The 72089-nt window shown below is 39.7% G+C and overlaps 3 protein-coding genes across 3 annotated transcripts; all 3 read right to left on the bottom strand.

Moving 5' to 3' along the window:
- Positions 1 to 9730: 9730 nt before the first annotated feature.
- LOC121873932 (eukaryotic translation initiation factor eIF1) lies at positions 9731 to 19460 on the bottom strand. The gene is made up of 4 exons (XM_042377815.1): positions 19282 to 19460; positions 13193 to 13256; positions 12524 to 12665; positions 9731 to 11388 (listed from the first exon to the last, which is right to left on the bottom strand). The coding sequence occupies exons 1-4, from the start codon at positions 19307 to 19309 to the stop codon at positions 11290 to 11292; spliced, it is 333 nt and encodes a 110-aa protein (XP_042233749.1). The 5' UTR covers positions 19310 to 19460; the 3' UTR covers positions 9731 to 11289.
- Positions 19461 to 33824: 14364 nt separating this feature from the next.
- On the bottom strand, positions 33825 to 48360 carry LOC121873921 (E3 ubiquitin-protein ligase arkadia-C-like). Its single transcript, XM_042377803.1, has 6 exons — positions 48259 to 48360; positions 41705 to 41886; positions 39313 to 41206; positions 38105 to 38369; positions 37759 to 37902; positions 33825 to 37046 (listed from the first exon to the last, which is right to left on the bottom strand). Exons 2-6 carry the CDS (start codon positions 41874 to 41876, stop codon positions 36831 to 36833), a joined length of 2691 nt encoding a protein of 896 aa, XP_042233737.1. The 5' UTR covers positions 41877 to 41886; positions 48259 to 48360; the 3' UTR covers positions 33825 to 36830.
- A 2612-nt stretch (positions 48361 to 50972) lies between these two features.
- Positions 50973 to 58070, bottom strand: LOC121873910. The gene is made up of 4 exons (XM_042377792.1): positions 57177 to 58070; positions 56425 to 56838; positions 53470 to 53592; positions 50973 to 52250 (listed from the first exon to the last, which is right to left on the bottom strand). Exons 1-4 carry the CDS (start codon positions 57510 to 57512, stop codon positions 52080 to 52082), a joined length of 1044 nt encoding a protein of 347 aa, XP_042233726.1. The 5' UTR covers positions 57513 to 58070; the 3' UTR covers positions 50973 to 52079.
- Between the last annotated feature and the right edge of the window lie 14019 nt (positions 58071 to 72089).

Genomic DNA, 72089 nt, shown 5'->3' with positions numbered 1-72089 from the left:
ATCCACCTCAGAATTGTGGCAATGTCCGTCACTGGAGGTGGAGGATGAGAGTCTGCGCCCGGTGGAGGGGATGGTGGTGGGGAGTCGTGTCTCCCATCTTGACGTTGTCCCTTCTTACCGCCCATCTTAGTATGCTTGAACTGCGCTGTTTAGTATATAAAGTGGCGCCTCATCAGCTCGAACCACATATATATGACATAAACAGCACAGAAATAATGCATAGAGTCCACTGTTCTGTCCGTGAGTGCGTGCGTGTGTGTATGTGTGTGTGAGATAGCGGATGCGGTGGCCTTAGGCTGGAGCTGCTGCGGAGGCAAGAACGTTGGTGTCTCCCCGGATGTCACACGAGAAGGGTGTATGCCTGCGTGCTTCGTGGGTACCACAAAAAACAGGCCAATGCTCAACTCTCAGCTCTTGACACACTAATACACTGACACTAACACTGCCACCGTCACTAGAACGCACTGTGACGGCGCAACACTGCACGTAGCGGTGAAACACAACGCAACACAACACAACACACTAGTCGACGCGCACATCGCCGGCAGTCGCACATCGCCGGCTAACTGTCCATTGTTCACACACTTGTAAGTCCACATATCCTACTCACTGCGCCATGAAGGTTCCAAGTGTTCCCTGAAGAAGGCAGTGATGGGTAGGGAAACACCGGGTAACACTGAAGTCCATTTATTAACGGATAGGAGAAATACAAGTGGTGACTAACATGTGCCTTGCACGAGGCACAGAGTCAGACTGAGACTGCCTTGCCATATGGCAGCCTCAGGGCAATGTTGCCACATAACACGTGCAGTGTTGCCATGTAATTACATATATAAATGCTACTCGGCACAGTAGCTTAGATACATAACCTACAAGAAGGTCGTTCAGATATCTAGACGGTCCATCCCTCATAACGATCTTCAAGAGTGAAGTGCTTCCCCATCTGGAGTACTGTCACCCGGTCTGGTCCCCGAGATATGCTAGGGACTGTCAGTTGGTTGAAAATGTTCAAAGGAGGGCCACCAGACTGGTGCCTGTGTATGAGCGTGGGTTGCTACTACTTACTGCTGAACCACTGAGGCTACCAATTGTAAGAGCGCGCAACACAAGCTGCCACCCTGCGAGGGCTTAGCACTTACGTTGATACTCTGACCTGGTAGCGTGACGTGAGAGGAAGGCCCATGGGTTCATGTAAATATAGTATCGAGTATTAGGGAGAGAACAACGGCGAATACTATAGGTGAATCATAGACCCACATACAAATACAATGTTTATTGAGACACAAAAATGGTTACAGAAAAGATGCTGTATGCACCCTAAATAGGAACTCCTGGTGCCCTGCCCTCAGCCTCAATTTACTTGCACCACTACTGGGTGTACTCACACCAAAACACACAAACTCTCACAGCACCTTAGCACCAATAAAACCAGTAGCACCTGCCAGTACAACACTCAATACCCCAGGGGCAATACTCCAGCGGCCGCCATGGGGGTCTCATCACCAAGTGACACTTTCCAACACTCAGATAATTCCGGTGGACTAACACCACTACACAAATAGCCCTATTGAGCTATGTACTGCACTCATCCACCAATGATGGGGTTGGCAGTAGTTTGTGGGCTTGACGATCCGGGTTCACCACGGGGCATGGTGTCAGGGGGAATACTGGCCAGCTATGGGCCCCATAGGTGGTAGTGGAGCTTCTGACGGTCAGGGTTCACGGGGATACCCGATTCTACTGGACCTCAGACATCTCCCCAGACTAGTGGATGCGTCATCCACGCTACAGACACGGCCTAAGCTGCGATAGGAACCTGTGGGTGAGGAGTATGGCGCTGACTCACGGTTCATAACGAACCTCCACGTTTCAAAGGGACATTAATGACATAAAATACTTCACTCAAAGCACATTAACTACGTTACTTTAATACTTGTACAAACAAACTATAGTTAGGTCAAATCACTTAAAAATGGCGAATTACAACACAGAGAACGTGGAGTGACCTACCTGTGGGTGGAGTAGCATGGGCTGACTGGTTTGAAGAAGAACCGCCGCCTTCCACCCACGCTAAAGTCACGGATTCCACCTACTCAAACATTTCACTGCATTACTTTACTGTAACACTCTGACGTTTGAAACTGAGACTACGAACTCAGTTTTATTCTCTACTATTATCTTTACAAACAATGCTCTGACTGAGTTAGCAAAACCAAGAATTAAATTGATAACAAAAGGTTGGATGGCAACAGGTCCCAACACGCAACGTCTTGCTGCAACCTGAAGAACAGATTTTAAAAGGTTCCCTTCCAGGAATATCAACTCATTCCTCAGTTAACCTCCCTACCACAATTTCACTATGATTATCAGAGTCTCTGCTAATCATAGGTGAAAAAAAAGGTTTACAGGTTCTCGGTAGCCGAAAGAGTTTACAACTACAGTCAACAAACATACGACATCTCGATGACGTCATCAAAGAAACAGGGAGAACGGAGGACATTCCCACTGGGAGACTCAGAAGGTTTTGTGGACGTGTAAGCGTAATATGGATCATTAGTTTAACAGGTTAGCCGTCATTGCGATCATGACACCTACACTTCGGCACTTCAGCTACCCTGAGAGATTGGAGCGCCTGAACTTGCCTAGCTTATACTACAGACGGGCAAGGAGTCACCTAATTGAGGCGTATAAGCATCTCAAGGGGCACTACTCAGTCGAGTGTCCTTACTTGGAGCTGGCGGACGCTCGCCCCACAAGGGGTCACAGCTCAAGATTGAAGAAGCCGCAAGTCAAGAAAACTGTGAGGCAAACTTTTTCGGAGTGAGAGTCGTGAACTCTTGGAACAATCTACCAGAGAGTGTTGTGACGGCACCGAATGTGAGCTGTTTCAAGACCAGACTTGACCAACACTGGAGCAGGTTCAGGTACATTCAGGAGCCAGTGCATGCCCAGTAATTGCCAACAGTGCGTAACAGAGACGTGACCGATCGCCCAAACGGCTAACGAGCCGATCAGTGGTGAAGAGGATAAAAGTAAAAGTATAAAACAATATTAAGGCAAAATAATGTAATTTTCTTTTCCAGTTCCACACTTCGTTATTTTACAGATGTAATCATTAATGGAAAAGGATGAAAATTAACACAGCCACCATTTTCTTCACTGTTTCAGACACTTGAACTAATGCTGCTTGTGTTTAAGTCAGAAGTTTGTTGACATCTTTCAGGATATCAACCAAATGATCCGTAGTGTTAAAGGTTATGTTGTGATCAGCCATAAATGTAGCTAATTTTATTTCCGCTCTGCCAATCATGTCTAAAGTTTAATTTTCAGTACCTCCCCTCCCAGTTTCTTATGTGGCAAGCAAAGTTTTGTGTCGCTTAAGTGCAGATATTTCAGCTGATATATCTGCACGACAAACGGTACAATATGCCCTTTTACGATCGCCATCAACCCTCTTAATCCAATCTCTTAACGCCTCATGCTGCACCCACGCTTCTCGGAGTTCACGCTTTGGCGGTATTGCGAATGGTATCTGCAAGTGAGGATGGGGGGGGGGGGGGGAAGGAATAGGGGGGGTAAAAGGGGGGGGGGGAAGACTATAACATTAAATGAGAACAATATAACGTTACACAATATAAATGCAGTACAGACAAAAATAAGATAATTAGCACCCCATTACCTGATGTAGTACCTGTGTATGTGAGTAAATAAACCAAACTAAGAAAATTCTTATTTAAAATGGTAAATACTAATAACCTCAATATGTTTTAGTTAAGAACAATCTACTGTATATAACCAAATGTATTTCATATGTTTAAGTAAATAGGCAGTGCCCAATAAACTAGCCCTCTCGCGGGGCAAATAAAAAAAATAACAACTGGCCGTAAACGGTGATTAGCGCACGAGTGTTACGTCACATCGGCACTAACGCTGATTGACCAAATGTTATACTTTAATTTTGTTTTTTACTTTTATTCGAAAACTATACATTTCCGACAGAAACGTTATAGAATAAATATTATTTTCTCCATCTCCCCATCTACTGTATGACTAAATTTGCAGTTGCCTGGTGTCAACTTCTAAATATTGTTAAAACTGCACTAATACCAGGCAACATAATATATTATATACTGCCAGATCTGGGGTCACTAAATCTAAGGGGATAACTTAACTCTAATCTTAATTTCTAAGGGTCGCTGCCACCAGACCCCCTCTGGACAGCATGTAGCTCGTTAGGTAGCGGGCAGAGTGAACTAGGCATTGGGTTAGGTTTTCCATTGATCAGATCGATAAGGGTAAAGAAGGGTGAAACCATAACATGTCTTCATTGATTTATTTCTTATAAAACACACTGGTAAAAAAACATACATGAACTGGCCTTCCTCAGAAGAACAACGGAATTTTGGTTACCCAGCTGGGCCCCAGACTCCTACATTACTGGCGGGTCATCCACCCACTTATTGCACAACAATCGGTGAACGCCGTATCTCGGTCGTTCCTTCTTACAATATCCCTTAACACATCAGACTGTTCCACTGGTGTGGCTTGTAGCACCGTCGGTTATCATACATAGTAGCACCATCGCAACACACCTGTTACACTCCATACCTGCAAGTATGTGACTCCTTGTGACTTTTAGGTCTACACCACGGGCCCCTCGTTCGCACACCGCCCTCGGTGGGTAAGGACGAGGGCTTGACCTAGAGACATACCAGCACTATTTCTACGCCTGGTATTATAGGTCGCTCCAAGTGACGACCGCAGTTTCTCACGGTCTCCTTAGTTGTGACTAATCATGTGGGGTGGTGCGCTGGGAATCCACCGGTTCATAGTGGACTGGTATAGTGGGGAGTAATTCCCCACCTGGTGTGGCGCTCCAGGAGACAATGGCGGCCGGGCGGCAAGATACCCCAACCACGTGGCACCTGTGTTGACGGCAGAACGGGAAAGACTAAGCAATAATGCCTGACGGGCGGTTATCCCATCCCTTAACACATCCCTATCACACTTATATATCCGGCAAAGCTTTAAACTGTAGTAACTGTTATTTATCAACCTTAATTGTAGGGCGGGATATAGCCCGCTAGGACACTGACCTGTGTTGACGGCAGAACGGGAAAGACTAAGGCCGGCTTCCCGCCGCTTCTCGTCACATAGGCCTACAGTTTCCAATCCTCAATTTACATTTTTGTTTCTTATGGTTCTCCCCTGAACACTTTACGGTATATTGTCACTCATTTCTTATAAACACATATATTAATCCTAACTTATACACTAAGGTCAGGTCTTGGTTTGCTAGTGCTTGGTTAAATGCCTGGGATTTTAATATCAACGGGCATCTGAGGCGGGTACATGACGCGCCTTGAAACAAAAGCCGAATGATCATGGCGGGGGTGTATCAACTTCACTTAAAAACTGTAATGAGGGATCCTCCTCTCACACAGCGCACTATTTGAACACAGACCTCAGATTCTCTGATCACTGTACCTGTCGTGGGTATATGTCACGTGAGGCTACGAGGTGTATTAAATTCATACCGACGCATACACGATATTTCCTTTCCAGTATAGTTTCTAGATCACTGTCAACACCTCACATAGTTCTGATACATTTATCCCTTTTTCCCGATCATTGTTCTCATGTATTTTCATATGATATCTGTTGGGGTTAGGTTCGCTACACGCTCACAGACGTAAATAGTAGGACCTTCAAACCCTGCTCCACACTTAGTCTTACAGTACCCTAGTCCGGCTCAACTGGACTTAACATTCATCTTATGCCTACCCTGAGTGATCCTTAATGCTATGAATACATACACTTGATATGATATAACTATACCTGGGTACAATACCACACATGGTCTAGGAACCTTGAGTAGGTGAGTTGTCCTTTCTCAATGTTTCCCGTTTTCTGGGGTTCTACAAGCGCTGTGCATTTGAATGTTATGTAGCGTAATATGAATTAGATGGGATTTTTAGGGATGACAATGATGTGCGCAGTACAATTAAATGACGGAATTTTAATTAGTATTTACTTTTTCATAAAACACCATCACCTAAATTTCCATCTCATGACGGAATAACACTCGGTAACCACTTGTTGGGTTGACAAACTACCATGACGGTGATTGACCAACTATAACTTTACATGTAACTTAAAACACAAATTACTCACCACAAATGACAGTAGCGACACAAACCTTGTGTTTAAAAAACTTAATATGAAAACAAAAATACAGTTCTGTACTCAAAAAATTACTCACCACAGAGCAGCTAGTAACAACACAACTACCCTCACGGCGTCACTGGGGGAACGAGCTCACTAATGACGTCACGATACTGTGTGTACATCAAGAATATCTAATAAAGAAGTCATACTCGAGGCGCAGTTGGCGACACTTGGTAACTATTTTAGTTGGTCTCCTCAGTGATGGGATGGCGACACTATCTCCATTGTAACGTAGGTGTGTCTTCTGCATCATATATTTTGTTGTATATTTCTGACAACGACGTTATACTTTACTTTTACTTTTATCCTCTTCGCAACTGATCAACTCGTTAGACGATTGGGCGATCGGTCACGTCTCTATTACACACTGTTGGCAAATACTGGGCCTGCACCGGCTCCTGAATGTATCTGAACCTGCTCCAGTGTTGGTCAAGCAAAAGATTCCTGCTTTGTTCTTTCAAAGGAGAGAATAATAATCATTGCATTGACTGGGCTAATGCCTCGACAATCTTACCTTGTACTTCAATTGTCAGTAGGAACATTATAGAATCTAGTCTCAAACATACCGAATCTGTCAACATGAATTTGAGTAATGGTAAGTAACAAATTGGACAATTTTGTGGTTAACAAGATTTGTAACCAGGTCAAAGGGTTGGGTCACTACCTAATGTCCTGATTAATATGGTGGACACCTACTGCCCCTAGGGACTTAAACTCGCACTTCTTTACTGTATATATTTGTCTTTCAGGGATTACTCCTTAGTCTGTCCCTGAAGATGTGAATTACACGAAAGCGCTTGGGAACTTCATGTTTCCTTGTCAGCATATACATGGCTCACTAAATTTCAGCATCAGTAATTGTCATTACTATTTACGTTCTGCTAACAGTTTTTGTAGCGGCTATTAAATGTATACAATTCCTTTCAGTGTGACCAGAATGAAAGTGGATTACATAAATAGCTTTTATTCCATTTTAACATTAATATTTCATGTGATTTTATGATATATCATTTTGATATAACCAGTTTAATGATTTTGCTACTTTGAATCCGAGAATTTTTAATACTTGTTGAGAATGCGTATTCCAAAACACCATCCTCGAATGTCATGGAAGCCACACATTCACAACATTGCTAAAGCTGCCTCCCGAAAGCTGGAAATACTGTACAGATGCTGTAGCTACTTCACTCCTGAGAAGTTGCTTCAAGTTTATAAGAGATTCATTCGACCTAACTTGGAGTACTGCTCTCATATCTGGGGTGGTCATGAGCAGATCCAGGGGTAGAAGGGTACCTAGAATTTTCTTTAACCCTTAGGTATTTTATTCTGGCTAACGCCAGACGATTTTATTGAGCCGAGCTATAGCATGTGATACTAGTACATTATTACATTTCTTGGTTTAATGCAGTATTTTACTCATGCATTTTTTAGTAAAAAGTATTTACTATCGATTTCAGAATATATCCTAATATCAAGTGAGCATGGCTTCTAAGTGCCCATGATATTGGTCATTAAAATAAATAAATAAAAAAATCTGGGGGAGGGGGGGATAACACCCCCCCCACCAAAAAAATACAGCTGAGTAAGCTCACTATGTTCCCCTACCCATAACGTCTTGGACCCGCCCCTGGTGGTTGTTCTTCCCCGCAGTGCCCACCTTTTGTGTGAATGTTGGTCACACTAGAATAACCCTTTATGGCCCCGTTGTGAGTCGATGACCTGTGACCCAGTGGGCTATTCCCTGAGAAAAAAAAATTAAACAAAAACATACTCATACATACAGTAAACATTGAATTGCTGTGGTATGTCCAAAGTCGGTGTTTTTATTAGTAATAAAACCAGGCAAAGGAGTAATAAATTATTACTCCTTTGCCTGGTTTCAGTTCACCTTCTTTACGAAAACACATGAATAATCTCTCCATACCCTTAAATTTTACAAGGAAATCATCACTTGGTTCCCTCAGCAAACCTTGCAACTTCGTTCCACGAACTCTTTTCCTTCTTAACATCATGCCCAAGGAACTGGTACTGGGAGAATTTATGGGTAACAAAGACATCAAAGCACTTCATAATTATTCTCTGCCTCTACAACATTTTCCAAGTCAATACCCACAGCTGAACAAGGTAGTGTACTGTAATGTTGGTATTGCTTCATTCTTTTTTATCCTTAAAAGTCATCTTGGTACTGGTCGTCCAAGCAGTTTATATTTCAAATTCTCATCAAATGCACTGACCTCAAAATATAAGCTACACAATTATATGAGCATTATCAACATTTATAGTCTTTCCTCTTGCACAAGTGAATCCATCTTATTCTGTTCTTTATCCTTCAGAAAGGAAGTTATATCACCCATTTTTATTTGCTTATAAACACCCAAAAACTGAGCAAGTGTTTTGCTTTATACTACAGAGCCTTAGTATGTGTGCCCATAAACCATCTAATCCTCCTGCAACTTGATTGACATTCACAATATAAGTTTTTCTTAATCCTGGGTGTACAGTACATCACCTCTACACTGACAGTTCCTTAAAGATGGGTATGCTCCTTGATCAAATGTGGATTTGACCACTGTAACCTTCCTAACTGGTTTAAGCACTACTAACAGTATATTACAGGCAACCCTAAATGAATGTATTCTCCCAGACAAAATTATAAGGATTGAATGTTCTTTCCAGGCCCTCCCTATAACTAAGCTTAATTGTATTTCATCTCTCACTGTAGCCTGAGGTCTTGGCTGCATAGGGATTGGAAGCAGGCTTTTTTTTTTCTTCTAAATTATTGTCGGAAAGCCCTTAGTCTCCAGGCATAATAATGTACTTAGTTCTCATAAGCTGTGACAATCTGGGAAGAGTCTGAAAAGTAGGGAATTTCCAAACTTAAATCCCTGCAAACCTTTTCTTTAATAATCTCCACAGGTTATACTCATCTGGACTACAATACAGTACAGTATTACTATAGTTGTCCAACACAGGGTGAATGACCACAGCATGACAGTTTGTAGAGGACCAATTATATGTAATTGATACAATACCCACACTGGTGGACAGTACAGTACTTGCTATACAGGTATATTTTCCTAGTCCATTTTAACAATTTGACTACTGTGCTGTCTTAACTTACAGCCTAAGGCATAACAATCACAAAACTAAATTACTACCCTGTAGTTGCATGATTGCATCCAATAGTGCATCATACAATGACAAGTTTCTGAGTATTGTTCAGGACCATTTCTTAGTAGCTACAGTACTTAGAACTAATATTTTAATGAGTAATGGGTCTCTTATTGCACATCATTATAGTTCATTAACACCTTCACTACTGAATGCCATTTTCAATATTCTATCAGGTTAATGCCAGCCCATTATATTCAGCAGACTCCTCATACCCAAGGGGTTAACAGTTTGTCTTTAGATTTAGGACACAATGATCCACCCCATAATACAACACCTAAAGTAGGTAAGTAATAAGCAACAACAAAATTTCAGGTTAACAAAACTTAAATCAGAATTATAACTTTTTGACTGCAGATGTACAAAAATTCACCTAGTTTGGGAACATAAAACTGTAACCTAATCACAATATGGTTTTGTAATGGTGTAATCACATGCTGTTTGCGGATTACATTAATGCAAAAATTAACAGTAAATTTTTCACATTTATTAAAACCAATGGAATGTACAATATCAAATAAACAATAAATTTAATATAGGTAACTAATACAATTTGCCATTAACAAAATGACAGCTACAAATACTGTACAGTACAATTTTACCTAAAATTCAGCTCCCATGGCTTCCTGTCCCAATGAAACTTCATAAAGATTGTAACCATAACCACAGTCTTTAGTAACATTAAAACTTATGTTCCTCATGACAAAAACCCCAAATAACAAAGATTTAGGCATCCTAACTCTGAAAATAGAATGCAACCTAGTCACAGCACAGCATGGCAAATGCATGAGTTTGCACTCCTGTCATGGCAGCATGCCAAGTTCCTGCCTGTGCGAAGGTTTGTATAATGATTCACCATATCTTTTCAAGGATATAATTCATGCTGCATGTATGTACTGTATACTAAGAAACCCTAAAATTAAGAAAAAACTTCCTGGCTCCTCATACAGCTACAAAGAACATCAATACAGTTATTACTCTAGTCTAGTACATCAAAGACATTTTTCTTCATGGGTTAAGCAGTACTCGTTCACAACTGCATTTATTTATTCAGCTTTGTACATTACAAACCTGGTCATAAAAGTAACACTATAGCCCTGAAATTATGGTGGCTGGTAAACCAGATTTAAAGAGCACTTCAGTCTTTAAAACGGGAAGCCAATCCCATTACAGTAATATCGAACTCCAAGAATAAACTACCCATTAAGTAGGCTGATGAAAGGAAAGGGGATTTACCCCATTTATTTTAAGATCTTTATTTGGTTATACATCACTGAAAAGCTGCACTACACACCAAACAAACATAAAACACTGACGTTAAAAACCAATTCGAGTAATCCTGTGTAGAAAAATAACAGCCTGGAAAATCAATGCAGTCCTTGCGCTCGCTCTAACATAAACAATCATTCCCGAAACACATCTATACAATTATCCAGATACATCCTAGTTTTGAAGGTGTCAAGTAAATTCTGTACAAGTGTACATGTCCTATTGGGAGGCAAGAAGTTATGAAAATCTTGTGAAATATCTCATAATACAGATGTTATTGCTCAGGGGCATGGCACCTGGATACTGTAGTGGTGTTGTGCTGTACCTCCCCCCGCCACCCCCACCGTGATTGATGATTACCGCAGTATTAAAGTGCCTCCGTCAGTTCTCCACCAGACCCGGAACCCTTGGCTTCGGCTGGGATCATAGAAAGGATCGTGACATTGAAAGTATTATAAATTATTCGTACCATTGGCATGAGACCAGATGGACACTTAGATCACATGGTTATGAAGAGTGGTAGTCGCAGTGGGGGATTATTAGTCTTATGTGACACGTTGGGAAACTCGTGGCATGCCCAGGGTTCTGGACAGCAGTGCTGTATTGAGTGTTGGTGGGGCATTAGAAGCCGTGGACCTTTATCTGCTCGGCCTTGACTAGCCCCACCTTGGTCAGGAACTGGCAAATATTTTCTCGCTGGTCACCCTGTAGCTGCAACACCTGTGAATGAGTTGTAAGTGAGGTTTAAAGCAATCAAATTGGGGCTCTTCTTAAAGCATGAGTTTTTATTTTTCTGAAGCCTTTTCCCACTTAAATGCAAAGTAGCCAAAATCAAAAGCAAACACAAACTTCTATCACTTGTGGTCATTATGGTTTTGCTACGGTGTTCACCTTACACAATACCTGGAGATATCCATCAGGTTTATCCCAGTCATTTCATACTTACTGTCCAAATAACTTAATATCCTGAGAGAGATGAAACTTAAGATTGTCAACAGAATGGTAGGAAAAAATGACCAGTGGCCTCTAATACACAAAGATGCTACTGTACGTAGTTAGGATTAAGATATCTAGTTACATAGAATAACTGTATACAAGGTCAACAGTAATAAAATTTCACATCATTAGGCCTTTAACAATGCTGTAAATGCAATTCTAAATTCTGCTGTAAGACATTTCACAAGGGAAATCAATCAAAAGACAAACAAAAAAAACCCTCTCAGGAAAACCAATGAACTTCCCAAATCAAAGTTTGTCAAACGGTTGTGACAAAGTCTACACAAGAATTCTTACTGGTAATCAAAATGTAAACATCGAAGAAAATTATACATGACCAATCACAAAACAAAGACATGTTCCAAATTCGAAAGAAACTGACTGACTCACTATCAAAATGAATGGGAACAAAACCCCAGAACAAAATACAATAATTAGTTCTCTACGTAAGTATTGTGGACAATATTAAAAGATACCAAAGTGGTCATGGTTTGAATTTAAAGTACTGTACATGTTCAGTAAGTGTATGTGATACCAGAAACAAAATTAAATAGCAAAAATAATGAATCCATCACTCTACACTTTTGTACAGCTATGGTGTTTGGTTTATAAAAGACAGGGGAACAAAGTTTAACATGGGGGATGTCTGACCAGCGTGAAAATACATTCTACTGGGTTAGGAATATGTATGGTACTGTACTGCTCAATATATACCAGTTTATGCATCCTCCAACCCAGTGAATTTTTCTACATACACACCACTTAGAGATCAACATTAAAACTTTAAATATAGCCCAAGTTTTTTGTCCCACTGACATAAAAATTTTGTATCATAAATACTATAGAAACCGTTACTCACTTCTCCGTACTCAGGGTGTTCAACCACTGTGCCGTTGCATGCAAACTCTTTCTTGCAGGCACGGACAATTTTCTTCAGATCATAGTCCGAAGACAAACCCTGCACCGTGGTGAGTGTCTTCCGGCCATTGCGCTGCTGGATTCTGCGGAATTTCAAAAGATTAAATAACAAAAAATCTTCAATTATACAGTACAGTATTTCAAGATGTATATAAGTCATCTTAACATATATATATATATATATACCATACCCTACAGACGATGATGACAATATAGTAAGAAACTAGAAAAATATGTAAATAAGACACCAATACCAAACTCTGCACAATAACTACAAAGCTGAACTACTCAAGGTAAGTGAATGTTATATACTGTACCAAAATGTACATCAAAGTGACCTACTGTTGATGTAGTATTGTAGAACTAATTTATCGTACTACACGCAACACATATCTCGGAGAGCAAGTCCCCAAAACTTGTATTTTTAATCTGCAATAACTCGCTCCAGGGATTTCTGAGGAAGTGGCCATGATAAAAGACCTCCTGTCAGTTCTTATCACTTCATGTTAACTCTCACCCCTCACTATTCCCCTTCTCCCAACCTATTGTTCAACCTTTCCTTCACACACACACTACGGGTTCCAATGCTTAAAGTCTGGCCCTAACTTACCTTATATGCACAAGGCCATCCTGGACACCCTCATCTGTCCCACGTGCTGCATCAGCAAAGGGGTCTGAAATGTAGAGCATTATTTAGCAGGGGAGAACCTATTGCACTGTAAAGAAATCCGCTACACAAATCAGATATTCAATACTTAAATTATATGAAGCAGTACTACAGTAGAGGTATATAAAGGCTAAGGAGGGGTACTGGTAGAATAATCTTCATATAAGACAAGAAGCCAGTCTGGCAGCTATTACACCTATTCAAGTATTGCCAAACATAATTGTGAAATAGTCTTTGAAATTATTAGAATCATAATAAAAAAATAAATAAATAAAAAAAATTAAATGACTAGAGATAACACAACAGCTGAATTTAAATAAGTATGATGAAACTTAATATACTGTGAAGTATAAACTGCCACTTGAGATGAGTTAAGTCTCTAGGGCTGGTAACAATCCCCAAACTGGCAACAGTGCTTCCCACCCTTGGATTAAGTTCCCAATACAGTGGTCCCTCGTTTAACGAACGTTTTGGTTAACGAATTATCTCCCATAAGGATTTTCAGTTCGATTAACGAAATCCTTACAACAAACACGTTTCGTTGTGCGCATCAGCTGATCGGCTAGTCCGCCGATACAGTAATTGGTTCTATGTTTACATTCGTTTCCAGTGAAGTAAATTTCAAGAAAAATGGTCTCTTGAATATTTCTGCATTTTTTATATTAAAATTATTGGTCTCATTCTGAAATTTAGTTAACATATTGATAATATACAGTGCAGAAATTATTATGAAACATGAAGAAGGCATTAGAACCAATGCACTCTGTAAAGAATATGGCATGTCATCATCGACTCCCTCTACAATCAGCCGTTTAAAATGTAAACAAAGCTGCCGGGAATACGACATACACACCTCAAAATAAGTTAAATAATACAATATTCTATTGTTTTTTATTTGTTATTGTACAGCATACTGTACAGTACAGTACTGTATTTAGTTTATATTTAATGTTTTGTTAATTCTATTACCGGTATACAGTACTTTGTACGTTTTTTTTCTGTGAGTTGGAACCAATCACCCAATATCCCATTAAAATAATAGATTCAGTTAATGAACGACTCTGTGGAAAGAATTGTGTTCGTTAACCGAGGGACCACTGTACTTATACTGTACTTGATTAAAGAACTCCTTTATGAAAGAAAGGTTAATTTACCATCATTACTTACAGATAAAACTGGTATAATTAATGCTATTGTTTAGCATTAGGAGTACTGTATGAAATGGAAACAGCATTGTTTGGACCAAGACAAAGCCTCCTGGTGCTCACACAAGCAATGATGGCAGCAGCAATCTTGGGCACTCAACAACACTGGTCTTTCTTTACATTATCCCTCCACCAAATTTGCTTTATCTTTGAGTTAATAAATAAGTTTTGGTTTATAGATGTGTTTTGTAAGGTAGCTGGATAACCCAAGCTACTGTCCTTAAATATTACAGTAAATACCACCTCTGTTTTAGTCAGCATCTTCAGCCGCCTCGAGTTAACCTTTGGCACCTGAGACACAGGGCGAGTCGATGAATTTGGGACACCCTTTTGTGGGGAAAAGTGAGTCTTATAAGGTGGAAAATACAGTAGTGTACAATATATGCATTACACATAATTGTGAGGTTGGTTAGATTTGCCCTTTGTTGTGTCGTTATATCCTAACATGCAGCAGTTTTCCTCACTGAGAGCATTTATGTTGTAAATAATCAAAATGGTTTCAGCTACAGTGTTGCAGATTAGAATTCAGGATGAAAAGTTATCAAAATAAAAATACAAAGAATACAAAACCCCCGAAAAACAATGATGTTCTCCTTGTTAGTAAGAATATTTCAAAGCTAATATATCGGTAAAAATTGGTACAAAGCAAGCAGCAAAGTACAGTAAATTTGAATGAATTCCTATACTATAGATACAGTATATGCAGACAAAGCAAATATTTCATTGAATATTAGTACACAGCAAACAATAGGAAAAAAATTTAATGCATTGTAATAGAAACTGGTATTTCAGTGAATATCGTAGCCTACATAGCCAGCAGCAAAGTACATCGAGCTTAAACTTAATGTTATAGCAATGCCTTCGTTGTTTTTGAACCGCGAGTTTAAACTCTGTAGGAAATTTAAATAAAAAAATGTTAGGGGAATAACCCAACTCTACCGTTGATCAGAGCAGCTGTGTAGCTTGTTTATATTTTGGTCAAGAGAATTACTGACAGGATGTGACTCGTATTTTTGGCTGTGATGTTTTGTGATGCCGCGATCTGCACCAGGGTATCACTATTGTTTTGGCGTCATCGTCTCATTGCAAATGGCTGACTGGCGACTGAACTTTTGTCAACATTTCTTTAATCTTTCTCGGGGCATTTTTCATTAAGATAATAAACAAATGTTTCTTAAGGGTAACACAGTCGTTAAATAATGTAAGACGTGTACAGTATCTGGTGTGGGTTACATATGCTGGGGAAGGAGGTACAGTGAGATGTTGTGAGCTTCCCTCTGCCATTAAGCCAATGTGAGCCATAATTTACGTCTTCGGCAAAATTGCAGAAATTTTGTGATAATAGATTGTGATAATTTGGCTTGTTTTTCAGTATTTTATTATTAGTAACACAATTTTTGTGCTAAGTGGACTACTGCTCGTCCCAGACTCCCTAGCTAGGCACCTCCGTCTACGGCTCTCGGCCTCCCATCCGTAATACGGGCGCATTAGACGCAGGGTAATTTGCGATACATTTTTTCTTAAAAAACTGCGTCTTATACTCCGGCAAATACGGTAGATATGATGGCAACAACCTTTAAGGAAATAGTAAATTCAACAGGACTTGAGATAAATGTGGAGAAGACCAAAACAATGATCATGGAAAGAAACCAAAGGTAAAACCCACAACGATTCTTTTTACTTTTATCCTCTTCACCACTGATCGGCTCGTCAGCTGCCTACGCGATCTGTCGTGTCTCTGTTACGCACTGTTGGTAAGTACTGGGCATGCACCGGCTCCTGAATGTATCTGAACCTGCTCCAGTGTTGGTCAAGTCTCGTCTTGAAAGAGCTCACACTCGGTGCCGTCAGGCAACACTCTCACTCCGAAGGTTACCCCTCACAGTTTTCTTGACTTGGGGTTTCTTCAACCTTGAGCTGTGACCCCTTGTGGGGCCAGTGTCTGCCAGCTCCAGGTATAAGCGGAATGAATACTTAAAAATCGAGTCCTTTAAATACCTTTTGGATCACTTATGACATGAGGAAACAAGCTTGAAGAAGAAATTATGTAAAACCAATGTAATTTATAGCCAGGACTGGAGCCGGTAATAGATGCCATTACAGTCTTCTGGGCAGACTAAAACGAAGATCCGTATCAAAAATAACAAAGCAGAGACTTTACAACACAATAATACGTCCAGTTCTTCCTTACAGTTGTTAATCACGGGATACATTTCTAAAAATTTGTGAGTCATTTATGATGTCATCATTATCCATTTGGCAGCCTTCCATCACTACAGTACTCTGAACCGATTGTGTATATTTTTATATACAACCATTCTAGCCTGCAGCCTGCATAATAGTCTCCAGAGAAGTGTTGTCATCTATATGCCACTTTCGTTGTCTATTTCTAGTTACTCTATATTCTGCAGTACTACATAAAGCCTGAGTTTCCATCTCAAAAACATCAATGTACGAGTTGGTACGAGTTATCTTGGGTACAAGTTGGCGTGGGTACGAATTAACCTTTATGAGTACGATCTATCACGGGTATGAGTTGTGTTGGGGACGAGATAACCCTACAGTCACACTCTGGATCAATATCATATGTTAGCTGGTCCCGGAACTTAAGAAAATCCTACTATCTGTTTTTTCCAATTTTTTCATAATGAACCTCAGAGCACAGCCACCATCAGCTATTTACACAAGTGCTAAAATACAAAATTCCCAAACATTTTAATAAATCTGTTCTGTACACGCAAAAATCCAGCAGAATCTTTAGAATATTTTTGTCGTCAGATTGTTTACAGTCAACCCATTCAATCACCGCTACCTGAACTGTACTGTACGCTCACAACCACAAAAAACATAAAATTACACCATGATGTTTCAAAAAAGTTACTTTCATTGGTACCAGATATTAAAATAAGTACTTTCTTTTTAATATAACAGGAACAGCTAGGAAGTTAGGTAAGGTTAGGTAGGTTTCTATGGTTAGTTAGGTTGGGTCGTGGGGGGGGAGGGGGGGGTCCAAAAGAATAATTTCCGACAGAAATGAAGGTCAAATGAATCACACCAAATACCAGGAGAAAAACAAAAACCTAGCAGTCGAATCAATAGTTATGACTGAAACTGTAAACTTACCCATTATCTTAGGTTAGGTTAGGTTGCTTAACATTAGAATTGGTATTTGTTAACTTTAGTCCGATAATTATTTACGATAAATCTGGCAACATGTGTGAAATCAGATACACCCCATTTCGTCACCGACCGACCCGGTTCATTACCAATATCAATTTTAAGTTATTATTTTACACGAATAAATATTACACATGTATACAGACGACACGATAGGTATTGTGTTATCATTATACGTACATATTTATTAATTAATAAAGAAAACTATTCAACATTGGTAAATAAACAAAATACGGAACAAATGAAGGTGATTTGGCACCAGCGCATAAACCACCGAGCAGTGAGATGATTGCAGGTGTATTAACAATGTTTTTATTTTCGTCTTTAATAAATTGTCTTAGTGTTTTTTATTACTGTATATCCCAAACAACAGTTATTTTCGTGTATATTTCGATGGGAATGAACGGGGTGACGAAAGGGGTAGAGCATTGGTGACGTACGGGTTAAAAATAGTGGTGACGATATGGGTCAGACCCCGCGAAATATACAGAAAATTCCAAGACAATTTTCTTCTATAATATTTCCATCGCAAATACATAGTCGTGAAGATATGTGACCCGCTGTCCGCATGTGCCGGACAGCTCCGCCCAACCACCAGCTTCATTTCCGGCCAATCAAATTCATTTTTGTTTGAATTACCCATCGTCCACTATCAAATATTTTCATTCGCAGTATGGCTACTTTGAGTAATGGATCTGATTTCCACTATTTTGAAGTTGTTAGGTTAGGATGCATATTTTAGTGAGGAAATTACTTTTTTTCCCTGTGTGTTTTAAATGAATTTGACCGTCGATCATGGCGCAAATCTGTCGTTTTTGAGTCCCCACCCCACCCCACCCCACCCCACAGTAGCCCTTCACTGTGAGTATAATAATAATTACTTATACAAATTCTATAAACTCATCACACAGGGTCACATTCAGTCTGGCATGTATATAGTTCAACATGTGTAGTTACAGAAACACACACATGCTTCTGTATATAATGTAGAAGCTCACAATGGTTCATCATATACCCAGACACTTGAAAAGACAAAAAAAAACTCAACTAAAACCTTTAAAAGTCCATTACTGAAACCTTATTATGGACCCCGATATAAATTATTAAGTTAACACCTTCTTGGGTCACCTAGATTTAAATACATTAAATAATGGACATAATGTACCAATATAAACAAGTGTGAAGGAATTATAACAAGAAATAATTCCATTTGTTTAATACGTGACCTTCATCTCTTCACTACCAAGAACATTCTGGTATTTTCTTGAGATTATTTTTATTAATATTAAGAGCCCTGTGTCCCTCTTTTACAGGTTTACATGATATAATATGGTTTCTGTACTAATGGGTTTGCCGGACCATTTATTCCCTCGTAATTTTGTACCCAAAATCTAGTAATCTAAATTTCCTTTATTTCTTCCCCAGCTTTGTAACACCTATAGTTTTATATAACCGGAATTTTCACACAAAATAAATAGCCCCCTTTATTCCTGAGTGGTCAGTAGCTGTGTAGGGCTATTAGGAAGGAAGGTGAGAGATATAATAAGGTGGTAAGACTCGAAGGACGAAAGAATGACATCCAGTCTTGATTTGTCATGGATGCCCAGCTGATGAGAATGTGTCATTTTCACTGTGATGGCGGCCACTTACCGAAAGTATTAAGATTCTGGATTGACATGCGACTTCTGGTGAAGCACAAGGGGGTAAATTAGACGGCTTCCCTCGGAGGAGAGATGGATGACCGGGGATGAAGTTTGCCTGGTGAAGTTTCAGGTAAAATAATGGCGGACAATCAACTTTCACCAGAGCCCGGATGATACTTCCTCGACACGCCGCTCTGTTTTCTTGGCGCCACTGGCATCATGACGTCACACAGCGCCAAATTTGAAATATAATTAATTTTTTATGGCTCACCTGAAAAATCTCTACCCCAGCTTATTACACTTAAGGATTAACCACCCTAGCATTAATTCTACTTTATCTAACCTAACCTAACATCAACCGATCTAAAAATAGCATTAGGATGGTTAATCTTTAGAAAAATAAGCTAGTGAGGAGGGATCAATTCTTCAGGCAATTCATAATAACAGTTTGCTCAGTAAAGTTAACATATATGTTTACAATTGATTTTTCCTGTATATAAACTGCACAGGTCTACAGTACAGGCAACAAACCAAACCATATCATTCATTGGTTACTCTTTCTCTATCAATCATAAGCTATTGATTTCTCCCTACTTTCTCCGTTTCTTTGTTAATTTTTTTTTTATTTTAACAGTCTCAGCTCCTCATTTTTATTTGTTTCGTATTAAACATCCCCATTTAGGGTAATATTGCCTCTTATATCTAGATTTTTTCATCTATATTCGACCCTCCTCTCTTTTGTTTGAGGTACTGTGGGGTATGGGTTCACACTCAGGATGGGATGGAGAAAGGAAACTCACAATGTGCTCTCTGTATACATGTTGTATTGGATGTACAATGCAGCTTGGTGCTGGGAAGTGGCAGCATGGTTACAAGCGTGATGTAGAGAGAGCTAGTTGGTGAGGGTGCTCAGAGGAGGACCAGCTTGTGGGTCGCCATGCTCGCCGGCGGGAGGAGGACCGCCAGGCAGGCGGAGGAGGAGGTGTTGCTGGCTGATTGGTGTAGGTGGAAAAGAGAGTGGTCACCACGAGGTCAGGTCTTAAATAGCGGGGGTAGGCGTGGCTTAGTAGTTGACCTCCGTGATGTATGGCGGCGCTGGTTGACCCAGACCACGAGGCATACACTGGGGAATTCACGGGGTCGGGTACTCAGCGACAAACAGCGTTTGTAGGGGAGAAATCCACTGCAATACTCCCTCCTTCCCTCCAGGCGGTGTAGGAGACTTGTTGTCTGCAGGGTTGCATGGCAAATGTGAGGCAGAACGGGCGGTGCATGCCACATGTGAACATAACGGCGAGGGCGTGGATGAGCCGGCCGCTAGGGAGGCAACTGTCTAGACACACAAGATCTGTGGGAGAAGAGAGGGAGAAAGAGGGTTGTGGAGGCGATGAATGTTGTGCTTCCCTCACGGCAGGTACAGAGTCGTCAGATGCGCCTGCTGGGGTGTGTGGGCCTGGGTCAGGAGCAGGGGCTGTGTCAGCAGAAGCGGATGAGGGCTCGTGACAGCAGCTGGGTCCACGACAGCAGCAGGGTGCAGGACAGTAGCAGGGAGTACCTGAGGGAGAAAAGAGGGGTGTGTGGGTCCGCACTCAGGTGCATGGGCCGCGTCGGGAGCAGGGGCTGCATCAGGAGGAGCGGCAGGGGGTACTGCTGGGCCGGGGGCGGCGTCTGAGGCAGGACGGGTGTGCTGGGGTCGGTAGGACGTGGTGCTTGGGGCAGGAAGAGGAGCGGCTGTCTGCTTAGAGTCGCAGAGCTGCTCTAGGATGTCTAACCTGAGGTGTAGAGACAATAGCTGTAGAGCCGATGAGAGCTGCTTCTGGGTGGATAAGCCAGTCTTTCATGTTGCTTGAAGACTGGGAGCGTGATCTGTTTCTCCTCTATCCTGTGTGAGTGCTAATCTCCGGGGGTCACCATTTGTGGGGTACGGTAGTTTGGTTCTCGACAGGATGGGATGGAGGAAGGAAACTCACAATGTGCTCTCTGTATACATGTTGTATTGGATGAACAATGCAGCTTGGTGCTGGGAAGTGGCAGCGTGGTTACAAGCGTGATGTAGAGAGAGCTGGTTGGTGAGGATGCTCAGAGGAGGACAGCTTGTGGGTCGCCATGCTCTCCGGCGGGAGGAGGACCGCCAGGCAGGCGGAGGAGGAGGAGGTGTTGCTGGCTGATTGCTGTAGGTAGAAAAGAGAGCGGTCACCACCTGACCTCGTGGTGACCTCTCTCCTTCTAGCTACAGCCGCAGTAATCTACACCACCTCCTCCGCCGCTGCCTGGCGGCCCTCACTCCCGCCGGCGAGCATGGCGACCCACAAGCTGTCCTCCTCTGAGCACCCTCACCAACCAGCTCTCTCTACATCACGCTTGTAACCACGCTGCCACTTCCCAGCACCAAGCTGCATTGTACATCCAATACAACATGTATACAGAGAGCACATTGTGAGTTTCCTTCCTCCATCCCATCCTGAGTGTGAACCCAAACAACCCATACCCCACAAATGGTGACCCCCGGAGATTCGCACTCACACAGGATAGAGGAGAAACAGATCACGCTCCCAGTCTTCAAGCAACATGGAAGACTGGCTTATCCACCCAGAAGCAGCTCTCATCGGCTCTACAGCTATTGTCTCTACACCTCAGGTTAGACATCCTAGAGCAGCTCTGCGACTCTAAGCAGACAGCCGCTCCTCTTCCTGCCCCAAGCACCACGTCCTACCGACCCCAGCACACCCGTCCTGCCTCAGACGCCGCCCCCGGCCCAGCAGTACCCCCTGCCGCTCCTCCTGATGCAGCCCCTGCTCCCGACGCGGCCCATGCACCTGAGTGCGGACCCACACACCCCTCTTTTCTCCCTCAGGTACTCCCTGCTACTGTCCTGCACCCTGCTGCTGTCGTGGACCCAGCTGCTGTCACGAGCCCTCATCTGCTTCTGCTGACGCAGCTCCTGACCCAGGCCCACACACCCCAGCAGGCGCATCTGACGACTCTGTACCTGTCATGAGGGAAGAACAACATTCATCGCCTCCACACACCCTTTTTCTCCCTCTCTACTCCCACAGATATTGTGTATCTAGACAGTTGTCTCCTCTAGCGGCCGGCTAATCCACGCCCTCGCCGTTCTGCCTCAAATGTGCCATGCAACTCTGCAGACAACAAGTCTCCTACACCGCCTGGAGGGAAGGGGGGAGTCTTGCAGTGGATTTCTACCCTACAAACGCTGTTTGTCGCTGAGTAGCCGACCCCGCGAATTCCCCAGTGTATGCCTCGTGGTCTAGGTCAACCAGCGCCGCCTTACATGATGGTCAACTATTAAGCCACGCCTACCTCCACTATAAAAGACCTGACCTTGTGGTGACCACCCTCTTCTTCTAGCTACAGCCGCAGCAAGCAACACCACCTCCTCCGCCGCTGCCTGGCAGCCCTCGCTCCCGCCGGCGAGCATGGTGACCCACAAGCTGTCCTCCTCTGAGCACCCTCACCAACCAGCTCTCTCTACATCACGCTTGTAACCACATTGCCACTTCCCAGCACCAAGCTGCATTGTTCATCCAATACAACATGTATAAAGTGAGCACATTGTGAGTTTCCTTTCTCCATCCCATCCTGAGTGAGAACCCAAACTATCCATACTCCACAAATGGTGTGGGGTTATGGGCGGCTGTAGCTTGAAGAAGAGGGCACCACGAGGTCAGGTCTTTTATAGCAGAGGTAGGCGTGGCTTAGAACATAAGAAAATAAGGAGTCTGCAATAGGCTGGTTGGCCTGTGCATGGCAGCTCCTGTCGAGAGTTACTACCACTCTCTATCATCCATGAATCTATCTAGCCTCCTTTTGAAACTTTCCAGAGTTCCAGCACTTACTACAAAGTTGCTAAGCTTGTTCCACTCGTCCACCACCCTATTTGTGAACCAGTTTCTTCCTATCTCCCTCCTAAACCTAAACTTATCCAACTTGAATCCGTTGCTCCGAGTCCTATCCTGCTCGGATATTATAAGAACTTTATCTATATCCCTTTATTGATTCCTTTCACCCACTTAAATACTTCTATCATATCTCCCCGCACTCTTCGTCTTTCTAGGGAATGTAAGTTAAGTTTCTTTAACCTATCCTGATATGGAAGGTTTCTAAGTCCCGGAATCATTTTTGTCATTCTTCGCTGCACCGACTCTAGTGAATTTATATCCATTCTATAATAGGGGCACCAGAACTGAACCGCATAATCGAGGTGCAGCCTGACTAGCGCAAGATATAGTTGCAATAAGACCTCTGCACTCTTGTTACTTACACTTCTAGATATAAAACCCAATACTCTGTTTGCCTTATTTCGAACATTAACGCACTGTTTTCTAGGCCGTAGGTCCGGGCTTACAAGTACCCCTAGGTCTCTTTCACAAGTCGACTTCTCTAGGTTGATGTTGTTAAGGCTGTATACATTATAAGTATTTGTTCTTCCAATATTAAGTATGCTGCACTTGCTGGTGTTGAATTTCATTTGCCATTTTTCAGACCACCCCTGCAGTTTATTTAGATCCTCCTGTAATGCATTTGCATCCTGCCCTGAATTAATTTGCCGCCCTATTTTGGTGTCATCCACAAACTTGCCTATGTCACTGCTGATCCCAGTATCTAGATCGTTTATGTAGATTATAAACAAGAGTGGGCCTAGTACCGACCCCTAGGGAACCCCACTGGTTACACGGCCCCACTCAGATTTAACACCATCTACGCTGACCCTCTGCGTTCTATCGGCGAGTCATGATTTTATCCAATTTAAAACTTCCCCTCGATACCATGAGCCTTAATTTTTCTCAGAAGCCTCTGATGCGGTACTCTGTCAAATGCTTTGCTAAAGTCTAAGCAAATAACATCGTAATTTTCGTCATTATCTACTACCTTGAAGACTTTCCTAAAAAAACGTTAGCAGATTTGTTAGACAAGATTTTCCCTTTGTAAACCCATGTTGAGAGTCGTTGATTAATTTGCTTTTCTCTAGTTGACCTCCGTCATGTAAGGCGGCGCTGGTTGACCTAGACCACGAGGCATACACTGGGGAATTCACGGGGTCGGCTACTCAGCGACAAACAGCGTTTGTAGGGGAGAAATCCACTACAATATCATCATTATCATTCTTTTGTGACCATTTTATATGTGTTGGTTAGCTAATGTATATACAGTACTAGTTAAATTCACCATGATTACAACTTTCTTTCTCTGTTCACCTTTATTTTGACAGTTAAGGATTCTCTTCCCTTCCATACAGCCAAAAATGGAATGCAAGGAACATGAAACCTCCACTGATAATGGCCGCCGTCCCTACAGCTAACATCCACCAATGATGGCCGCTGTTTTGATGGATCTTAAAAAAAGGTGTTGAATAAAACCACCAGGACCAAAACTCTCAGTGTATTAAAAAGCCCAAATCACAATTCAGGACAGTTCTACAATAAGATATGGGTGAACATATTCCCTGGTAAGGTGAAAAGAACATTTAAAAGATTGAATCAGTCAGCAGCACTTGGCAACCATGTGAAATCTGTATGTTTAACCACTTATGTGAGAGAAAGAAGAGGGGGGAGCACTTATAACAGGTAACAGGGAGAAATACTTACAAAATGAGAAGGAACAGCAGTTTGAGACGAGAGAGAGAGAGAGGGGGGGGGGACACTTTGGGAGGAGAGGGGTGCACTTATGAGGAGAGGGGTGCACTTATGAGGAGAGGGGTGCACTTATGAGGAGAGGGGTGCACTTATGAGGAGAGGGAGAAACACTTTGACGGGGACAAGTACTTACAAAGAGGGTAAACCACTTATTAAAAGAGGAATAGGAGGAGGAGGAGGAAGAGGAAAGAATTAAATATATGATTATGATACATGACAATAACTGTAGATGCTAAAGTCTGTTTAAAAATTGTCCTCACGCAAAATCCATCTAACACATGCAGTGACCTTCATTAACCAAGATGTGGATTGACTTCATAGAGGGAGTCTTCTGTCATACATAAATCCCCCACAGGCAGACAATTCTTCCATTTACTGTATATTTCTTTTCCCATATACAAACAGAATATATATATATACCGGTAATGAAAACACAAAATTTGGATAACTTACAGAAAAATATATTAAATAATTTCATGGGGACTGAAAATACATAAAAGAACCTTCGATGTAAATGACAGAAAATTATATTGAAGATCCCGAGATATTTTTCTTTGATAATATCCACTCAATCAGTTTCTTAGTAACTTTGGTATGTATTAAACCACAGATGTACAGGAAACAAAGTTATGATAAAGATGAATAATTAACAGTCAAGGATGGTGTGGGTGTGTGTGTGTGTGTGTGTAATAATAACAATATCAAATTTAATAAATAATGGTTTAGTGTGTGTGTGAAACAATGCAGTTAACCCAATATTTCTCTACAAGTTAACCATCGTATTGTCTGGGGGTTCAATTGCCCTGATAAATTACTGTACTGTACTGTAACCAATTCAAGAAATACAAAACTCTACTTCAACTCATTCACTACACTTACAGTACAGTGAGTTCTGCTATAACGGGTGTTTTGATAACGCGAATTTGCTCTAACACGATTTATGAATTAGGAACGATATTTGTATAACGCGAACGCTTGTTTGCTATAACGCGATTTTTGCTTACTATTTCTCCAATTTTGTGGCACAGTGGGGTATGCTATAACGAATCTAATTGGTTCTAGGACCTTGTTCGTTATAGCATTCGTTCGTTATAGGATTAATCCGTTCCAGGCCCCCAAATACAACCACTTAACACTGAAAAATATTATATAGAATTGTAAAAATTGTAAAAAAGTGCATAAATATGCATCTAAACCCCTGAAATAAAGAATATCATTAATATTTGTAATAAAAAAACAATAAATTAGAAAAAAAAATAAATTAAATAATGTTCGTTGTAGGAGTTTCGTTCGTTATAGCATTCTCAATTTTATAGGTAAAACCGTTCGTTATAGGAATATTCACAGTAGGATCCGTTCGTTATAGCATACCCCACTGTATTAACTGTGAATATAGTAAAGAGGAATATCAACAAGAAGCGTTCTGGTGATAGAATTCCCGGTGATGATCGTAAAAGAAAGGATATAACACTTGAAGAGAAGCTCGATTTTATCAACCTCAAAATCACCCTTCTCCCCCATCAAGTAAAGTGTTACATTTACTGTATGATTTCATTATTAGATATGAATGTAACATTTATTTAGACTGTGCTATCCTTTGTGTTAGGCTAACTACTAAATTTTTTCGATTTCGAGTAATCTGCACCTAACCCTATTTTCTCCATAAGCCCTGTTATTTCTATTACGCGATTTTCTATAACACGATATTTTACAAGAACACAATTATCGCGTTATAGCAGAACTACCTGTACTGATAATTACTGTACTGTATATTCTTCCTGACAAACTATGAACCAGATGACCAATTTAAGTAAAGGTACAGCCCTTTACAGGAGGACACAATACTGAATGATCTACAACCTCGTAAGTTATGTCGGGTTTTACAGCTACACGGATTTCTTTTCTTTTATCGGCCACCCAAAGGGGAGACAGTTTACATTTACGACCATTTACTCGGCAGATGAAGAAAATAAACTCCAAATGATCTTGTCGAATGCAAAGTTTTAACCTGAAAACCAACTTCAGCCACTCGCCGACTTACGACGAGGGTTAGGGACCGACATCCAGGTCGTAAGTCGAAATGCTTAAATAATATAGAAAATCTAAAATGGGTGTCTCTTTTTCTTCTCAGCACCACAAAACACTCACTTTTAAGCTTGCCAGCCATTTTAAAGTGAATTACAGATGAAAATATTGTCTGTGTACTGACTTTGGGACATGAAAATACGTAATTTGACCACATTTTGGTACGACTGAGGCAGGTCATAAGTCGAGTAGGTCACAAATGAATTCACATCCGTCAATTATGAGTTTTTTTCAATACAATTATGTTTTGTCATTTTTATTCTTTACTTGGGGGTAATTAAAGTATTATTATTGGCATGTACCCCCCCAGAACTCTTAACCCATAACTTGGGTCTTACGCTCGTGAAATCCACTAATCTAAAAATGTCTCCGGGTTTTCACGTCTAGAGTTATGGAAGCGCCTACGGGAACTGTTCCGAAACAACTTTGTAAGAGAGAGACAAGTGAGGGGGTTGGGGGGATTAAAATTACACAGTTAGCCCACCATTATTTATGTGTGTGTGTATATTCTGTAAGGCCAAAGATCAGTGGCAAGACAATGTGTAGTACTGTAGAGTAACCTTTCAACATTATTTAGGGTTACCTTACAAGTTTCAGAGTTGACATGACACTTGACTTTTTTGTCCCAGAAGTACACACTATTTCCTGCACTGTAACCTCCATGTGTCAACCCCTAAACTGGTATAGTACCTAAACATCAAATATTACTAATGTGGGTTTTCCTTTAGGATTCTGAGATGTGATCAGTGATGTTAATATTGTAATTTTTGGGGTTAATATTAATGACAGGAAGATAACCCAAAGAAAAATTTAGACAAAATACTGAATCTTGAATAGACAAAATATTATACAGGGTATCTTAAAATATAAAAATAAAGATACTGAAATAACACTTCAACCTGAATACGAGTCAAAGAATTTAGAAGATACAAAATATTTTAATAGTGAAATAAAATTCATGTTCAGAAACCTCGGCCAGGTTTAGTGACAATGACGCGTTTTCTTTCTTTCCATCAAGTAACTTTCACACTACATGTATACTTCAGTACCGTATATTCAACCGTATTTACCGACTTTAACCACCTTACAGTATACTACGTTAATACACAAACAATACCTCTCAGCAAGATGGTACAGAAGGTCTCAGAAACTAAATACCACATAGCCTTAAATTTTCCTCTCCTTCACACCTGACCTTTTCAGAGTTGCATATTGTATAATCATGTGGTAAAAGTTACATGGTCTCCTTTTGTAAAATTTCTCAAACCAAGAATGAAATCATCTACATCACCAGTTAAGATACAATGTTGGTGTACAGGTGTATATATCAACATCAATTACTACCTCTGTACTGTGTGTGTGTCTGTACTGTATAAAACCAGCAGTTATAATCGAGAGTCTTTACACAAACTGATCACACACGACCGCAATTCATTCAAACATTCATAATTACTGTTGGCACTATTAACGGGCCTGACTCGGTGTTTAAAGATGATGGGGAATTGTGTTATGGGGCTGTAAGTATGATGGAGAACAGATACCAGCCCCAAGACAAAGTTTACCCCCCACAAACCTACAATAACTCATTAACACATATTAATTTCACATCCTAAACCATCATATAAATATTTTCCTTCATGTAATAGTACTAAATATCAAAGGCAGTTCAAGTTATGTCAATGAAATTCTCCAAAATACTGACATAATAGTGTGTCCTATTTTATAATATATAAAGTCCAGTAATTAATATACACTGTATGATTACATTACATGAACAAGTTACAGTACTGTACTTTCACCCACCAGTACTGTACTTCTAAATGCCATATACAGTACGGAGTGTTACCATAAATATATATATATATATGTATGTATGTTGTGTATTCACTGCCTAAATATCTTCCCACCTGAATATATTGTCAGTGGATCACATGGACTTGGACACATCTGGTTCATAATATAAATAATAAAAGCATAAAGTCTGTCTATGTTGTGCTGCATATAAAGGAAAAAGCAAAAAATATTAAATCTTGAAAAAACACAAAAAATTAAATTATCCCTGATATCCTGGGCAATGAAACAGGAATTGGTATTGTATATGATTTTTGTATTGTATATAAATATGAAAATACTGTGTAAAAACAAAAATTAAAACACACCTCAATGGTCATCTAATGCGACAATCACCGGTGTCAGACATAGTTATCTAACAAAATAGTCACTAGTTTTTGAACAGAGGTTAAAAAATTTGAGAGAGTTTCTGTACAGTAATAAGTCAATGGTGAACAACAGGGTAGAGCAACTATTCGACTAACAAAATAGACTAAGAGAAGAAAAAAAACTAGGACATGTAGACTTTTTTATAAAGCCTCACCTCAGAGACAGAACAGAAAGAGAGGGAAACAAAAACAGATAATTTATATAAAACTCATAACAGGTGAATTTTAATATCTTCTAACATCAGATTTCCCCGTCCAGCAAATCCTCAAGTACCGGACGCCACCGAGAATTAGCCCTGTCGAGAAGTAGCCTATTGGACCACTAATCAAAATCGACAAAAAAATTCTATCAGTGATCTGGTCCATCCTAGGTTGCATAAATTACTCTGTATAGTGTCTTATGGTATTTATTAAGAGTAACCAAATGTTAAAACAATAATAAATAAGTGCATCTCCAGGTATAGTCAATTTCAATCTTACATAACAATAATATAAATATCTTCTGTTTGGTATATTTCCAAAGTCACTTACATAACATCTGCTCTAAAATTCTTAATGAAATATCAGTAAGTTTCACAAAGTTTTTTTTTTCAAGTAGTTTCACATTCAGTTTCACTAAAATTGGTGACTGCTGAACTGTTTCATCAATCAGAAATGGAAATCTTGTGATTCGGATAAAAGTGAAGATTTCTACCAGTTATCTTGGGGGGGGGTTCTTTTCTCTGTTACTTCCCACACTTGTCATGCATCACTGTCCCTAATTATTATTCTTTCTTTCTTTCTTTAATGTTTCTCAACACCCTGAGCCACCTAATACAAAAGTGATAATAAAGGAGTACAGTATTGTAGATGAGACAGATAAAAGATAAGATAGACATTAACACAAACCCTTTCAGTTTTGATTCTGAGACACATTCAACTAGTACTATACTCCCAAGGCTCGGTAAGAACTCGACACCCATATCAAGTAATGTTATGCATTATTCTGCCTGTTCAAACATCTTAAATCACTCTCAAAATTCAATTAATTACTCCACAATGACACTAACTGGGTCTGAAAAATGCAAAGTGTGTGAGTGTCAATCGCAGCAGTACAGGACACTATGTTGAAGGGTATGGGTTGGAAGCAAAAAATGGTACGGTAGTTTAAAAGTGTTATGTTAGCCTGTAATATGACTTGTAAATATATGACTACTGTATAGTTAGACATTTACAACCACTAATATATTTATTTAAAACATGCTTTATAGTGGTGCAATTTCTTATGACTCTAACCTAGGCAGGGAAACTGATACCCTATTTCACAAGTGCCTAAATTCACACAATACACACACAGGCAAACACCTCGGTATTGATGAACTTGTTTGAGGGATGTGTGTAGTCCAGTCAGCAAAATAAAGTATCTCTACCCCTGTCACGTGTAACAAACAATCTGAAACATCGGGCGAAGATTTAAGACGTTTTGCTATTTCATAAACCTAGACAACAAATATTGCTTTTATTCCCCTCAAACAAAATATACAGTGTACTGATATTCTCATAACCACTATTGTCATTAACAGATAAATAAAATCCATGATATAATATCTAAAGGTTTAAAAAACATATATAAACATACTTATTCACAATCAATGTTAGTCAAATGTTTAACTTTCTAATGATTTTATCCCAGTACTTAAAAAATGGTACTAACTTTATCATGAGGTTTAGAATAATCCTCCCACTGTGTTGTACAAATTCATCGATATCCATTCATCGATAAAGTAATCGATCGCACGTGTATGCTTGCCGTCATATAATGCTTATGGTTTATTACTTAATCAACGTTTATCACAGAATAATATATATATACAGTATGTGGAAGGATATTCTATAGCCAGAGGTACCAAACTATCAGATACTGTACATCAACGCGTCCTAAGTTATTGCTCATTATTTATTCCACCGGACCAGTAGGCCTAGATAACTGTGCGTACTTATATTTGCTGACTGCACAAGGTGAACTTCGAGTGAGAACCCATGAAACACGCAGAAATTAGATATCGAATCATTTTACATACACAGAAAGCAGTGGAGGTGGGGGACAGACAAGGGGGCATGCAAGAGTACAAATAATCGCAGTTTATCGTTATTTGGAATAATTATATCGGTAGAGATGACGAAAAGAGATTCAAGGGTTCTCGGTTACAAAGAGGTCGTCCTGTATTATGACGATAACACAAGCACCGGTGAAATGTGAAGTATCAGTGATGCCCCGCCTATGATTACTGGACATAACAAATGATAATATCCAACAGGTTTTTAAGTGGAAGCTCCTGTCCTTTAGTCTGGGTTACAAGAGTGAGTAATAATGTCCACAGTGCCATGGCATCCAGGACACCAAGAAGGTACGGTAACCAAATTTTGATACAAGAAGAGTTCAAAATGATGAGAGAGAGAGAGGAAGGGTGAAAATAGAAGGAAAGTAAGATAAAGAGATAAGAAGAGAAAGGTTTTGGACACCAGGAAGCAGAACTTTTTTGGCCGGGTAACAATGTCACCACATTAGCCAGAAGGAACCTTAGTTAATACACTCATATAAATACCAGTGTCTTGTTATCCAAAAACATGTAATACTTGAGATGATACAAAAAGAAATTTCTTTTATAACCAACAAGTAGTTTTACAAAACAACAATCACCATAAAATGGAATTAAAAATAATTTACCAGTACATTAACTGAAGACATAATAGAAGGTAACTAACAGGTGGTGCACATATTACAGTGAGTTACCTTAATCATCTTCAGTCATGGCCGTCACTCAACAGAGCTCAGTGGCCACATGTGATATATCTCTGGTCTTGCCCACGTAAGAACATATCATCAATTATATATACAGCTTAATATACTGTATCATTAACTTAAAAGAGCTCAAAATATGATTAATGTATCCATTTGTATTCATACATAATCTATTATATATTTTGTGAATCTGTCAAAATACTATATTTTAGATAAAAGATCAGAGTGCAATGAAAAAGCTGGCCTTATAATATGCTATCAAAAATATAAATTTTCCATCTACGTTTTGAAATGAAAATGAGGAATGAAGGAGATGAGCGATACCACACAAAACTTACATATTCCTAATGGTTCTCCATGGCCGACACAGTACTGTATGGCCCCTGTAAACAAACCCAAATTGTCAAAGCCCTGGTGGCAACAGTGTCAAGGCTTTATCAGTGCAACATATATTGACACCTACCTCACCGAAGCTGTTACAATCTTGCCACACAAGAGATAGGTGTTAGGACGTCTAAAAGGAGATGCAAGAGGATAAACTTTAAAAAAATTTCCCCCCCAAAAGAGTCTTTGTAATACCATACTGCAATTGAATGACTGCCACTTTTACACTGCATTTTGTGAACAGTACATAATGGGATGTGAGAATAAGAACCTATGTCAAAACAGTACAGTAAACACAATGTTATACAGTACTGTACCATAATTTAGAGAGACATGTCAGTACAGTATGGTAAGTTAATGTAATTTACTGTAACAACTCATAAAAATAATTTCAACATGATAAAATTTAACCGACATTAGGTCCCACATTAGTTACATAACCGAGTCTGAATCTTACATAATGCCACGGGGGAAAAGATGAAGTGCAAAATCTAATATGTAATGATAAAATAAACTGTAAACATGGCTACATAATTTGAAATTTTCTCTACATAACGGGAATCCTGTGTTGTAATATGTGAAACACTACACATTAATCTGCCTCCTGAAACTGAAGTTACTTCCATGAAATCAAGTGAATAACTATGTTTTCTTTTACACACACACACACACACACACACACACACACACACACACACACACAAATTTTTATTCTTCAGTTGCTTTTTAAAATAACCATAAGTACCTATTTTTTACGCCTTTTCTTTCACAAAAAAAGTGAGACCAAATGCTACAGCGAATTAAATGAATAATCTTCCTGTGAGTATAACTACAGGCACCCCTAGATATATGATCACCCAACTTAAAATCAGGTTTCCAGGAACACAACCTGATCACACATCGAGGGATGCCTGCACTGTATAGCAAATTTAAGAGGAATCTTCATCTTGCAGTACAATATTTCAAGTAGTATGTGTATATCAATTGAGGAGCTCCCATTGACAGTGACGGATCAACCAATGGCGCCCAAATCAGATTCTTGTTACAACAGGAAGCACGACTCTTTCTTTACTCAATACAAGGTAGGGAAAGAGTCGGGCTTCCTGTCGAAACAAGAATCTGATTTGGGCGCCATTGGTTGATTCGTCACTGTCAATGAGAGCGCCTCTATTGTGCCGGGATTCATTTGAGATAGTTAAAGAAAGACAGCTTTATATTGCAAACTCAAGAGGCTAAAATATGAGGTAATGGAAATATAACTAATAACAATTATATAAAAAAAATATACCTTAAGACCCTCTACAGGTAAGTGTATAAAGTTTATATGCCATATAGATGCATAAATAATACACACAAAATCTAATATACAAAAGTTCCCTAAAGCATGACTGTGAGTGAGCCATGAGGGGAGGGGGGGAGGGGGGAGGAGGGAACCCACTGGCAATGTGAACAACGTGTGTCATTCTCTCACTGATACAGTACCGTCCTGCACACCTAACAATAACAAACAACCTCCGAAACTTTTAAGAGACAATTCTCAAAAAAAAAAAAAAAAAAAAAAAAAAAAAACTTATCTTAAGTGGAAAGAAAATATATTAAACTGCAATACTACTCTGGGAAAAATAACACGCTGGATAAAGACGGGAACACAACCGCTAGTGTCGATTATCTTTGTTTAGGAATTAGGCTGAAGCCATGCGTACACATATCAATGAAGACCGTACCTAAAACTGTACAATATTTACCACTTTTGTTTCAACGTCAAACTACGCTATTTCTGAACGCGACGAGGTTTACATCTACTGTGGTCATCTTAGTCTGTAGACGAAAATCTTATTAGTGTTATAAAAGTCCTCAGACCTTGGATGGGATTACATGTAAACAGTCAGTGACTTTGTATGACTTTTCTAGCATGATCACAACATTAATGACCTCACATATTATATCACTGATTGATGGTCATGTTGAGACATTCTCTGGTTTAAAACAAATCCCCAGACGTGAAGTTGAACATTATTCTGCCTCGAGTAACTCCGAGACTTAATAAATGTGAAGAGGCAATATCTCTCGCATTTAAAAACAAAATGCATACTGTACTTCTAGTTATCAGTTATGAGAAAATTCACGGGATATAGGTCGACACACACACACACACACTGACATAAGTTTTCTGTACCCCCACTCCTATAACCAAGAGGAGGGAGTTATCAAGACAAATACTTGCTATATATATATCATTTCCATCAGCTAGACATTATTCAAGACCTAATACACAAACCTGATAGTAGTATTTCTTTCAAGACCAAACCGGACTAGCGTTAAATTGTACTTACTGATCTTACTATAATTATCAAGAGGATGCATTAAGGCCTTGCTGTTTTCAGGGTCACACATCATTGTCTGTGAGTCTTGGCTCCCTTTGTTAAGTATGACCTGGTAGCCTGTCACTAATCATGTTCAAATGACTCCAGCCTTGATTCCAACAAAGAAGAGCACTGCAGTGTAAGAAACCAAAGGTACTAAAGTGTAACAGGTACAACACTGGATGAACCACAAAATATGAACAACTCAAATCTTGACAGTTCACCAGCCACACAAAAAGGAAAGTTTCTCATTGATGTGTTTCATGATAAAACTATTATTTAAGAATCCTTGGGAAAAAATATGTGAAATTTAAAATAAACTTCAACAAAGATATACTATTAGCCACTTAAGAAGACAAGATGAATTCTCAATATCACAAGTACAGATGAAAGGAAGGTTATTATGTAATGTGTATAGTTATGAGAAGTTCTTTAACCTTCACCACAGTTAAGGATGAGGAGAGGAAAAAAATTACAATCACACAAGATAATGAAATAAAGTGTTTACACGTGCAAACTATTACATGTTAAGAGTATCACATTCAATCAACTCACCATAAATACACAAGAACTCAGCTGTCAGTCTTAGATGTGCACCAAGTCCCTGCAGCGGCAAACATTCACACTGGCGGCATAACTACGGCAAACTTGACTATTTCTGCACCATACCTGAGTGTGTGGGGAATAGAGGACCTTTATCCCAATCCCTAGGAAACAGGTAAGAAACTGAAGAAAAAATAACCTCAATTTTGACGTCTTTCTCTGCCTTGGGTGAATTTGAAGTCGTACATAATTATGTCTTGTCCTCCTCAATGTCAACTGATACTGTACCTTATTTATACAAACAACCTGGCAGCCTAGAACTAAACAATCATCGTGATAACTACTGTACATCACTTCGATACGTACTGTACGATGCATTATCTACAGCTTTTAATAATTCAGATCTGGTTAATGGAAAATGGAGGCTGTTCCTTCTTCAATGCAGAGCGTCAAATGCCCTATCCATCCAGTTCTCTTTTCTTGGCTCCAACATCTATACAGACTACTGCCAGAGTTCTGTCTTACCCCCATTCACGTTTAGCCACACTGTTCGTGATAAGAATACACCCGTTTCAGATAAGTTTTGGCTAGAGTACATACACTTTTTTTGCACTTTCCACAAGTGTGCCCCCCATTATAATAATAAACTGCACATCCTTGTGAGTCCAGTATATTATACGATGTCTACCACTGCGTAACACAGGCACGCGCTATATCGTGCGCCGGTACACAATTAAATTTTCCTGTTATTGCACTACTAGCAAATACATTAACACAGTTTTTGCATCATCCTCCTCCAAACACAAGGGCAATTCTACTGACTACTTTGGCCAACTTTTAACAACTTTTATACATGTAGCATTTAGCTGACAATGCAACAAATAGTCCAAGATCTTAAGAAGATATGGAAGATATGTTGATGGTTTACCTTACACAGTGTGGGTTACACTGCCTCTGCCTCTAGTATTCATACATACATACATTACTGTATATATATATAATATATATATATATAAAGTAGGAGGATTAGCATAGATCCTGTATTACAATGTGAACCACAACTCCTTGCACTGGCACAATAGGTAGGATCCTCCACAGTGCTGTAGATACAAGCAATGTCCCTGAAGCTGGTCACTATCCTAAAGTCCAGCAGAAGCTTGTACTGCCCAGTGCACTGAGGATTACGCCCATGTGAGGCACCATAGTGATGCTTCACACTTGTTCAACTACTACTGTATAGCCCTTAGAAGGATGTAACATCATCCTAGTTGCATTAAGCCATTTCGTAAAATAGTTTCTTCCGGATCTCTAGTAAGTGGGAATTCTCCCCCTGATCAACCAATTATTCTGTGCTGTGGAGTTTTTTCAGGACTTCTGTGAGTCTCTTATTAAGTAGGAACTTAACTTGCTCTACCAGGTCCAGGGAAGGACTCGAGTGGGCCATGGTCCTTCCTCTGTCACCTCACAAGCACAATGGGATGAATGGGGTGGCTTCAAGATATTCCACTCTTACTAGAGTATTGATTTCATGAAGATGTGGCAGTGTAGTCCTTTGTCAGGTGAGCTTCAATATCCACCCTACAGATAGGACAGCGTTTGTTGGTCGATAACCACTGATCAACACACTCTATGTGGAAAAGATGCATACACGGCAACCTTCGTACATCTTCCTCTTCCTCAAACTCTGACAGGCAGATGGTGCACTTCTCCAGGCCATCTTCAGTTACATCTGCACGCTTCATCTGCATTGGGCACACAGTAAAACACCATAAATTAATAAAATAATATTATTAAAATTGACATGGAACAAAAATTAGTGTATACTGTACTACTGTATTATTATTGTATTACCTGAAAACTAAGCATTGACCAACAAAACTGTGATTAATGACAGAGCTGAGCAATTAGCCCAGTGCACTGTACTGTACAACAATGAACCCACCACCCTTCAGGTTAAAATGATCAATAACAATAAAAACCAACACAGAAATACATGTAACAAGAACATGAAGATAAAACTCCTAGGGAAATTCAATGCCAATTTCCTTCCCACCAGATCTCATACAGCCATTAAAAATACTAAAGATTTTATTTAAAATTTTAGTCTTAAAACAATCAACTTTAACATCAACATAATAAACTAAATCCTCCCTTAATGGCCAGTGATTTATAGAGGTCATTCAGAGATGAGACGTGGATATATGGAGAACAATAAGGAATCCAAATGTGAGTCAGTTCTAGAAGTTACAGGACTAAAGCAACATTGGGGTGAGGGTCTTTCACTTCTTACCAGAGTAGAGGCACAGAACAGCAGTACAGTACATCATCAGCAAACACTTCACATCCTATATCACTCACATGAAGTAAATAACAGTAACATTCAAAACAAAATTATTACAAATTATAATAATAATGATAACCAAAGGGTAAACCTCTAAGTAGTGAAAGTCTTACCGTCTTGTACTTGTGAGGGAAAGTGTTGCGCTCTATCGTGTTCTGCGTTGCACCTCGAGTAACCACAGGAAGTCGTCGTTGATCAACTACACGCATGTAATCTTCCAGCCGGGGGATTGCTGACCCTCGTTGGAATATTGGGAGCTAAAAAGACGAATTAGGGAGTTTGGGTCATGTTAAGGCAATGAAAGTGTCTATAAAACATGACTCATCAAAAGATTAAAGAAAGAAAAACACAAACGAATACTTTTACCATATTTAAAACACATTGTTGGTAAGTCTTACCATAACTTAAGGGTAGTACAGTACAATAAACATAAAATGATCAATTATATCAGTACAGTACCTGAGGTATGTAGGTGAGTCTAGGTGGAGGAGGCAGCTCTGGGGTTAGTGTGGGAGGTAGGGACAGGTCCAGGGGCAGCTGAGACCCACCCCCAATGTTTATGTGCAAACCAGGTCCTGGCATTGTCAAGTGTCTTGGGTCTCCACTGGCTGCTGCAGCAGCGGCAGCAGCCGCCGCAGCTGCTGCTGCCGCTGCAGCAGGCATGGACATGTGAGCTGGAGGTACAGTTCCACCATACATATGACCATATAGCCCACCGCCCTCACTGTTGAAAGATCAATTTAAACTAATGTTAGAATGACACCTGCAGCTTCTTCTCTTTATAAAATCTTCAACTATATACACTGGATGAATTTTTATCACTAAACCTTACACTGAACCCAAGTGAACATACAAGTAGAAGCTGCAGCCGTAAATCATACCCAAAGATCTCCACAGAAACTACAAGGTGGTGGCCCCAGGGAGGCGTATTGTAGCAACACTGAATCATGACACATTAGATATAAATATTTATCATTAATAACTACAAATACCAAAAGTAATTTGAAAGCAATTTAGTACAAGAAACACTTTGTGGCAAGAATTTCCAGAGTACTAGTTCAGGACATAGATGATTCTTGGTACAGTAGAGTAGAGTACACTGAGGTACAAGATGGTACTGCCAACAAAGGTTCTCACAGATGTCTGTCTAACAGGGTAGGAACATCTATGTAAGACTTACCCACCAACAACTGTACTGTACATTAACCTTGATGGCAGTGTCACATTAAGCTGCTGCTGTATTTATCAAAACTGTGACCTTGACCTTTGACTTTTTAACCACAAGCTGTCAGTTTTGTTGGTAAATAATGTATATAATTATTAACACATTGGAGTTTTACATTCTCAAGTTATGATGCTGACATATTTATTGGTTTCACAAATAGGTCACTGACCATCCTTCTTCTATGACCTACTCAGTGCAGTTTAAGTCATGATTGAAACCTACTTTCAGTGGGGTGAGTCACAGGCCAACAAATTGGACAGGCTCTTTCCTTAGTCCAATTCTATATGAGCTGATATTTTGAAAGACTTTTCCTATTGATATATTTCCTACTGTCAATTCTATCAGTTTTATGCTTATGAATCTTATAAAACATAATTACCATTACAGTATATAACATTTTGAACAAATTCTTAGTCCTTAGTAATGAACAATGAAAACTGACCTGTGAGTGTGTGCATTATGCATGAGAACATCCATTCCTGGGTGATGGTGGAGGTGAGGCGCCGTGATGTGTGTCGCATTGTGGGCAGCATTTGGAGTTGACTGGATGTCCATGGGAGTGGGAGCTGAGGGGGAGTTGGTCTGTGGTGGAACCTGTTGGTCACTGTTGGTGGAGGTAGTCGAGGTCTGGGAAGTTACGGGCTGAAGGGGCGTGAGAGAGGCTAGGCTGGTGGCTGTAGCCCCACCAAGGGTGTGCTGTCCTAATTCTTGAGTTAAAGCTCCAGCTCTGGCCATGGACTGAGTGAGAGGTTCACGTAGGCGGGGGTCTAAGCAACGTCTCTGTAGTTCTTGATACCGCTGTTGACTGTGCCATATCCTCTGGTGAATGGGATTTAATCTCGACAATGATGGATGAGTCGGGTAAGTGGCAGTTGATGTTAGGGAGGTGGGAGGGTACGACGGGAACAGCGGATGGGCGGGGAGGGCAGAATAGTAGAGTGGCGAGTCTGGTGAGTAATAGTGGTGATGATGGTGGTGATGGCCCTGACTAGGTGCCAGACTGTGGTGGTGATGGTGATGATGGTGATGAGGTGAGTGGTGGGGATGCACACAGGCCCCGTAACAGTTCCCGTGATGGTCCATCGTGAAACTTGCCGCACCGCTGGCACTCAGGCCAATGGAACCTAACGTTGGGCCACGGGGACAGGAGCAGGTGGTTGCCTGGTTGGGTTCTGAGGTGTGGTGTCCACGGCATAGTCCTACACTAGTAGCAGTATGGGTGGCAGTGGGTAATCTACCCAATACAGGAGATATTCCATACCCACTGGAAGAAGCTACAGCACATGAGGATGCAGGAGCTGGAAGTGTTACCCCAGTAGATGGCACCAGAGGTGTAGCACTCGCTACTAACACCTCATCGTCACTTTCATTAGTTAAATCCACAACATCCACAGCCCGGTTGCCTCTTGCTCCTCGCTGTACGCTTACAACCTCTATACACGAGTCTGTGTCCGAGTCGGAGTCTGAAGATGTTACCCAGTCCAGCTGCAGGTCAGGTGCAGTGGGTCCATCGTCAACCTTGTGTCTCACTCCTCGAGCACCAGGAGACATCTCTCCTTCTTCATCTTCACTGTCATCATCCTGCTGCAGATGAGAGCTGCTCCATCCACTCCTGCGTGGCTCTACTCTTCCTCTCTGAGTCTTTCCTCGACTACCTTCGGCTCCTGCACTAAGTACGCGTTTCCTCCGTACTTCACCGTTGCCTCTGTCACAGCTGCTACTTCCGCCGGAAGATGACGACCCTGAGCTACTACTACTGCTGCTACTACTACTGCCTGTTCCACTACTGGCACTGTGTGTGCTACTACTACTACTTGCATCACCACCTAAAGCTACATCACTCAAGAGGCTGAGTGGGTTTGTTGCTGTTTGGGAGTAACCCTGTGCATCAGAGAAGTCTGACGCACTACCGTAAGCAGCAGATGGTGCGCTACTGAAACTTAAACCTGGAGGATTGCTACTGAAGTCCATTGGAGCAGCAGTCTCCCCATATGTGAGAGGAGTGTGGGGGGTCTCAACATAAGAAGGGGGCTCAACTTTGGATGGTGTGGGTGGGCCAGCAGGTAGAGCCGACCCAGTCCCCGGAGGAGCATACTGTGCGGGGCTGGCCGCACTCAAGCCACCCAGCAGGTCATAATACCCATCGGGAGGGCGGTACGGCTGTGTCCCGCTGTAGAAGGCACCACTCCCAGAGGGAGGAGAAATGTCGTCCATAGCCTGGGGATGTTGTGGAGAGAGGATGGGGTAGTAAACCCCTTGTGTTGCACTTGTGCCTCCACGCTCTAACTTTACAGCTTCTGACCCACTCTCACTGCTGCACCCAACCTCGCCCACCTCTGCTGACAAATATTAATTAACAGCCATGAAGCTAATAACTCTTTAGTATATTATTTGCATTCTTAAAATTACAAGTACAGGTACTGTAAAGTAAATTACATAACATCCCCCCAAATTATTTACAGTATTTCTTTTTATGTCATCGTATGACAACTTAAGATACCTTGAGGAGCAACTTAAAGGCCCAAAACAAGGGAAAGAATAAGAAAGTAAAAAACACATCACTGACACTTTCGTAGTAAATTTTCCTCTCCACGTTCCTTCATCTTTTGATTTATTATCCAAAGGAAACATTTTCTTAAGACTTGTGTATGTTGCCCAATCTGTCCGCACCGAGAACCACGGACATGTATATACTATACTGTACAGGTCCAGTGAGTACCCAGCAACAGTACAATGAGAAAGGTGTAAAACCGTTGAAACTCTTAATTTCTATATAAATAAATACAATACCATATTCCAAGCCTCGACAATAGACCAGAGGAGAAAGTGCTCACGGGAATGACAGAGGTGTGTGACAGACGCAAAGGAACTTGGGGGGTGCACCACGCTGGGGGAGAGATGACCAACAGCAGCAGCAGGCGGGCTATTTGTTGTTTGACCGATACCCTTAGCTTGTTGGTCCCACAGCTCTGATGATCGGCCCGGGCTAACTGCTGGCTCACCCATCAGCCTAGTCCTGTAATATGAGTAATGTAAGTATTAGTATAGTAGATACAGAGTGAGATTTAAAGGTTATGCACGTGCACACACACACACACACATGCACGCACGCACACACACACACACACACACAGTCTCTATCTCTACAGCAGAAGGTATGGATCTCATGACAATTAGGAACTCCTGCTTGTTTCCACTGATAATTAAATACCTTAATGCTAAACTGAAGGGGTTTAGGTTAGCTTAGCATCAGGGCATTTAATTTATAATCAGGTAAAATAAGTGGGGGGGGAGGGGGGGGGTAGTGTACCTAACCTTCAAAGAGGACCCAAATCTTAACTCTGTAATTAAAGACAGAATGAGGGACCATCATACAGTCTAGAGGGAATTCTGGATAGTGTACAGGTCTTTTAGCTACCACCTGGGCTCCACCATAGCTCCTCTGCCTCTTGTTACCCCCATCTGCTATTAAATAAACCCCACTGGTAAAGATTCTACCATAAGAAAATAAGAACCACTCAGATCCATTAACCTAAACTGAACCTTCACCCTTCAAAAGACTCCTGGGATGAATAGTTAAGGTTTGATTCCTCCTCTACACTCAATGAAATTCCTTACTATTACAAAGGACAGACCACTCAACACTGACAAATTTAGGTCATTCCAGCCAGAAGTAGACTTAGGGCCATGATTGGTTGTTTTTCTTTTTACAGTACAGCAGGGAGTAGAGTTATCAATACAGACAAGCTATTTTACAGTACAGTAGGGAGTACAGTTATCAATACAGACAAGCTATTTTACAGTACAGTAGGGAGTAGAGTTATCAATACAGACAAGCTATTTTACAGTACAGTAGGGAGTAGAGTTATCAATACAAACAAGCTATTTTACAGTACAGTAGGGAGTAGAGTTATCAATACAGACAAGCTATTTTACAGTACAGTAGGGAGTACAGTTATCAATACAGACAAGCTATTTTACAGTACAGTAGGGAGTAGAGTTATCAATACAAACAAGCTATTTTACAGTACAGTAGGGAGTACAGTTATCAATACAGACAAGCTATTTTACAGTACAGTAGGGAGTACAGTTATCAATACAGACAAGCTATTTTACAGTACAGTAGGGAGTACAGTTATCAATACAGACAAGCTATTTTACAGTACAGCAGGGAGTACAGTTATCAATACAGACAAGCTATTTTACAGTACAGTAGGGAGTACAGTTATCAATACAAACAAGCTATTTTACAGTACAGTAGGGAGTACAGTTATCAATACAGACAAGCTATCTTACAGTACAGCAGGGAGTACAGTTATCAATACAGACAAGCTATTTTACAGTACAGTAGGGAGTACAGTTACCAATACAAACAAGCTATCTTACAGTACAGTAGGGAGTAGAGTTATCAATACAAACAAGCTATTTTACAGTACAGCAGGGAGTACAGTTATCAATACAGACAAGCTATTTTACAGTACAGTAGGGAGTAGAGTTATCAATACAGACAAGCTATTTTACAGTACAGTAGGGAGTACAGTTATCAATACAGACAAGCTATCTTACAGTACAGTAGGGAGTACAGTTATCAATACAGACAAGCTATTTTACAGTACAGCAGGGAGTACAGTTATCAATACAGACAAGCTATTTTACAGTACAGCAGGGAGTACAGTTATCAATACAGACAAGCTATCTTACAGTACAGTAGGGAGTACAGTTATCAATACAGACAAGCTATTTTACAGTACAGCAGGGAGTACAGTTACCAATACAAACAAGCTATTTTACAGCACAGTAGGGAGTAGAGTTATCAATACAAACAAGCTATTTTACAGTACAGTAGGGAGTAGAGTTATCAATACAGACAAGCTATTTTACAGTACAGTAGGGAGTAGAGTTATCAATACAAACAAGCTATTTTACAGTACAGTAGGGAGTACAGTTATCAATACAAACAAGCTATTTTACAGTACAGTAGGGAGTAGAGTTATCAATACAGATGTTTATTTATAGTACAGGGAGTACAGTTATCAATACAGATGTTTATTTTACAGTACAGTAGGGAGTATAGCTACTAATACAGACAGTTTATTTGTATAGCATACAGGGAGTACAGTTATCAATTACAGACAAGCTTATTTACAGTACAGTAGGGAGTAGAGTTATCAATACAGACAAGCTTATTTTACAGTACAGTAGGGAGTACAGCCATCAATACAGGCCAAGCCATTTTACAGTACAGGAGTACAGTTATCAATACAGACAAGCTTATTTTGTGCACAGTAGGGGAGTACAGCACACACAGACAAGTTTATTTACAGTACAGTAGGGAGTACAGTTATCAATACAGACAAGCTATTTTACAGTACAGTAGGGAGTACAGTTATCAATACAGACAAGCTATTTTACAGTACAGTAGGGAGTACAGTTATCAATACAGACAAGCTATTTTACAGTACAGCAGGGAGTACAGTTATCAATACAGACAAGCTATTTTACAGTACAGTAGGGAGTACAGTTATCAATACAAACAAGCTATTTTACAGTACAGTAGGGAGTACAGTTATCAATACAGACAAGCTATCTTACAGTACAGCAGGGAGTACAGTTATCAATACAGACAAGCTATTTTACAGTACAGTAGGGAGTACAGTTACCAATACAAACAAGCTATCTTACAGTACAGTAGGGAGTAGAGTTATCAATACAAACAAGCTATTTTACAGTACAGCAGGGAGTACAGTTATCAATACAGACAAGCTATTTTACAGTACAGTAGGGAGTAGAGTTATCAATACAGACAAGCTATTTTACAGTACAGTAGGGAGTACAGTTATCAATACAGACAAGCTATCTTACAGTACAGTAGGGAGTACAGTTATCAATACAGACAAGCTATTTTACAGTACAGCAGGGAGTACAGTTATCAATACAGACAAGCTATTTTACAGTACAGCAGGGAGTACAGTTATCAATACAGACAAGCTATCTTACAGTACAGTAGGGAGTACAGTTATCAATACAGACAAGCTATTTTACAGTACAGCAGGGAGTACAGTTACCAATACAAACAAGCTATTTTACAGCACAGTAGGGAGTAGAGTTATCAATACAAACAAGCTATTTTACAGTACAGTAGGGAGTAGAGTTATCAATACAGACAAGCTATTTTACAGTACAGTAGGGAGTACAGTTATCAATACAGACAAGCTATTTTACAGTACAGTAGGGAGTACAGTTATCAATACAAACAAGCTATTTTACAGTACAGTAGGGAGTACAGTTATCAATACAAACAAGCTATTTTACAGTACAGCAGGGAGTACAGTTATCAATACAGACAAGCTATTTTACAGTACAGTAGGGAGTACAGTTATCAATACAAACAAGCTATTTTACAGTACAGTAGGGAGTACAGTTATCAATACAACAAGCTATTTACAGTACAGCAGGGAGTACAGTTATCAATACAGACAAGCTATTTTACAGTACAGTAGGGAGTACAGTTACCAATACAGTACAGTACAGTAGGGAGTAGAGTTATCAATACAAACAAGCTATTTTACAGTACAGCAGGGAGTACAGTTATCAATACAGACAAGCTATTTTACAGTACAGTAGGGAGTAGAGTTATCAATACAGACAAGCTATTTTACAGTACAGTAGGGAGTACAGTTATCAATACAGACAAGCTATCTTACAGTACAGTAGGGAGTACAGTTATCAATACAGACAAGCTATTTTACAGTACAGTAGGGAGTACAGTTATCAATACAGACAAGCTATTTTACAGTACAGTAGGGAGTACAGTTATCAATACAGACAAGCTATTTTACAGTACAGTAGGGAGTACAGTTATCAATACAGACAAGCTATTTTACAGTACAGTAGGGAGTACAGTTATCAATACAAACAAGCTATTTTACAGTACAGCAGGGAGTAGAGTTATCAATACAGACAAGCTATTTTACAGTACAGTAGGGAGTACAGTTATCAATACAAACAAGCTATTTTACAGTACAGTAGGGAGTAGAGTTATCAATACAAACAAGCTATTTTACAGTACAGTAGGGAGTACAGTTATCAATACAAACAAGCTATTTTACAGTACAGTAGGGAGTACAGTTATCAATACAAACAAGCTATTTTACAGTACAGTAGGGAGTACAGTTATCAATACAAACAAGCTATTTTACAGTACAGCAGGGAGTAGAGTTATCAATACAGACAAGCTATTTTACAGTACAGTAGGGAGTAGAGTTATCAATACAAACAAGCTATTTTACAGTACAGTAGGGAGTACAGTTATCAATACAAACAAGCTATTTTACAGTACAGTAGGGAGTACAGTTATCAATACAAACAAGCTATTTTACAGTACAGCAGGGAGTACAGTTATCAATACAGACAAGCTATTTTACAGTACAGTAGGGAGTAGAGTTATCAATACAGACAAGCTATTTTACAGTACAGTAGGGAGTAAGTTATCAATAAACAAGCTATTTTACAGTACAGTAGGGAGTACAGTTATCAATACAGACAAGCTATTTTACAGTACAGTAGGGAGTACAGTTATCAATACAGACAAGCTATCTTACAGTACAGTAGGGAGTACAGTTATCAATACAGACAAGCTATCTTACAGTACAGTAGGGAGTACAGTTATCAATACAGACAAGCTATTTTACAAACTACGAGGAAAATTTGCAAATCTTACTACAGTATCATTATTTTTTTATATATCACATTATTATTATTATTATTTTTAATGTAAGAAAGAATAATTTACCATCAGTATCTATACAAAAATTTTACTCAAGTTGCTGGGTGTTCTTTTTTATGATACTAAATAATCGTTATTGTCTATGAAACGTTTCAATGATAATGCCTTCTGGTGGTCACAAAAACAACAATAATGGCCATCTAGTACAGGCAGCGGCAGCAGTGACATATTGCGTGCGGTCTTCAAAGATATCTTTAGTCTAACCTGACCTGACCTGGCCTGGCCTAACCTGACCTGACCTAATTTAACCTTACCTAAATATCTTGTAGACTGCATGCTATATTAACACACACTTTTATTTATTAGAAAAACTAAGGACAAAACCTGAATAAAAAATAAGTTTTTACCTATAGATATTTTTCATTACTTGCTGGTAGCTGGTTAACTCGGCCCATTGCCCTCAAATATTACCACTAGTTTACCTTGAAGTTTGTTAATTAAAAAAAAAAAAAAAAAAAAAAAAAAAAAAATAATAATAATAATAATAATATAAACTAACTTGCCTTAAACAAACACTAAGATCATAAGGTTTGGTGAAGCTACGTAGGTCACGTTAGGTTAGGTCATGTTGGGTTAGGTTAGGTCACGTTAGGTTAGGTTAGGTCATGTTAGGTTAGGTTAGATTAACTCAGGTCCAGAGGGAAAATTGACCTCCTCAAGTCTTATATTTTTCACACGTTAACTCTTAATTAAATAGTTAGTTAGGTTAGGTTAAATAGGTGTTAAGTGGGTTAAGTTGGGTTAGATTAGGTTAAATGGCTTAGGTTAGGTTACATTATTTAAATGGATTGTTAGGTTAGGTTAAATGGCTTAGGTTAGGTTACATTATTTAAATGGATTGTTAGGTTAGGTTAAATGGCTTAGGTTAGGTTACATTATTTAAATGGATTGTTAGGTTAGGTTAAATGGCTTAGGTTAGGTTACATTATTTAAATGGATTGTTAGGTTAGGTTAAATGGGTTAAGTTACATTATTTAAATGGATTGTTAGGTTAGGTTAAGTTAATTTCTAAGACCATCATAACACTTTATCGTGTCTGTAAATATCACTTGTCCAGAGATAGATTGATGTCCTCAGAAATGTCTAATTCAAGTGAAAGATTAACTAATATAATACATTACTGGAGGTAACGGGGATAACCTTTCCTGTTATGTGTCAAGTATCACCTTCATGTCCTACTAGATACCTGGTCCTCCAAATTCCTGGTTTTAAGGTTTATTAATACATATAAAGGTTCATCACATAAGGATATTAAATGACTCTGAAGATATGATCCTTTTACCTTACGAGACCTGGAGACATTACTCTTATTTATATCATTTATCATCCCTAGCTATTATATATTTATCTATCCACACCACATAAGGTAAAATATAATAGGAACCTTAACATACCCAGCCAGGAAGATATAATAAGTGGGTGTAGTAGAGAAATTAACCCCCCAAACTATTAAAACCTAAGACTTGTTAACATTTTTAGGTCTTACTCTTGGCCATCACACTCATGTTTGACTCATAACTCACTATTACTCACACTTACACTCATCTCTCTATCTTCATTCCCTCAATATATAATTAAAGAGTCGATTTGGTATACACTTACGATGGATGGTGGACTTTTGAGGTATAAAATGAATGAAAAATCTTATTTATCTTCTTCCTCTCGCCATTATTTGCCTCTCCTCCTCACAGTTCAAGAAGTAACACTAAAGTCTTTTAAAAACTTGTTTACATTTTCAACTATTTAACATTTATTCTCATTTATAATCATATCTATTATTAACCCCGTACTATAAACATGTTAAATATTTTTTATGGTTTTTAGTTAGGTTTTGGATTCATTTGTTTGTAGAAAATTATCCCTCATAATTTTCTTCCCATAGTGAAAATTATTGGAACCTGGCAGGGAATGCTACCCATAAGCCACAAGACAATGTGGCGGCCACTTTAAAATACTTCTATATTTTCATCTATATTGACTCTAAAAAACCATCATAAATGTTCCTATGCTCTCTGTATTTAGATAGATAGTACAGGTATATATATAATTATAAATATTAAGTCAAGTCAACCGAGAACAGATAGAAAAATACGTTTAAAATTTATTACCACCGAGGATTCTTCTCTTGGCTGTAGGGTGTAATTAAATATCAAGAAACCTATAAAATCGATAAATTCATGACCTCAATTAAGATATATCATAAGCCTTTCAGTACACAAGGAGGCAGCATGGCCGACATTTCATTCAACAATTTTCCTCCTCTATATAAATTTAGGAACTTATTTACAAGTGGGTGAATTTGGTGGTTCCCTGAGTATGCGTGAACCAGAGCGTTAAAATAGGTGGAGTCTTGTACCCACTCAGGCACCGCACCTATTATTTCCTTTAAGTTCGTTTATAAATGTAATAACTGTCCTAACTCTATATCAAAGGTATAGATTAACAATTATCCAGCAGACTAGTTTATAAAGAGAACCTAGAGATTTTCAATACTTAATATTCTAAGGATATTTACATAACTTTTATATTGCCAAAAAATATTTATGAAGAATTGGTTTTCTCGTCTGTGTATTACTGTACTGTATAGTTGATGGTTTACCTCCCCATCCCATATCTTTACTAAAATATGAGAATAAATAGGCAAGAATTATTAAATAGTATTGCAACAAGATACCAGACCTCCCCCCTTAGACATAAAAAAAATCCTTGATTGTGAAGTAAATTTGTATGATTCCTCATGTACCAAATAAAAACTTGAATCTAAAGAGCAATTCATTATGACATTGACTCATTAGAAAGTTAATAATTCACCTTTTATGTTAGACGAGGTTATTAGTATATGTTAAGTGTATCTTTATTCTGCCCCATTTCCCTTTTGTTCACACTCTTTTCCTGCACCACTTTTCCCTCATATTTCACTCCCTACTTTGAGATTCACTTTACTGTACCTTACTTTTTCCTCTTTACCATTAATTGGCTTGTTAGCTGCTTGGGTGCTCGCTCACGTCTCTGTTGGCAAGTACTGGTTCTGTTATGCACGGCTGGCAAGTACTAGATATGTATTGGCTGCAGGCAAGTACTAAACATGTATGGACTGTTAGCAAGTACTGGCTCTGTTATGCACTGTTGGCAAGTACTAAACATGTATGGACTGTTGGCAAGTACTGGCTCTGTTATGGACTGTTGGCAAGTACTAAACATGTATGGACTGTTGGCAAGTACTGGCTCTGTTATGGACTGTTGGCAAGTACTAAACATGTATGGACTATTAGTAAGTACTGGCTCTGTTATGCACTGTTGGCAAGTACTAAACATGTATGGACTGTTGGCAAGTACTGGCTCTGTTATGGACTGTTGGCAAGTACTGGCTCTGTTATGGACTGTTGGCAAGTACTAAACATGTATGGACTGTTGGCAAGTACTGGCTGTTATGCACTGTTGGCAAGTACTGGCTGTTATGGACTGTTGGCAAGTACTGGCTGTTATACTGTTGGCAAGACTGTATGGACTGGCAAGTACTGGCTGTTATGGACTGTTGGCAAGTACTGGCTGTTATGCACTGTTGGCAAGTACTGGCTCCATAACGTATCTGCACCCCACTAAACAATGAAGTGTAAAGATGTATACATACCATAGATGGAACCTTTGCATGCTATAAGGTAGTCGTCTCAGCAATTGTTTATCTTGTCTGTATATTTCCACCCAGCAGCAATCACATAATCACAAGATTTGGGTTAAAAACAACGTCAGACTTTTGACAGTTGCCACAAGAAAGGGAGCACCTCTCTTGAATGCATTACAGTAACACTCTGGGGTGGATGAGGCAGTCCCTGTGAGGTGCAGCAAGTTAAGCCCTCTAAGATATACCATCATCCACCTAGGGGTTAAGAAGCTCTGGATTGTGACTACATTGGTTGTATGTTACCTGTACAGTCTATTTATTGTACTGTATATCTGCATTGTCTATTTACAGTACAAGCTGAACTGTATACTGTACCTGCTTTGAGTATATACAGTATATACTGGATGGTAGTTCAGTATATCTGCATTGTCTATATGCATCTGAACTGTACAGTATATCTGCACTGCTTATACTGTATATATACTGAACTGTGCAGTATACTGTAAAGTGCATTGTCTGTATACATACATGCTGAAGTGCACATCTGCTTAGAATATAGTAAAAACTTGAACTATGTCCCCACATTTACTATATACTGTACATACAATACTAAATAATTAACACACTTGTTTGATCATATTACTGACTAATACTAACCTACCTATTCTCAAAGGAAAACTAATACAAAACCCAATAAGATGGTGGTAACTTTTGTTTATTTTAGCCAGAAACAAATAACCAGATATTCACAGCACCGTACATTACCATTACATCACACAAGATACATTCAACATGCTAAATGAATCTGGAAGCCCCATACCAACGTACATAATGTATCCTGATATTGATTACACCAATTAGATCATGATATATACCTGGCCTGAAATAGTTCAATTAAATATCAACAATACTATGGATAGTTAATAAGCTATTGTGTTTTTTCAAGATCCAATTTACCAACATGTGATTCAGGTCATCGATATTTTTGTGTTTTTATTTCTATGATGAGTGTGGTAATGGTACAGTGCAGTATATGTAGAGAATAGTTACAGTGTTCTATCTAGGAAATGGATTAAATTATCTTGATATAGTGAGGAAAAAAAGTGTGAATTGTCATCTTGTAAATAATATCAAAGCCCATTATTCATTGTAAAATTATTAAGAAGTATAACAGTAATTTTAAGGTTAACCGTAAAAAAAAAATCATCAACAAGTACAAAAGAATAAACACGTCTACTAAATCAACTTCAATAACAATACCACTTCACATTCTGACACTGGTTATGTTCAGATTATTGTACACTCATAAAGATATGATACTGTAGCTACTGTCAAAATATACATCTACATCTTATACAAAACTAAATACAAAAAAAAAATACAGTTGTAGTAATATACTGTAATTCTATCTCGATTCCTTCGATTTTATGAATAATATTTACTCTTCTGTTTACAATGATTCCTAACATTTTAGAATTCCCTTCGTCGTCAACATATCCAACTTATTCATTTGACAAACTATGGATCTTGTGAATATTAGGAATCCCAATTTGTTTCAGCTAATGATTAAACAGTGTACTAGTGGTAAATGGGGAGGGGGGGGGGGGATTATGTAGGGTTAAGGTAGGTTAAGTTAGCATTAGGGTGTTTTAATGGGGGGTAAGGTTAGATCAGGTAAGGTTTGGTTAGGTTAGGTTAGCATTAGGCTGTTTAATCAATCATCAAGTGAAATAAACTGGGGTTCCTAATCTTGCCAAAATCCCAGACTTCCTTCCTTCCTTCTCACCCCTCACTTGCTGAACTACTTGGAGGTGTCGTCACAGAACTTAGCCATCACGATATCCTTGGCAGACAGTCCACCACAGTCGTGAGTAGACCAAGTCACCTCTACTTTGTTGTAGACATTGAACCATTCAGGATGGTGGTCAATCTTCTCTCCCCTTAGTGCCACACAGCTCATCCAACCCCAGGCCTGAAAGACAAATTGAAGATTCATCTGAGGTTTGATTCTACTGAAGGCATTTTAAGTTTTTTTTTCACATATATATATACAACATTATGAGATTTTGTTTAATTATTTCATATTTATCGAACTCTGAGAACATAACCTATATAATGCAATCAAAACAAAATGTAAATCTATGATGCACACAACACAATAACATAAGAAACTGTATACAAAAACACAGAGCACACTGAACATTACTCTCCTTGATTCATATTTATAACTTGGTGTAACTGTACTGTATATACTGCACCATTGACCACAGTAAGAGGAATTGAACCAACTGCATATATACTGTACTCTACACATCTGAGAAATATACATATCTGGTATTCATTGACATTTTATTATGGTTCTGAAAGATGTGGTTTTAATACAGTACACCTAGTCATTCATCATGTACTTAAACAGCATATAACAGTAGTGAACTGAAGGGGGATTAAGACTATAGTGGTCTATTGTCTCAAGCTTCAAGTCTCAATGCTGTACACAATATTTAATGTAAGAATTTTATCACAATGAAAGAAAGGAAACAGCAGGAATTAATATACTGTATTTGGTACTGTATATATGAGAGATAGGTAAAATGTACAATAAGCACAAAATTATTAAAAAAAAAAACTGTGTGGACAAACTTTTTCAGAGTAAAACTTGTAAACCCCCGGAATAATCTGCCCTAGTGTTGTGACAGCACCGAGTACAAGCTCTTTCAAGACCAGACTTGGCCAACTCTGGAGCAGATACAGATACAGTCAGGAGCCAGTACATGTCCAGTACTTGCCATCAGTGCATAACAGAGACACGTCCGAATGCCCAAGTGGCTAATGAGCTGATCAGTGATGAAGAGGATAAAATGTGGTATACTGCTGCGAATTGTACGAAGACTTGTCCCACTGCACCATTTCTCATACTTTACACATTATGAAAACCATCACACAGTATTGCTGCCCCAAATGTTGCTTTCCATTCCTTCAACATAGTATACCTGTAAAATGTATGATCTTAGGTGTTGGGTCAGAGGGAAAACAGCCAAGAGATCAAGTTGAAGCAATACATAAAGGAGACAAAACGGAATGACACAGCTCACGCGTTACATAGATGGCAGCCAAAAAAGGCCATAAAAGTCCCTCCTGAATACTCGTGTCAACCAGCCAATCCTCAGAGGGCATTAAGTACTATAACCCACCTCATTGAAATCTTTAAAAAGGAACGTTTTCTTCATAGCATCACGACCATCTACCATCGTCCAGTTGTCATCCAGCAAAGGTTTCAGTTTCGTTTCCCGTTCTCCAGCTGTGAGTTTCTGAGCCTGGTGGTGTGGAGTTGATACACAGACAGTTAGATATTCATTCAGTAAAAGTGTTAAAAATATGTTCCCACTAGTATGTCCTAGTATGGAGCCAATGGTAAAGACTAGTAAGTTGATTTTAAACAAGGATAGCCCAACTGTATTTCCACTGTGGGTCCTTCATACTACAAACTTAACAATGAGGGCAGCGAATATCATCAAAAATACGGAACAAAATTGATCATATGGCAGGCAAATTACATAATACTGTAACCTGTAACATATTTCATCAGGTTGTTGGTCTGTTCTTCGTTACGACCTTTAATATCCAGTGTTAGTACAAGAGGAGACTGTAATAGCCAGAGAAAACCTGCCATGTTTGGTAGTGTCACAGTGGCTAACACCCTTCTCACCTCTGTACAGGGTCAAGACTTGAACCCAGGACACAGTATTGAGAGGTATTTACATTTCTACTGTAACACCAACATATCCAAAAAATAGGTTATACTGTACAGAACTGAGATATACTCTACAGAACTGGGATATACTCTACAGAACTGGGATATACAGGTACTCTACAGAACTGGGACATACTCTACAGAACTGGGATATACTGTACAGAACTGGGATATACAGGTACTCTACAGAACTGGGATATACTCTACAGAACTGGGATATACTCTACAGAACTGGGATATACTCTACAGAACTGGGATATACTCTACAGAACTGGGATATACTCTACAGCACTGAGATATACTCTACAGAACTGGGATATACTCTACAGAACTGGGATATACAGGTACTCTACAGAACTGGGACTGGGATATACTATATACTCTACAGAACTGGGATATACTCTACAGAACTGGGATATACTCTACAGAACTGGGATATACTCTACAGAACTGGGATATACTCTACAGAACTGGGATATACTCTACAGAACTGGGATATACTCTACAGAACTGAGATATACTCTACAGAACTGGGATATACTCTACAGAACTGGGATATACTCTACAGAACTGGGATATACTCTACAGAACTGGGATATACTCTACAGCTCTGGGATATACAACATATATACTGTAGTGTACTGTATTATACATTTGGGATATAAAAGTACAGTAATGTAATTCCATACACACAAGGTTAATATTTCAACTTGGTGTAAATTACTCAGACTATAATACTTAACCTTATTTTCTTAGGTAGAGAGTAAAGTGAAAATAAGACTGGTCGATCTGTAATACTCCCGCCAGCCTGGACTCCCTCTTCAAGGCTACCCACTGGGACTGGTTACTGCTTATACATTATATATTCACTAAAACTATCTTACAAGTTCTCAATGGTTTATAAGTGGTAGTGTACGTATATAATGCTGAGTGTAGTTAGAATAATATACAGAGTAGGTATACACACAGTATACATAGTGAAGGTATACATTGTATAGTAATGTAGGTATACAATGTACAGTGTAGGTATACAATGTACATAGACAGTGAACGTTTACAGTACATACCCAACCAAGGTTAGACCATGACAATGTTTTTTCTGCCATTATTAAAATTTAGTACTCTGGTATTATTGATTCCAGGAAGGCTTAAGATTTGCCAATTTAACACCACCCAATGATTAACAGTTAAAATATAAGGTAATTACTGTTACGGACAACACGAAACATATATATATATATATATATAAATGTAGACGTGTTACTTATAAAGTGCAGTATATGAGAAGAAAATAATGCTTAATACAACAATAACTAACAACAATTACTAACACGGTAATTACTGACACCCATTAAAAGTAAATCAAACAAATCAACTGGGTATTAATATGTCATAAATATTCCTAATACCTACATAACAAATTGAACCACTACAGACTGATTCACTAAACTAATACTGCATAGTTAACAAGGTCATTATAACTCACCATAGTTGACAATTGAGAGATATATGATAAGGTGAAGAGAAAAACTACCACAGATAGTCTTCTAACCTCCTAGTCACTCCCCGGTAGCAACAGGTCGACTGGATTAGACTAGACTGGAACACCCACCAACCCCCCACTTCCCATGAATTACCAGAGGCCACCACTCATAAAACCCCCAATGTTAACACCACTACGAATCTATCGTTTTTGATACACAACAAACTTTACCAATTTTACACAAATTTATTACCCTTAAGTATTTTTTGATTAGGTTAGAAAGCATTAGATTGGATAATTGCTCCTGAAAAAGCTAATTCTCACCAAAGTTCCATTCGTGGTATTTTCTAACATTGAACCTCTTGCCGTCCCTCCATATTCATCCAGTCACCCTTTCGTCCAAAACCATTGATTTATCTATCTTCTTTCTCGCCTTCACCCTTATGTAAAAAAAAAAAAATCAATCAAAACACCAAAGATCATAAATATAAGGAAAAAGTAGTAATTTGATTTAGTTAAAAATTTAAAGTCACACGAGAAGGTTGCGACACACTCCAGAGGATCTTGGGGGTGGGGGAGGGGGTCATGTCCTCCCTTCCAGGTCCAAGTTGGTCGATTAGGCTGGGCTGGATTCTATAACCGCGTGAATTCGAACATTTCTTTTTACGATAGGAATTGAATATCAAGGTAGAGTCTCAGTTTAACCAACAAGTTAAGTATACGTTTGGGTAAACCTACTGACGAAGGAATTTAACTATGAAATCTTTAATGGCTAAATTAAATGCCACTGCATATATATATAACACACCCAAAAGCGGCATCAAAATAACATTAACACTACCTTTAACGTTAAACTGTCAACGTAAATGGAAATGTTAGAAGTTTGTAATGAAGCGTTTGTGAACGATATACCTGCTGGGTTGGATATTCAGGAGGGTTATCATAATGCCCCAATTCAGCTTGGTAAATAATGTTATTAATGTGATGTTCAACTGTAGACCTCGCATATTGTGTACTAAGTTTTCTAAGTTTGCAGGCAATGAGTTCTCCGAAGATTTGAAATTCATCCTTTTCTCTACACCGCTGTTGCATTGGCTTCATAACCTGATAAGCCTCCTCAGTCATCGAATCCCGTCTCCTTTTTAAGTTTTGTTTCCCGAATTTCGTTTCAGTGGTGGAGGTATAGACGTAATTCTCAGCATCTTTCTCACAAACACTGACTACAGAGTGGGGTGACGGCTGTTCTCTGAGTTGTTCTTTGTGATTCCAATCCTCTTCTATTACGTGTGTATTTTTATATTCTACGGGTGTTTCATAAGCCTCAAACTGTAAGGAAAAAAAAATAAATAAAAAAGTAGGAATATGCAAATAAATACTAACATCCGAGATTTTATTACAATTATTTCTAATACTATTTCCAATATTCCTGAAATTTATATGTTCTTAAATATAAATATAATAATCATATTTATCTAACTCAGAAAGTAAAAACACTGAACACTGCATCCAAGTTTAAATAATGATTTATATGCAAGTATAAAGTACAGTACAGTAGTGAGGATAAATACAGCTAAGTAAACAAAGTGTAAGTTTCCTTGTACATATTTCTGTAAGATATAACTAAAGCATTAATATAACAAATACAAATTATTTTTATTACATACCTGTATTTCAGCTTCACAACTACGATGAGGTGTTTCCTTGTTGTTCAATAAGAAAAACAAACTTCTGAAGGCGAACCATTTTGATGTATAATTTCCCTCTGTTCCATCAGGTTTCTTTTCCAGGGTCTTTCTCATTTCTCTCTGAAACTGGGCCACCACGATTTTCGTCTTCTTTTCAACTTCTACCCTCTCCACTTTCATTATAGCTGCTATTTCCCTCCACGCTTCATTCTTCTTTATTTTGTCTTTATAGTTAATGTTCTTTGGGTCCCATAATATTGGGTGGGAGCGATAAAGCTCTATTAAGAGAAGGACATTTTCTTTCATCCATTCCATTACGTAATTACAGCTAAATGCACACAATAATCAAATTAATGAAGCTTGGAGACAGAGAACATCTCCCTTGTTCTGTTAGTGTGAGTCAACTGGTGAAATGTTGCCAACTGCAGGGAGACAACACCACTGTTACCAACATGTTGCCATCAATGATTGCAACATTCCTTAAGATTTACAGCTCATCAATAGGAAATATTATTTTGGGGCAGAAATGTTGTCCAAATTAATGTTCTCAAATCCCAACTTGTTGTGATCTTTTATTCTCACAACTGTTGACAGCATTGTTGTCAACACCACTTGTCACTGCGTTGGTGTGGACCGTTCGGTCTGATGCTAACCCCGCCCCCTTCTCCGAAAGCGTTAACTTGTTTGTGACTTCGACGGTAAATTTACTTCACTCCAAAATTTCCCCAATCATATCTACAACAACATGTTAATATTAGCATCCTACAATCACAAAATGTACAGTACTGGACGAAACTACATTCACCAACAACTACTTATCATTTGAATTCCCTAAATATACAATAAATACTTCCTTTTTTACTTTTATCCTCTTCGCCACTGATCGGCTCGTTAGCCGCTTGGGCGGTCGGCTACGTCTCTGTTAAAGCACTGTTAGCAAGTTCTGGCCCTTGACTATATCGGAAGCTTAACGTAATGCCCAATGTTTAATGTATAGATAATTCTTTATTTGGGGGAAACCAGTGGGAATTCTAGGGCTGTCCTTGGCTGACTTAATGTTGAACATTTATTATTGTTTGTGTAACCTATACTGCCTCTGTATATGATGAACCATTGTGAACTTGTATGACGAATTTACTGATTAATATCTATCTGGGTTATATTTTTCAAAATTTTAGTCTTGATATGTTAATACTCAATCAGAATACGCAGTAATATATTATATCAGCAATAAATACACAATGCACTTGGCTGAGAATGAGTACAGACCGGCCTCCTAACCTTAGAGGCCATCCCTCGGCTGTTGATGTTGATGAAGGTCAAAGTCAGAGAGGCCACCCTGCTGGAGTGTGGCCATAACGTGGCCTCACCACCACCCCTGATCACAGGCGACAACACACCCAGCCTCAGTAATTGTATCCCATTACGTGTTGCTGGCAGTAACCTGGTGACCACACTCATCTGCCTGGAGCGAGAGCAAGACAATATTTCTTTTAACGAGTAAATAAATGAATACAGGCATCTTTATCTATCTAACTATATCTGGGTAGCTTCAAATATAGGCTGGGCGGATATATGAGTGATAGGGGTTGGGTGTAAACGGCACTGCCCAATATGGACCAATAGGCCCGCTGCAGTTTCCTCCCTTCTTATGTTGTTATCTAGTTCCCACACGCCAGTCAATACAAACCTGCCAGAGGCTTTTAAAGTTCCAGCTACGGGCTCTCACTGTCACCTGTCTGCCTCTTGCTGTGTGGGTCCATCAGAGAACAGTCTTATATCTAAGTAATGAAACTAATTTATATTATACTTTGTGATATTTAACTTCGAAGTGACAAACATATATTTATGTATAAAATCGTACAAAAATTATCTGCGCTTGAGACACTGCATCTTTAATTACAGTATTCAAGCCCTTGTGATTTCTTTTGGTTCAATTCTATGTGTACAGCGGTGGTGGTAGATAATTAACATACCATAAAGTATACAACAAATCAGGTGTCACTACTTAAATATATAAGACTAGGTTATCCTCAGGTTGTTTGATGGCGAGTTAAACACAGGGGTTCACACACTGGTCCTTCATACCCTCACACCCATCTCTAAGCTGTATTCTAAGGGCTGATCTCTGTCTCCTTCCCTTGTGATTATTCTGTGCCTCTCATTCTCCCTCTCACAAGAGCTCATCTCCTTAGTGCTTTTAGATATGACGATAGCATAAAGAATTCAACTCAGCTTACTCACCTAAAGAATAACCTCTAACACTTTCCTAACCTCATCCCAAAATAACATTAGGATGGTATTAATCTTTAGGTGAAATAATCTTTTTACTTTATCCTTCTTCACTACTGATCGGCCTATTAGGCCGCTTTTAAGTGATTTGGTCACGTTCCCTGTTATGCACTGTTGGCAAGTACTGGGCATGCACTGGCTCCTGAATGTACCTGAACCTGCTCCAGTGTGGGTCAAGTCTTGTTCCTGAAAGAGCTCTTTTCACACTCGGTGCCGCCACAACACTTTCTTGCAGATTGTTCCAGAGCTCACAACTCTCACTCCGAAAAAGTTTGCCCCTCACAGTTTTCTGACTTGCTGCTTCTTCAATCTTTGAGCTGTGACCCTTGTAGGGCGAGCGTCCGCCAGCCCAAGTAAGTGACACTCGACTGAGTAGTGCCCCTGAGATGCTTATACACTCAATTAGGACGCCCCTTGCCCGCCTGTAGTACAGGGTATAATAGGCAGTCTGTGGCTACCCAATCTCTCAGGTAGTTGAGGTGCCGAAGTGCAGGCGCACCAGTCTAGCGGCCCTCCTTGAACATTTTCAACCAACTGACAGTCCCAAGGATATCTCGGGGACCGTGACAGGCAGACAGTACTAGATGGGGGAAGCACTTCAATTTGAAGATCGTTACGAGGGACAGACCGTTCAGATATCTGGAACGACCTTCTTATATAAGACCCAACAATGCATTTCCCGATTTACCTTCTTCATCCAGTTGGGACATAGATACGCCTCCTACCGTTGGTACGCCCCAGGTGCGTCTCTACACCTCCCATGACATTGAATCTCGGCAGCCATTTCGACCATTTTTGAGTTTCAGAGATCCTTCTGCAACTTCACAGTCCGCTATTCTTGATTTCCCGGGAAATAACTTGGAATCATCGGCAAACATTTGTATAGAGGAGTACGTCAGGCATGTCATTTGGTGAAACAAACAAACAACAGCGGGCCCACACTGCCCTGTGGTACCCCACCACTCTGTGACAGTTAACATGATGATTTCGTGATATTAATCACCACACACTCCTTGCGGTCATGTGAAAGTCTTCTATCCATGCAAGGACATTTCCCTGAATTCCGTACCCTTCCAGCTCGATTTTCAGCCTTCGTAAGTACACTGTCGTAAAGCCTTGGCAAATCTAGGTAAATATTGTCGATATACTACCCTGTTCCAGAATATGGGTCCAAATATCCAATAAGTTGAGCAATTGTGTTAAGCAGGAGCCGCCCGACATAAACCGAGTTAGCAAATCTCCAAGGTTGTTTTTTGTAGATGTTCCATCGCTGCATCTCTGATAATACTCTCAAGGACTTTACATATTATGCTGGTCAGGCTCACCGGGTTCATAGTTGTTCGCGGAGTGACGATCGCCCTCGGAAGATAGACTCACATAAGCCATCAGACCTTTCGTTCATCCAGGCATTACAAAACAGGGCTTAGGCTCGGGTGGTTAAGCAGTAACAACTCTCTAGCACCTAGGATGCACCATGTCAGGCCGCCGGGGACTCTTATGGACCTTAGCCTTGACAGTTTATTTCTAACACCTCTTCTGTGAACACAATGTGTGCCGCGCTGTGTCGAACCGCTCATCCTCAAACGCAGGAAGCGTTAATTTATCTCTCTTGGAACACCGAGAAAAGAAGCTGTTCATCACCTCAGCCATCTGGTCAGAAATCTGCAACTACCATCTTCAAAGCCTCAGGTCTGATACTCCTACTCGCGTTTTACTCGACTTTGCATAGCGGCAAAACTTTGGTTTGACTTGACTGCCGCAACCAGCCTCTGAACTCTTCACTCTTCTAATAATTTCCTTTGCTTGGTTTCTGGCTCTTGCATACATCTCAATGTCCCACACATCTTTTGACCTGTAACCCACGTCTTTGAATTTCTGGGTTTTCTTCTTAACTTTGTTGTCGACCGCCACCTTGGCTCATGTGTAGATCCCCTCGTATTCCTAGAGGCAATTGGTCACTCCCAGTATATATTTATCGATCAATTGGGTCACTTTACTAGTTATGATATTCAGTTGTTCATGCTTCTGGAAGCCCCTAATGAGGAGGCCAGTGGATACCTCATCTCTCTTCCTTCATCCCATTTGTAATTCCCTTTGTAATATTTGCAGACCTTTTTGGCCTATCTTATCTGAACCTGGTAACAGTTAAATCTGGAATGACAACACTGTATGGTGACTGGTGCCAACTGGGGCAAGGTAGTTCTAGTTTGCACACCATACCTCCTCGTTTGTTGCGGATGAGTCTAGTGGCTTGGGTATGGTTCTGTAATGTGTCGGGTCTCTAACATGTTGGAACAGAAAATTGTCTCTCAGTTTCTACAAAGAGTAGCAGGGGTTATTCAAGTCATTTAGTGAACTCGTTTTCTCCAGTCAATGTCGCTATAGTTAAAGTCCCCCATGATAAGGAGTGTGGCTAGCTGGAGCATCGCTGCATTGTCTATTAAGGCTCTAAGTTCCTTTTGGTTAATAAGCTACAGTTTAAGATTCGTAGATACAATCTTATTTGCTAAGTAAGTCTCTTCCCTTTAATTTAATTTCTCTACAATCACTTGGACTCTTCAAAAACATCCTCTCCTCTGGTACCCCTCACCTGGCTGGCTCTTAAGGTCTTGGTTTCTGTACAGAGATAACCACACCCTCTTGCAAGTTTCTTGAGAAAGGTCTGCAAAATGAGTCATATCCAGCAATACTGAACTCACATTCCTCTGTCGATTCTCCTGTTCTGTACAACAAAGTTCTACAGCCCTACAATATCTGGTTGGTGTACCTTCAGTAGTGTTCCAAACTCCTCTCTCTTATCGTAAGAAAACGGTCAGTATTAGTGCATACACATTCAAGCCAGAATCGCCCGGTAACGTCTTGCTCCTAGTAAACTTCCCACACCCCCCATTCTCAGAAGCTGAAGTGATTTAATAATACTGTAAATAATAATGGGCCAATAATAATAATTAACAGTTTATTGAAAAAAGTTCTGCACCGCATAATCAGATTTTGCAGGGTGTGATTAGGCCTCATCGGGCGCCCTCCCGCTGTTAGGCGGAGCTGGTGCCACCTCCCGGGTGGGGGTAAAGCGGTGGAGGGGTAAAAGGTTGCTCTCTGGCCCTGTGTTGGCACATTTAGTTTCCACTCACCCTCTTCCTAACATAACCCATGTACACCCGTCTCCTCGTCTCTTCAACCTCCCTGTTTGCTGTTCCTCTGCATTAACAAGGCGATCTGGTGAATGTGAATGCACTCCTGCCTGCCTCGCCTGCTAAGTTTGCCTGCCGAATAACCTCCCATTTCTCCTCCCACTCACTAGTGATCCTGAGGGGGCGAGGCTTATCCCCTGCTTTTGTTTCCAGCCTCCTCACATCTCTGTTGAGGGGTTGATGGCATCTTTAGAACCTCTGCACAAATATTCTTAAACTGTATCTTATCGCGGTTATCTTACTCTCAGTTCCTCCGCTTCTGGCTCTCCAAAAACTATTACATTGTTCCTGCGCTGAAACGTTCCCTTGTTCCTACTAACAGTAGGTCCGCGATCATTTCTTTTCTCGACACACTGGAGTCCCAGCTGGTTGTAGAACTTATGCTCTGATCCTGCATTACTTCCACCACCTCCCCTGCGGGGTCTCTGCTATGCCTCAGCATAACTCTCTTAGAAACCACCTCTCATTCTGTTGGCTACTTCCTCAGTCTTAGCAAGGATCTTTCCCAACTTGTTCCAGCTTGGGCAACCAGCAGGGCTCCAGCTTTATCTATTTTCGTCCCTAGGAACCTGTTTTCTTATGGCTTGCAACGCTTCTTTTCACCTTGACTATGCAATCAGGGCACACAGCAACAGCCTTCATGCTTTTTACGGCAGCTTGCATCATCCTCAACGCGTTGCATTATCAGGCCGTATCAATTCATATCCGCTACCCCTGCAGGTTGTTGTTGTTGTGGGGGTGCAGACTGTGTGCTAGATCTACACCTATTTAAGTAAAAACAAAAACCAAACAGTTCTTAGCTGCCCTCTGCTGGTGTTATCTTCCCTGTTGCCTTTAGAGTTGTCTTCTGTTTTCTTCTCTTCTTTTTTTCAGTTCACTTTGGCAATTTGTCGGTATCTATGTGCTATCTCTATGTACACTGCATTTTGCTATGAATAACAGATTTTATACACCCACTCAGTCCTTTAGAAACTTAGAAAAATAAATAATCTTTCTTGGGGCAATACTAGAATGCCTTTGAGGATACCCAAGCTTGTTGATTTTATTTTTATTTTAACTATTATTTCCTTAGCCACTCCTCGACACTCCAGTTGTACCAAAAAATTTCAAATTACATATTTTCGAGGTCAGCGTTAGTGATTGCGCTTATTACTGACAAAATTTTCGTTTGCAATTCCCTTTTAAAATGGTGGCAAGCTTAAGTAATTTTTGTGGTGCTGAGAAGAAAAAGAGACACCCATTTTAGATTTTCTATTTATTATTTTCGCATTTTTAGACTTACATCTTGACCTGGATTTGGGTCCCTAACATCGTAAATGTAAGTCGAGGAGTGGCTGTACTTTCTTTTCTTGTTCTCATCAACGACTATATCTCTTTGTGCTATCAGTCCATGAGAAAGCACACAAACAAAATAAAATTTAAAGTCTCTGTGGCACCTATGACACTACTTGGTTTCTGCTGGCAGTAGTGCCTTACCAGCTTGCTTGCCAATTTGTTCTTCACTTTAAGTTATTTACAACCTCTTCCTGGTCACTGATAACACTATGAACTGATTTAACTAAAGGCACAGTACTACACTCCCTGGTTGACCTTTATCACAGCGTGACCACAACTCCGTAAAAAAAATTAAATAAAAGTTTCGTCATATGGCAGTGATTTTGTGGTTGTAGGCCTCTTGACCTGGGCTGTACCTCAACTCGGTGGAGATTGAGTTTTCAAAAATATATCGCGTCTAGCATTAAAAATCTACTTCGATTTACACTTTCACATCACTAAGATGATCTTGATGATCTTATGTAATCACTGTACACTTTCTGCCGCTCAACGAGGCCCAGTGCGGACCGCGCTGTGTTACAGGCAAACGCGACCCGACCCGCCCCGAGCCTAACGCTTTACTACCACTGGGATGGAGATTCTTCAGATGATTCCAAACTTCCATAACTGGTAAATCTATGTACAGAAAAGCATGCTGCAAGGTAATGCATTAGGTACAGTACAGTATAATGAAGTAAGGGCACACCAAAAAATAGGTGTTCATAGCTTCCAAAATGACACTAAACTTTCTTGCAATGTTTAATGGGTCAAATCAATATAATCTAATACATAAAAAAAAAATAAGCCAATTGACAGACTTTATTTCTTCTTAAGGGGAGAAGGTCAGGTCAGGTCAGGTTAGGTCAAAGCTTATATTTCTTGATGTGACTGGTAGACCATCAGATAAAGATTAGATTTTCACTGGGTTAGATTAGGTTAGGTTGACCTGACCTCCTCCCCAGATACAGTAGTACAGTAGAAATGTATTTTTTGGTTCTCTACAAACAGTCATCTATATTAACCAAAATAAGTAGCTGTATCAGAAATGGGATCACCATAAGATTAACCCCAATTTATTCCACTTTAAGATTAACCAACCCAATGTTAACCAAATTTAACCTAATTCTACCTAATCTAATTGAATCCATTAAGTGTCATTGGTTTCTTCCAGCTGAATAAAATACCTAAATCTTGACACTAATCCTTTAAGGGTCATATGAGATACTTTTTAACCTAAAGTAACTTCCCCAAGTAACATTTTGGTGGTTAATCTTTAGGTGAAATAAACTTGGGGCAAAACCTTCATGAGATCTGAGTAAATTCTAAGGTATTTTTTTGTAACAATCAGAAATATCAAACTTAATTAGCGTTATTTTCATAGTCTTAACATACCCAAGACTTAACTCATGTTCCATCATATTTCATCTCGGAGAATAAAGTACAGACTGCAGGGTAAATTTTAGTATCAGAATTCACGAGGGTTTGTATGTATTCAGTACCACATTATCTTTCAAATTACCAGAGATTAGTCCACCCAATTTATTTCATTGTATTAAATAATTAACCATGCAAATGCAAACTAAGCCTAACCTAACCTATCCAATTCTAAACTTAACTATCCTATCCAATCCTAGACTAAACTATCCTAACCTAACACATCTAGATAGAAAATAAAGTCTCACTGCAATTATAATACCATTTTTACCTCCACACCCGTGAGTTAGATCATAGATAAGCTAATTAGATATTATACAGTATCTTATAAACCTTTGAGTTACCCCCTGAAAAATGGGTGACATCCAAGAAGGAAACGACCACAATTAAAATACAGTTCTGTACAGTAAAATCTAAATGTCTCTTTCTGACAGTCTTTAGTTAAAATATAATTTACTATTTTACCATTGTTTGTATTCCTGCACTGTCTATGTACTGTACACATAACTCCAAAAAGTATCCTTATGGAGAAGTTCAATTATTTTCAAATTGAACACTGTGACTCCTGTTGTCTCAGTAGGGTTGTCAAAATCCTTCACCCGTTGCTTCATATTGTCTCATACAAAATGGTAAAGGTACTTTTGGGCGTGTGTGAACTTGCGTGATGAGTATACAGGCTGTCCCCAACTTACAACAGGGATAAGTTCCTGGACCCATAGTTTAGGTTAGGTTAAAGCCCATACAAAACAACAATAATATCCCATACATAATGAATAATGTAAATAATGTAAAAAATGGGATTTTAATTACAAGTTTTTGTGGTGAATGTATTGGGATCCCGTTCATAAGTGCGGGTGATGGTAAGTCAGACGGTCGTAACTCGGGGACTGCCTGTACCATATACATAATAAATATCCATCTATCTACCTATCTAACAGACTCATTTAGATATTTTTGTAGGAGTAATTTCAATAAAAATTTTGGGTCACCTGAAGAATTTCCATCCCAGCTTACTTCACCTTAAGATTAGCCCTCATAACTTTTATTCAGTTTAAGATTAATCATCCTAATACAACCTTACCCAACCTAATCAAACCTAACCCTTCCCAGGTAGCATTAGGGAGGCACTCATTAGTTGAATTAAGCTTCGGTGATAATCTTTAGGTGATCAAACTATTTATAGGATTAAAAATTACAGAAAAACAAAATAATATAAATTGCAATTCCTCAATACCATTTGCAGTTTTTGCAAGTTGAGTTATGAGTTGTCTTATTAATCACATTAACAAGAACCTAACCTAACCTAACTCTTCCAAGTAACAACATTAGGTTAATTAATAACAGTGAAATAAACTGGGTGGCAAATCTTCTCGTGATCCTTTGGCTTCAATAAAATACTTGTCGAAATACTCGCTTTACATGGGCACGTTTCTATTACCATCGTTTACTTCATCAATCATATTCAAAGCATTATTCCTAGGTCTACTGTATTCATATTCTGTGTACTTAAACAAAATAATAAAAGAAGCACCTCACTATAACCTTACATACATACACAGTAAAAATTATTCAATACAATCATCAAACAAGATCACAGTGGCTCACTGTGCACAATGTATATATTAGCAGGTCATACACACACACACAAAAATAACATTAATTAAACAAATATCATCATTAAAATCTTATATTCATACGATAAATTTACCATGAATTGCAAGAAAAGTTAACATTAAACTTAAGAATAATGGAAATATCTCGTGTTGTAAATATGTTTAGTGAGACTACAGTAATTAGGACAAGATCGACCTGAATTACACTGGTCTCCTGTGTGTCAGCTGAGCAGGTAAACACTGGCCTTAGGTTAACATTGTGACGTAAATAATAATAAAATTTATTCAGTAAAATTATCATAGTGGTTATAATTGATAAGCATGTTTATAAACTATGTAGTCAATCAGAACATGAACATAGACAATTCGGTGAGGTATTTTCACTCGTTACTACTAGGCAAGACCTTAGAGCCAGCTACAGGCGAGGGTACAGGAGGATGTCTTTGAAGAGTCCAAGTGGTGTAAAAATTAAATTAAAAGGAGGGGACTTACTTATCGTCGGGTGTATCTACAGATCCCCCGAACTGTGGCCGCTCCAATAAATCAAAGGAAACTCTAAGAACTTAATAAACAATGGCGATGTCAATCCCCAGCCACCTCCTTATCATGGGGGGACTTAACCATGGCGATATCGACTGGAGAAACGAGTCAACCCCCATCACTTGAATAATCCTGCTACTTGTAGAAACTCTGAGAGATAATTTTCTGTTCCACCATGTGGTAGACTGAACACATTACAGAGGAACAAACACCTGCCACTTGACCTCATCACGATAAATAAACGAGAGGGTATGGTACAAACTGGAACACCTTTGCCCCAGTTGGCACCCAGTCACCATACAGTGTTGTCATTCAGATTTAACTGTTACCTGTTCAAGATAAGGCCAGGCCAAGGTGCAAATATTACGCAAGGAAATTACATGGGATGAGGAAGAGATGGAGGGTACTCAACCGGCCTGACTTATTATTAAGGTACAAGAACGCAGACACTACGCTGAATATCATAACTAGTAAATGACCCATTTGATCGATAAATATATACCAAGACCAAACCCAGTGTTTAGGAATACGAGGATCCTACACATGAACCATGCGGCGGTCGACAAAATTAAGAAGAAAACCCAGACACCAAGACGTGGGGTTGGGTCAAACGATGAGCAAGACAGGAGGATGGGCGCAAGAGCCAGAAACCGCTAAAAGATAGGAGGAGGGCCAAAAGGGAGTTCAAAGGCTGGTTGCACGCGAGGTCAAGTCAACCCAAAGGCGTTTTACCGCTATGCAAAGTCGGTACCTGGAAAAACGCGAGTAGGAGTATCAGACCTTGAAAGGCTTAAAGATGAAGCTACGCAGACTTGACCAGGATAAAGCTGAGGCATTGAACAGCTTTTTTCCTCAGTGTTCACAAGAGAGGATGCAACTAACCTTCCTGCGTTTGGAGACAGACGGTTCGACACAGCACTGACCCAAAGGCCAGTGTCGCAGAAGAGGGTATTAGAAATAACCGTCTGAAGCAGCGTCCATGCAGTCCTGGACCTGACATGGCAATCCTAGAGTGCTATGAGCTGTGCAAACGAGCTTGCAGAGCCCCTGAAGATTCTGTTTTGTAAATGCCTGGATGAACAAATGGTCCCCAGTGAATGGAAAGGGCTTATTTGAGTCCTATCTTCGTAGAAGGATAGGCACTTACTGAAACAATTGGTAGACCGGTGAGTCGAATTCATATAATATGTAAAGTACTTGAGAGTATTATCAGAGATGCAGCTGAGATGGGAACATCTACTATGAAACAACCTTTTGTAAAGATTGCCAACACGGTTTTTATGCTGGGGGCGCTCTTGCTTGACACAATTGGTTCAAGGTATTGATATTTGGACCCATATTCTAGAACGGGGTGGTAATATCGACAATATTTACCTAGATTTTGCCAAGGCTTTCTGACAGTGTACCCCACGAAAGGCTGCAAAAATCAAATCAAAGCGGGTACGAATTCGGGGAAATGTCCTATGGATAGAAGACTTTTCTTACATGACCGCAAGAATGTGGTGATTAATGGCACGAAATCGTCATCTGTACCTGTAACAAGTGGGGTACCGCAGGGTAGTGTATATTGGGCCCGCTGTTGTTTGTTTGTTTCATAAATGATATGCCTGACGTTGTACACTCCTCCATACAACAAGCTTGCTGATGACGCCAAGTTATTTCTGGGAAATTTAAGAACCGCGGACGTAAGAGCTGCAGAAGGACCTTCAGGGCTCCAGGAATGGTCGAAGAATGGCCAAGGAGATTCAATGTCATGTAGAGGATGCAATCTGGGGCGGTACCAACGGTAAGGAGGTGTCCTGAATGGAATAAGAAAATGTACTGAAGGAGACTGTGTGAGAAGGACCTAGGAGTGTATGTTGACAATGAGCTGAAGTTCTTACTACGTGAGAAGAAGGTAAATCAGGAAAATAAATTATTGGGTCTTATAAGAAGGTCGTTCAGATATTCAGACGCAGTCCGTCCTCGTGGACAGATTCAGGAGTGAAGTGCTTTCCCCATCTGGAGTACTGTCACCCCATCTGGTCCCCGAGAGATATGCTAGGGACTGTCAGTTGGTTGAAAATGTTCAAAGGAGGGCCACTGGTGCCTCTGCACTTCGGCATCTCAGCTACCCTGCGTAGATTTGGAGCGCCTGAATCCCACGCAGCTTATACTACGACGGGCAAGGACCTAGCTGAGGGTTTATAAGTGATCTCAGGGGGCACTACCAGTTGAGTGTCCTTACTTGAGCTGGCGGACGCTCTGCCCCCACAAGGGGTCACAGCTCAAGATTGAAGAAGTTTAAGTCCGGAAGTCTGTGAGGGCAAACTTCTTTTCGGAGTGAGGGCTGTAAACTCTTGGAACACCCACCAGAGTAAGCAGACGGCACCGAGTGTGAGCGCTCTTTTTTTCAAGAGAAGACTTGACCAACACTGGAGTGGTTCAGGTACATTCAGGAGCCGGTGCATGCCCAGTATTTGCCAACAGTGCGTGACAGAGACGACTGATCGCCCGGCGGCATAGCGAGCCGACCTTTTGGTGGAAGAATATAAAGAAAAGAAACAAAAATAACGACGCCCGGCGGCTAACGTCGATCAGTATGAAGAGGATAAAAAAAAAAAAAAAAAACTGTCAGAATTTATAGTTGCAAATCACAATATTGACAATTAATAAGACAATTTTCTTCAATGGCATTCCTGTGTAAATTACGTTTAAGGAGATATTTAACATTTTTATTATGTATGTTCGACGCGGGCAGTATACACCCAGAACATAAGAGAACTACTGTGAGCTCCCCGGTTAGGTTAGTTAGATTCAAAATTGTTTTTCCGATGGATTGATGTGTTCCGAAAACTTTAACCTTTATTTTATAACAAATATATTGGTTTGTGCCAGACATGGTCAATTCCGTTCATAACACATTAAAAACCACCAGAAAACAGTTTTAATTTCGATTTCGTATTGTGACAAGTGAAATGTTACCCTAGATTATACATATTTCCACTATGGTGGGCGTGGGTTCTTCCTGAACTTGTATATGGACGTGCATGGCGGCGTTGGGATTGGAGTCATGATTCACTGTAAGGAATCACGTGTGAGGAAATTATGATTCACTATTGACGAACGAACAGCGTTGATTCACCAGTTGGGGAAGTCGACTTGTGCCCATGCCAGTTCGTAGCAGGAGGCGAACACGAGGTCTGGGAGTTCCATTGTGTACCAGAGGTCATCGTGGGGGTCCTACGGGCGTCGAAGGTGGTGAAACCGAGGTACTCCAGCATTACAAACAGGTCGTAAATCATCGTGGTACTCATGCCCGGATGAATCTCAATACCCAACTGTGGGAGAGAAAAGATCAACTGTGTGTGAATGGGTTGGTGACTATTTTTTTTTGGCGGAATAGCTCAACGCACAGGTCATCGATCCACAACGGGCCTGGGTGACGAAAAATAAGAGTACAAGAATTAAAGATATAAGAGAAAAAGACTAAATGAATCTACAGTTCTACACCACGAAGATGCCGGAAACAACTTTTTGAAGTGAGACATTGTATGAGTATGGAAACACAGAAGAAGGCAGAGCATTCCACAGTTCGGCTGTGTGAAGAAAGAAGGAGGTACTATAACGGGTTATTCTAGTGTGACTGACATCCACACAAAACGGTGGGCACTGCAAGATGTGTTACGAGCCCACGGCCTGGGTCCGATTAATACTAGTCATAATGTTGCATGAAAGTAAATAATGGTCCTACATGAATAAATCGGACTGCCAATCACTTCGACTAGTATTTGGTGTCATAGTCACAAAAATTGGTAAACTAATTTAATCTGAGTTAATAGATCGAGTGCAATAAGTGCATGTACCTAACCAACACAACACAACTCAGATTAAATTAAGTTTAAGTGATTAGCAGTCCGATTTATTCATGGTAGGACCATTATTTAACTTCATTGCGGCTACATTTTGCTACATTTGGGCAAATTTGGAATTAGTCGGACCGCACGGCCCTTTGCTGGCGGTACATAGGTTGCTAAATCCACCGAACATTGCCTGTTAAAGTACTCTGTAAAAGAGAGAGAGTGAGGCAACATTGCGGCGAAGAAAACGGGAAGAGAGATTGTCAACTAAAAGAGGAGAGTTAATAAGACGAAATGCCTTTATCCACCCTTTCACAGTTGGAAGAAGAGCCACCCCAGATATGAAAACAGTACTCCAAGGTAGGACGAATGAAACCCTTATAAACTTGAAGCTAATCAAGAAGAGGAAGTAGCTACGGCATCTGTACATTCCCAGCTTTCGGGAGGCAGTTTAGCAATGTTGAGGATGTGGCTTCCATCATTTCATGACATATAAGAAGAAATGGTGAGGCCTAGCATATCTATTTTAGAATTTGGCAGAATGATTGCATCCTGAAATGTGATTGGAAGATCTTCTATTTTGGAAAGTGTAATTGATAAATACTGTGTTTTATTACTATTGAATTGAACAGTTTCTACCTCCTCATTCAGAGATGCTGCACAGATCCG

This window comes from Homarus americanus, unplaced genomic scaffold (genome assembly GCF_018991925.1).
Source record: "Homarus americanus isolate GMGI-L3 unplaced genomic scaffold, GMGI_Hamer_2.0 scaffold55640, whole genome shotgun sequence".
Classification (NCBI taxonomy): domain Eukaryota; kingdom Metazoa; phylum Arthropoda; class Malacostraca; order Decapoda; family Nephropidae; genus Homarus; species Homarus americanus.
Note: the sequence above shows the minus strand (reverse complement) of the source record. Positions and strands in the feature narration are given on the sequence as shown.

Bases quoted from the DNA above. Each gene is read 5' to 3' on its own strand.
- LOC121873921 (XM_042377803.1), bottom strand. From the start codon at position 41,876: ATGGGTGAGCCAGCAGTTAGCCCGGGCCGATCATCAGAGCTGTGGGAC. The intron at 37,903-38,104 runs GTACTGTACTGA...TCGTCTTTTTAG, and splicing joins GACTCACCTACATACCTCAG to CTCCCAATATTCCAACGAGG. The intron at 37,047-37,758 runs GTAAGACTTTCA...TGCCCAATGCAG, and splicing joins TCCCTCACAAGTACAAGACG to ATGAAGCGTGCAGATGTAAC.
- LOC121873932 (XM_042377815.1), bottom strand. From the start codon at position 19,309: ATGTCAATCCAGAATCTTAATACTTTCG. The intron at 13,257-19,281 runs GTAAGTGGCCGC...TCTACATTTCAG, and splicing joins CCAGAATCTTAATACTTTCG to ACCCCTTTGCTGATGCAGCA. The intron at 11,389-12,523 runs GTGAGTAACGGT...ACTCATTCACAG, and splicing joins AACACCCTGAGTACGGAGAA to GTGTTGCAGCTACAGGGTGA.
- LOC121873910 (XM_042377792.1), bottom strand. From the start codon at position 57,512: ATGGAATGGATGAAAGAAAATGTCCTTCTCTTAATAGAGCTTTATCGC. The intron at 53,593-56,424 runs GTATATCGTTCA...CCACACCACCAG, and splicing joins CTGAATATCCAACCCAGCAG to GCTCAGAAACTCACAGCTGG. The intron at 52,251-53,469 runs GTGGGTTATAGT...TTTGTCTTTCAG, and splicing joins TTTTTAAAGATTTCAATGAG to GCCTGGGGTTGGATGAGCTG.